Source organism: Phyllostomus discolor, chromosome X (genome assembly GCF_004126475.2).
Source record: "Phyllostomus discolor isolate MPI-MPIP mPhyDis1 chromosome X, mPhyDis1.pri.v3, whole genome shotgun sequence".
Taxonomy (NCBI): domain Eukaryota; kingdom Metazoa; phylum Chordata; class Mammalia; order Chiroptera; family Phyllostomidae; genus Phyllostomus; species Phyllostomus discolor.
This window is the reverse complement of record NC_050198.1, coordinates 6,419,536-6,491,624: the sequence shown is the minus strand read 5'-3', so window position 1 is coordinate 6,491,624 and position 72,089 is coordinate 6,419,536. Positions and strand designations below refer to the sequence as shown.

Sequence of the window (72,089 nt, the reverse complement as noted above, 5' to 3'; positions counted from 1 at the left end):
ACCCCTATGTTCATTGCAGTGTTATTTGCAATTGCCAAGATATGGAAGCAGCCCAAGTGTCCATCAGTAGGTGAGTGGATAAAACAACTATGGGACATTTACACAATGGAATACTACTTGGCTATAAAAAATAAGAAAATTTTGCTCTTTGTAACAGTATGGATGGACCTGGAGAGTATTATGTTAAGTAAAATAAGCCAGTCAGAGAAAGACAAATAACATATGATTTCCTCATATATGAAATCTATTGAACAAACCAAAGTAACAAGGAAAATGGGGACAGACTCATAGATGGAGAGCAGAATGACAGTTAAGGGTAGTGGGAAGGTGAGGGGGTAGAGGGATTAAACAAAAAGGGAAAAGGACTCATGGACATGGACAACAGTGTGGGGATTGCTGGAGGGAGGGAAGTATAAGGGGATTAAATGGTAATGGAAAAATACAATAAAGATTAAATTAAAAAAAATACAGGATAACTGCTATAAGGAACAGCTACTACCTCTAAGGCTGAGGTAGTGCACTGAAGAGGCACAACTATGACTCAGTGAATGAGACAAGTCCCTGTTGTGCTGTACTGGTGGAACTTGCTATAAATCAACCCTCTGGAACTTACTGGAAATTTGCCCTGTAGGGTGCGTGTGTGTGTATGCATGCTTGCTGCATTCTGCAGCAATCTGCCTAGGGAGCAAATGGGAGCAAGAAAACAAAACTCATTTCTTTTTCAGTCTCTCTCCAGCTGAAAAACACTTCCTACAGAAAAAAACTTTAACTGTGCTACTGGCAAAGTAAAAATTGTGCTACCAGCAAAGGGAAAAATATATCCATTTTCACAGAGCAGGCAAAGGGGTGAATTTGAAGTTGAGAAGCAAAACTTGGATCACCAGCACAGTGCATTGTTCTACCGCTCAGCTCCCCTGTGCATCCTCCTACACGCATTTGCGTTCCCACACAACAGCAAATCAGCTCTGCATTTCTACCTAACAAAAGATACTTTTACTTTCTACTAGTGAAGAAACTCTCATGCTTTCCCCCAAATGAGGAGACCCACAGTGCCAAGAGTGATTGTACAACTGAAACGATGAAAAGGAACTAAAATTCCAGGCACTGTGCCAGGTGCTTCATATTTTATAACATTTACTTCTTAGAACCTTGTGAGGGAAATGCTATTTTAAATATAAATAATGTAGTGCTGCTACCCAGGAACTTAGTAGGAGAGAAGCATACTAACAAAGATTACTAATATCAGGCAAAGTGATTTGAGTGCTAAAAGGGGATGATGGTAACCTGCCATGGAATCCTAGAGAAAAACCTACTTATTCCTGACCAGAGAGCTCTGGGAAAGATGGCCCACTGGAACAGGAAGGATATGAAACTTTCCAGAGGCAATTCAGTGGGAGATAAACTAGGATAGGGGAGATAGAATAATATAATAGATATGTGTGTTCAGATCATAACTCTGTCACTAGTTTTTGTGACTTTAAGCAAGTTAAACCCTCTAAACCTCAGTGTTCTCATCTTTAAAATGAGACAATATACCAACTTTTTACAGTGTTAAGGACCACATAAGTTTAGACATGTTAAGTGGCTGTCTTGTGGTAAGCAGTCGGTAAATTGTAGCTATTATTATTTTATGGGGGAATGAAACACATGGCTGTTGCAAAAATGACAAGTAGAGAGCATTTCAGCTGAAGGGCAGGGTGGCATGGGTTTAGTGGGCCTTAATAAGGGCACGTTTTAAAAGCTGAATTATTTTCAGATTTTTTCCCAAAGCTGGCATTGAACATGAATATACAGCCTGGAAAACATTAGAAAGTCTGAACTCAAGTCAATCACATTATACACTTTTTCTATAGGGTTGGCCAAAATGTTTGTTCGATCTTTTCCGTAAGATGGCTCCAACAGCTCTTAGTTGTCTTTACCTTCATTCAAAACAATTTTGTTAGATTGTATTGTGACAGCTGTCATATCAGTGTACATTTTAAAAAACATAAAAATAGGTGAATTTTTGTGTAGCCATTTTAATATTGAAGGTGGAAGAAAATAAGCAACACTTTTGGCATATTATGTTTTAGTATTTCAAGAAAGGTAAAAACGCAACTGAAATGCAAAGGACATTAGTGCAGTGTGTGGAGAAGGTGCTGTGACTGAGCTAACATGTTAAAAGTAGTTTGTGGAGTTTCCTGCTAGAGATTTCTTGCTGGACGATGTTCCATGGTTGGGTAGACAAGGTGAAGTTGATAGTGATCAAACTGAGACACTAACTGAGAACAATCAACAATACACCATGCAGGAATTAGCTGACATACTCAAAATATCCAAGTCAAGGGCTGAAAATCATTTGCACCAGCTTAGGTATGTTAATCACTTTGATGTTTGGGTTCTACATAAGTTAACTGAAAAAGGTCTTCTTGACTATATTTCTCCATGTGATTCTCTACTAAAATGTAATGAAAACGTTCTGTTTTTAAAACAAAATTGTGCCCTGGCTAGTGTGGCTCAGTGGATTGAGCACTGGACTGTGAACCAAAGGGTCACTGGATAGATTCCCAGTCAGGGCACATGCCTGATTTGTGGACCAGGTCCCCAGTGGGGGGGCGTGTGAGAGGCAACCACACACTGATGCTTTTCTCCCTCTCATTCTCCTTCTCTTTCCCTCTCTCTAAAAATAAATAAATAAAATCTTAAAAAATAAAACAAATTATGACGGACAATGAGAAGTGTATACTTTACAATAATGTGGAATGGAAGAGATGGTGGGGCAAGCGAAATGAACCACCAACAACCACACTAAAGGCTGGTCTTCATCCAAAGACCGGGATGTTGTGTGTATGGTGAAGGGAGTCTTCTATTATGAGTTCCTTCTGGAAAACTAAATGATTAATTCTAACAAGTACTGCTTCCAATCAGACCAACTGAAAGCACTGGATGGAAAGTGTCCAGAATTAGTCAACATAAAATGCATAATATTCCATCAGGATAACACAAAACTTTATGTTTTTTGACGACCAGGCAAAAACTGTTACAACTTGGCTGGAAGGTTCTGACTCATCCACCATATTCACCAGACATTGCACGTTTGGATTTCCATTTATTTCCACCTTTACAAAAATTTCTTAATGGAAAAAAAATTTCAACTCCCTGGAAGACTGCAAAAGGCACCTGGAATAGTTCTTTGCTCAAAAATATAAGTTTTGGGAAGATGGAATTATGAAGTTTACCTGAAAGATGGTAGAAGGTAGTGGGACAAAATGGTGAATATGCTGTTCTACAAAAGGTATTGGTGAAAGTGAAAAATGTGTCTTATTTTTGCTTAAAAACTGAACAAATGTTTTGGCTAAGCCAATATGATGTGTTATGTAGGAAGAACATTTGGGGAAGGGTGGAATTACACTGGCAGCTACCGGTTTACACTTTTTAAAAGCACATTTAAAAATATATGAATAGAGATATAAGGCAATGTACGCGAGGCGCCAGACTTGGGGTCGCCCCTGCCCGCTGTCTCCATCCGGGTATTTGCCGGCTGGGCGCTACTGCGCAGCTGTATAAACCGTCTCTTATGATACAAGTGTTGCGCTTTTACAGTTCGGCGCCCGAGCCTACCAGTCTCCTCCAGTTGCGCTCGCGCTGCACTTGCAGCGCAGAAGCCGAGCCGGAGACACTCGGAGTGGACTCCTGCCTCACAATGTCTGCCGGGCAGGGTAAGGTGACCTCTCCAAAGCTGCCCTACTGCGTTTTACCTCTTTCCTCGCGGGTCTGAGGGAAGGGTTCACACCTAGTCCACCGAGACGGCTGCGCAGGCCAGGGTGGCGTTGGCCGGTCGTCGGCAAAAGCCTGTGGCTGCTGTCTCTTAGCGGTTAGTGCGCATGTGGGAACTCAGGTGTGAGGGCCAGGGTCTGGCCTTGGGCTCAGGGCCTCCTGGGGAATCCATGTGTCCCGGGAACTCCTGGTGTCGTGGGTTCGTGGCGTCCCAGACGCCTGTGGCGTGTTTGTAGTTCATGGCGTCCGTGGGGCTAGAGACAGTCCTGGGGCTCACGGCGTCCCTCGTGTTGGGCTCGCCACATTTACAAGGTTCATGGTGTCCTAAAACCTTGAGGGAATCTGGCGCTTTTGGCATTTATGGGGTTCATGGTGTCCCGGGGGCTTGAGGGGATCCTGGGGCTAATGGCGTCCCGGGGGCTCGTGGCGTGTCTAGGGTTCGGGACACCCCCAGGGTTCATGGTGTGCCAAGGGCTGGAAGTGGTCTCGGCGTCGTGGCAATTTTGGAATTTATGGTGTTCTAGGAGCACAAGGTGACTCTGGGGCTCGTAGTATCTTAGGGATTTGAGCAGACCCAGGCTCCTAGAGCCAGCACACGGAAAGGCGGGACTTTTTTCACGGCTCGAGGGCCATGATTCTTCCCAGCACCCCTAGTGGCCATAAAGCGGTGGCGGCCATTTCCTCTCTCGAGACTGAGCCACTGGCTTCCGTTTCGCGTGCCATCCAGAGGGCCATGTGAGAACATGTGAGAACTGGATCATACCGCCGCATGTTTCCTTTGAACTTTTTCTAACGGTGCCATGCGCACAGGCCATGAGCTGCTGTTGAGCACAGCCTGTTGGGCAGTCCGCAGTTTGCAGCCTCAAATTTCAGCAGCACTGCAGTGGCATGGTTTGGGGTGGCTCCAACCGCCTCTCCTCTGAGGCCTGCACGAGTAAGATACTTTTTGCAGTTTATTGAATACTTCGTGCTGAGTTCCTTGGACTGAGTTGATCATTTATCTTTTCTCTTTCCCTGTTGGAGGAGGTGGGAATCCAGGAAGAACAGAGACTCTCAGGCTATATATATGAAATGTTGAGTTTAGAGACTTGATAAAGTAAGCCTGCCTGGCATGGTTTGGATTGTTGGAGCACAGCCCACAAAGCGAAAGGTCGCCAGTTCGATTCCCACTCAGAACACATGCCTGGGTTGCGAGTTTGGTCCCCTATGGGAGCGTGTACAAGTGTAAACCAATCCATGTCTCCCACATCGATTTTTCTCTCCCTCTCTTTCACCCTCCATTCCCCTCTCTGTAAAAGAATAATAAAATATTAAAAAAAAACAATTGATAAGCTCGTAAGTCGATTCATTATAAATTGCGATCAAGGCATTGATTTTGAGGCTCTTGAGGGTAACTGCGTTTGCTTAAAGATAGTGTACCCCCTGTTTTATTGTAAATACTTAAAAGAGGAAAAGGAAAATAAGGATATAGGTGTGAAATCCCCGTGTAAAGGGCCTCATGCAGGATTCAGAGAATACTGCAAAATATAGAAACCCCTGTAAAGCAAGGGAGGCCTTCCGGGAGTGCCGCGGGATCGATCCTGTCTGCTACGCAGTTGAGCATGGGTTGGTCATTTGATAGCAAAAGCTCTAACATCATCTGTTGGGGGTCTGTTCTGTACCTCCTCTATCCTGCTCTCCCTGAATTTGGACTGGTTTAGGGTTTTATAACGTGAAGTGGTAAACTGGTTTAAGGTTTACAAGTAGTGAATTTACATGCACCCTTTCTGCAGGCTGTTTGATAAAGCCCAGCATGGCATGGGCTCAAGTCAGTTTCGAGCCTGCCTACATCAAGTGCTGGGGAATGGGACAGTTTCGACGGCATTATTGACATTTTGGCTGACTTGTAGTCTATCTAAAGTTTGATATGGACAACCAAAGGGCTGCTTTGGAGAACCCTTACAGGAGATTTAGAAAGTGATTGTTCAGTGTATTGACACATGGTTTTGCTTAAAAAAAAAAAAAAGAGCTGTGTCACCCGTGTTAATCTGCCATTTTGCTGCTTATTCCCTCCCGTAGTACTTCTGTAAAATGCCAGTTTCAGTCCTTATCATTGTGAACTGTATCTTATCTGGTAAGTTCATGGCAGCTTAGTTCCTTGCACCTTGGGAGCACAATCTTCTAAAAAACTTATAAAAGTTATATCATCTTTTAAAAAAATTAATTGGAATTTTACAAATTTACTGAGAAACATTAGTGGAATTGTCCATAGCTTTACTAGCTCTAGTTTGAAAAATCTATTGATATTGATAAAAGCTCGTATTAAAAATAAAATTTCAGCCCTGGCTGGCGTAGCTCAGTGGATTGAATGTGGGCTGCGAACCAAAGTACTGCAGGTTCGATTCTCAGTCAGGGTACATGCCTGGGTTGCAGGCCACGACCCCAGCAACTGTATATTGATGTTTCTCTCTCTCTCTTTCTCCCTCCCTTCCCTCTCTAAAAATAAATAAATAAAATCTTAAAAAAATAGAAGTGTTTTAAAAAATAAAATTTCAATTACCTTTGTTAATTTGTCCTGATTATAAAGAGTAAAGTTCATTTTAGAGAATCTTAACAAATACAGAGTAGTCTAATGAAAATAATTTTGCACCCAGAGATAGTGGCATAGAGATAACCATTGTTATGTTTTCTCCTACTCTCAAAGTTAGGATTGTAGTATATTTTTCTACTTTGAATCTCTCTTCCCCCTTTAACATTTCATAAACATTTTTAACATTAATAAATGTTCTTTGAGAATGTGCTTCTCATTGGCTATTGGCCATATGATGGAATAGTACATATGGAAATACCATAATTTATTTAACCAATACTCTTTTGTTTGGCTAGTTTGGTAGTTTCTAATATTCTATTTTTTTTTGCCATGAAGATTATTAAGTAGAGTTCATAGCAACTTTCAAAAACTAGCTCCATGTTTTATGGATGTGAAAACAGAAGCAAAAGAGTAGATATATCTGGCCTGAGGGCCATATTTCTGGATGGCTCTAGAGCCTGAATTGGAACCTACATCATCTGATTTCCACTTTATTACCATTTTCACACCACTGCACTCCCTCACACTAGCTAATTAATTTATTCTAATGTTTTGGCCTGTTTCAAATAAATGTATTGAATCTAAGTTGTATGCAATGTAATACTCCAAGCTTAAATATGTTCTTTTCCAGGGCAACTTTAAAAAATAAAGGCCTTTTAAATTTCATGTATTTTGCATAATTGCTATTTTTCATATTTATTAAACTGGTTTACCCAGTTGATATTTCACATCTAGTTTATTTGTGCCCACTTCTTTAACATTTTGTGAGATTCAGTTTGAATTTAATTGGTTTCATAACAACATTTACTTTTGTACTTTATTTCTGCATTATTTATTATAAAGATTAATATTAATTTTTAGAGAACAATTTGGAAATTCATGGTCACTACAAAGTCTGGCTATGTAACATCAGCTATATCATTTCCAAGTTAAAATCATATCATTGCATATGTAATAGCATGGGCCTGGTGGTCATGTTTCTTAAATGAGAAGAAATCAATTGCTCTATAAAGCAATTTTCAACCAGTGGCCCCAAGAATTTTTAAAACTTGCAATACCTGACTGTTTAATCAGGGACACTGACCTCTTTTCCCTTAGACTGTCAAGTAAAAAAGTGACAACAGCCAGCACAACAATAGCTCTCTGGTATAAATGAATCAAAATTACACCTATTTTTTTTTGTCAGGCAAAAATATATATTTTTTGGTGTGCTGTAGAATTGTACTATAGTTAGTTTAGTGCCATGACATGAAAAAGGTTGAAATCACTGCTCTATAAAATTGGAAGTACTAGAAATAATACCATATGTGTCTATATACATACATATAAACATGCATATATATTTCAGTGCTTCATACAAAGCAATTAATTTTTTAGCTATCTTGCAATGATTGGAGATATGAAACTAATGTAATTTTTCAGCTAAAATATGTATTTTTAAATACTTCATAATTGTATAAGGTGTTCTCCTTTTATAAACTATTTAATGTGGTATCTAAACTTTCTCTTTGCTTATTCTTAGATTATATTATTAAAACTGTTGGTGGTAACAGTGGTGAGGACAATAAAGATCTTGTGACAGTAAAAAAGCCTGCAACAGAGCTTACTGAGAACACATCTTCCACCGGTGGCATGTTGACCATGCAGCCACATTTTTAAGGTGGCAGTGATAATCATCAGCCACCATCCCAAATGTCAAATGGTAATTTTGCAAAATTTTTTCCTGTGCAAAATTTGGCTTCTGGTCTCCTTTTCCAGTAAATTGCTTAAATATTCCTGTATCTTTTACATTAATTAGTTATTATGAGAGGGCCAAGCTCCAGTATGATACCACTATGTTTACTTGTGCTTACATTTCCCCTTCATTTAACCTTTGTCATATGTCTTTTTCCATTTTTGCTTGGAGAATATATTCTGTCTCTGAAAAGTTATTTATACCTGGCAACTGTAATTATAACTGTTGGGTGGCAAAACAAAAACTGTATTAATGGGAAAAAGAACTTGGGTCAAGAGTCCATGGAACAAGTGACATGATTGTCTCTGTGGAAGATCTTAAAGAATAAACAAACATACCCCCAGGACTATTAAATAATTATAGCAAGATTGTAGGATATAAGGTTAATATGCAAAAATCAAATTTTTAAACGGTGCCATCTACATTGGCACCCCCAAAAAAGTCCATGGAAAGTTTAGTCTTGCTTCTAGAACTGCCGTGGCTACTTGTCTTCCAATGGTTGCTTCTCAACCCATGTTGATAAAGGAAATTTGAGGCCAGCCATTCACCACCTCACTTATTTAGAGAGCCAAGGGACAATAACACTTTTGAACATTTTTTCAGTAGCTATATGAAATTTTTTCTTTGCCCTGTGCTTAGAGAATTGGGTTTTCATCCCCTTTAAAACATTGAAATGTTATTGCTTAAATTGGAGGTTGGCAAACTTTTTGTAAAGAGCCATACAGTCAATATTTTCAGCTTAACAGCCATAAGGGGTCTGTTATAACTACTCCAATCTGCTGTTGAAGCATACAAACAGCCAATATATAAATAGACAAATATGGCTATATTTCAGTAAAACTTCATGGATACTGAAACTTGAATTTCTTAGAATTTTTCCTTTTTGTGAAATATTTGTCTTTTATTTTTGTTTCTTTAATCATTTAAACATGTGAAAACATTTTTTAGTTTTTGGGCTATACAAAAACACGCAGCAGGATTTGGTCCTCAGGCTGTACTTTACCAACCCCTGATCTAAGTGAAGCTAAAAACTAATTCGAACTGTGGAGGGGAATAAAGGGGAGGAAAAAATGGGACAACTGTAATAGCATAATCAATAAAATATACTTAAAAACTCATTTGATACCACTTCTTATTTGTTCTGGTTTAAAAAATATATATGGGCACAGCAGATTACTTTCTTAGTGTGTTATAGAACATCTGGCTGATTCAACAGTCTTCCTTAGTGGGAATGAACTGGAGAAGAATTTTCAAATGTGGCTATCCTTTGATTTATCATTTCTAGGAATTTATACCACAGAACCACTTCCAGGAGTACAAGACTGTTCAGCAGTGTTTTGTGCAAGAGCGAAGCTTTAGAAGTAACTTGAATACCCTTAAATCAGGGACTAGTTATATAAATCATGGCCTGTCAGTATGATAGCAAATCAAGAAGCTGTTCAAGTGATTGCAGTGTATTTAAGATATTAGTTTGGAAAGTCCAAACTAATACATGCTTATTGAAAAAAGGAGGTTGCAGAGTAGTATTTATAGTCTGATCCCTTTTATTTATCTGACAGAAAAATTCAGAGTGGGAGATTTCAGTAAAGGTGTTCAGTTATACATTTATTGTGGTAAATATGCAGACATCATATTTTTATTTTAAGCATTTGTAAGTGTACAATTTAGTAGCATTAAACAGCCTGGTAGCTCTGGCTACAATTTTCAGTATAGTGTTGATAGCAGTGGTGAAAGCGGGCATCCTTGTCTAACTCCTAATCAATGGGGGAAATCTTTTAGTCATTCACCATTGAGTATGATGTTAGCTGTGGATTTTCATAAATACCTTTTGTCTGGGTGTGGAATTTTCCCTCTGTTCCTAGTTTCCTAAGAAATTTTTTAAGGAAATGGTGTTGGGTTTTGTCAGATACCCTTTCTACATCAGTTGAGATCTTCATGTAGTTTTTTCCTCTTTGTTCTATTAATGTGATGTGTTACATTGATGGGTTTTCTTATGTTCAGCCACCCTGGCATTCTTGAGATAAATCCCACTAGGTTGTGGTGAATAATCCTTTTCATATGCTTTTGCAGTGATTTTCAACTGGTGTGCCACAAGGATTTTTAAAACATGCAATGCCTGACTATTTAGTTAGGGGCACTGACCTTTTTCCCTGAGATTGTCAAATTTAAAAAAATGACAACAGCCAACACAATAATAGCTGTCTGGTTTGAAAGAATAAAAAATATACCTATTTTTTGTTAGATTGGCACAAAATATATTTTGGATGTGTAGAAGAATTTTAGTAATTAGTTTATGAAATGAAAAAGGTTGATAATCATTGTGCCAGTGGATTAGCTTGGCTAATATTTTGTTGAGGATTTTTTCATCTATATTTGTAAGGGCTATTGGTCTGTAATTTTCATGCAATGTCTTTTCCGGCTTTAGTATCAGGGTAATTCTGACCTCATAGAGTGAACTAAGAAATGTTTTCTCTTCTTCAGTTTTTTGGAAGAGTTGGAGAAGAGTTGTTAATTCTTCTCTAAGTGTTTGGTAGAATCTACCAATGAAGTCTTTTGGTATAGTTCTGGTCTAGGGTTTTAGTTGTTGTTTGTTTATTTGTTTGTTTGTTTTGGCTGGAGGTTTGTGATGACTGATTCAATCATTTGTTATAGGTCTGTTGAAATTTTCTATTTTCGCTTCATTTAGTTTAGATAATTAATTTTTAAAATTTTAAGAACAGAACACTTTCTCTAGAATTCAGCTAGGAATTCAACTCGAGTCAACATTGTGAAAACATATCCATATTAAATTTATTAAGGTACTAAGTATTTGAAGTAACTTTTTTATGTGTTGCTTTTCAGGAGTTGGAGGTTTACCAGGGCTAGGTGACCAACCAGTTCCACAAATGAATCATCCAGCAAATTTAAGAAGAAACAACCCCAACTCAGCGGGTGTGGAGTTTATCCCATTGAACAAAAGAGGACGATCATCTGTTTCAATGAAGAATAACATGGTTTGTATATTAGAGTAAAAAATCTTTGTTTTTTCATTCTGCTTTATTTCTTTTTTAAATTTTATTTGTATTTTTTTGTTGTTTAAGGACAGTTTTCTGCCTCCCTCCCACCACCCCACCTCTCCCCACCTCTCTCCCCTGTTTCTATCCCCCTTGTTATTGTCCATATGTCCTTTATAATTGTTCCTGAAAACCCTTCACCCTTTTTCCCATTATCCCCTCCTCTCTTCCTTCTTGCTTTATTTCTTTAAAAAAATAATTTTAATTTTATACAGTGAAATATATAGATCTTAAGTATACAGTTCAGTGAGTTTTGACAAATATGTTTACCCACCCCCATCTATATAAAGAACATTTTCATCATCCCAGAAAGTTCCTTATGCCTCTTCCCAGTAAGTACCTATTCTCCTGAACTTTGGAGAAATACCATTCTGATGTTTTTTTTAAATCATAGATTAGTTTTGCCTGTTCTAGAACTTTATATATAAATAGAATCATATAGTATGTACTGTTTTGTGTCACAGTCTCTTTTCTCTTTTCCTTAGAATAATGTTTTGGAGATTTATCTGGTTGTAGCAATATTTCATGTCCGTTTATTGCTGAGTAATACTCTGTTGTAGGTATAGCCATAATTTGTTTATCCATTCTCCTCTTGATGGAAATTTTGGATTGTTTCCAGTTTCTGGCTATTATGAGTAAAGTGGCTATGAAATTATTATGGAAGTCTCTTTGTGAACGTATGTTTACATTCAATTTGAGTGAATACTTAGTGGTGGGAATACTGGGTCACGGGGTAGATGAAAGTTTATCAGAAACTGCCAGTTTTCTGAAGTGGTTGTACCGTTTTACATTTCCATCATGTCTTTCTGTGCTTCTTCATATCTGAAGTTGAATAAAATAGATTTTTCAATTATATATAGTTTAGCTTAACAGAAAATGAATTTATTTCCTTATATAAGATTGATTGAGGAGGGAAAATGCAGACAACTGTAATTGAACGACAATAAATTAAAAAGAAAAGATTGAGGAAAGTAATACCACCTAAGTAGTATAGGCAATTCTCTTAACTTCAGTCAGCTCCAATATTTTTGTCTTTGGGAATCATGTTAATTGCCTACCAGGAGTCATGGTTTCTGACATAATTATGTGAAATCACTTTAAAAAGAATAAAGCAAAAAATAAAAATTAAAAATTAAAAAGAATAAAGCAGTATACAAGGGTAAGATAGCAATATTATTTTATTAATTACTAATCTATATTATAATTCCATATAATTTTGGTAATAATAAGTTTATAATACAGGGCTAATTCAGATAATGTTTAAACAAAGATATTGATAGCTACTTGATATATTTCTGTTAAAATTATTCACATAATTTGCAACTCATCCTTAGAACAAAGAGTTATTATGATTAAATGTAATGGCTATTGCTGTCTATTTACTTATTTATGCCTTGTTTTATTCCCAAAAAAGATTTGAGGTGTTTTACAGATTATTTTATTAAGAAAAATGGGTGCTTAAGTATTTCCTGTTTTGTCCACAAAGCGTCACTGTTGGATTATTTGAAAATCAAAGGCCATGTATTTGGTTCTTTGTTCCTAGTTAGAAATATTTGCTTTTAAAGCAGTTTTAGTGCCAGGTTACTGGAAGACTGTTCTGCCTACCCTGAAATACATAAGGGGTTAAGCTTGATGGAAAATGATGCTTTAAGTATAGTTGGGTTAATGAAGAAACAGTTTTGCAAGTATATCTTTTCTTGTAGTCATAAATATTTATTTACAATGAACAAAGGTCCTTTAGGCCTTTGGTGCTTCTTGAAAGTGAAATTCAAGCCCTGAAATTTTCTTTCATATTTCCTTTTGGTTTATTAATGAATCTTCTCTAGACAAGAATATGAATACTCGATTGTAAAGAAGGTGGAAGTGTCATTAGTGAATGTATATCAGACTGAGTATTTACTTAATATTAATTGCTAATTGCCAAATATATTCATACTTACTATCATAAACAAAATGATTTAAATTCCTTTTCAGCCTTTGTATACTATGGAGTTACTGTGAAGTCGTGAACTTGAGAAATATTTCTCTCTCATGAATTGTATACTTCCTTAACAATGAGCACCAAACAGAGACTATGAGCACTTAAGCATTTTATTTTCCTATTTTCCTCTTTTTTCTAGTCTAATAGGAAATTCAAAGCAGTTTTTCTATCATTTCAATATCTTTTCTAATTTTTGAAATAATTTTAGATTTATGGAAGAGTTGCAAAAATATTAGAGTTCTTGTGTATACACTTCACACAGTTTCCCTCAATGTTAACTTACCTTTATAATTTAAAATTATAGTGATTGTATAACCACAGTACAGTTTTCAAAAGCAGAGTATTAACAATGGCACAGTACTATTAGCTAAACTGCAATCCTGTGGCCTTTTGACATGCCCCTACTTTTTTTGAGCATTTCCTTATTTTCTGACATCACCAGATGGTGAGGCTCATTTTTACATTCCCTGTCCTAGCCCTGGAATTCACCTCCTTCCACAGAGCTCTGGTTCCTTTTATTCAAGAACAGTACTTAGAAATCAAGATCTAGACACTAGATGTCTTCATTGCTACTTGTGTCATTTATCTTAGGTCCTCTCAATGGACAGAGTTAAGAAATAAATGTATGTGTTCTAATCCATGCATACACACATCTATTTCTGTAGCACTCTTTATATGTGTTTATAAACCATATGTTCATACTGATATTCGGTAGCTTTTCTTAAACCCAGGTTCCTATATATAAGCTTCTTTCTTTACCTTCTTGTTAGTCAGCTCTTAATCTTTTTCATTCTCATATGAATTTGACTTTACTTTATCTCTGCTTTATAAGACTTCTGAAAATTTTTTATCTTTAATTTATTTAAATTGTTGTTCAAGTACAGTTTTCTGTCTTTTACTCTCATCCCAGCCCAACCCCCCAGCCTCCCCACCTCCCTCCCATTTCCACCCCCCCTGGTTTTTGTCCATGTGTCCTTTATACTTGTTCCTGTAAACCCTTCCCCTTTTCCCCTGAAATTCCCTCCCCTATCCCCTCTGGTCACTGCCCGCCTGTTCTCTATTTCAGAAGACTTCTGAAATTCTTTTGGAGCATAAGTGAAAAAGAAAAATAATTAAAATAGATAAATATATGAAGTGTTATTTTTTCTAGTGCTTAATTTGGCTCCTAGTGCTATTAAATATTGAATATTTATTTTTATCATTTTAATAGGGGAGAAACACATCTGGAATTTTTGATAAAGAAAAACATCGAAATCAACTTTTGAAACTGAAACACTATTGCGAGGTATCAAAGTTTTGTATCTTAAATGTAGTTTTTGAAGATATTGAGCTAAAATTTTCTTTACATCATTTAATGCCACTGTGCTGTTAATAGAAATTTTTCTATGTCAAGTACTATATGATTGTCACTCTGTTGTGATATATTAAAAACATTTCTAGTTAGAATAGTATCCCTAAGTCATAAAATAAAAATATGATATAAAAATACAGCTTTTTTAGGTAAAAAAATAAACCAATTCATAACTGGTAAAATGTTAAGTCTCTTTCATCTAGATTGTTCAATATTTAATTTCTCCAACATACTCTTTTTAAGGAAATTGGCTGATTTGGATGAAATTTAGTATGTGCCTAAATACATATCAAGATGTCTCAAGGAAACAAAATGGCAGCCAACCAGTTTTTAAAAGAGTATATCTTACATAGTTTCGAGGGGATTTTGTAAAAATTAGCATATCGGTTGAGGTAGATAGAAGTATGTAATTATCAAGGATTTTGTGGGCCACATACCCTAGAGGTAATGAACATTTATAAAAAGTCAATTTTCTTAAGGTATCAAGTGTCTTGAATAAAATGAGCTAGCATGCTTTGAAAAGTAAATAATGTGTATATGAGTCTTGATCAAGTGGAATGCTTAAAGGGGACACATCAAGTCTTCAGGGGAAAATGTGCAGAGGATGGGCCATAGGGGGAGGGGGAGGGTTCTCATTCTGAGCAGGGCTATCCCTGGCCTGCCTTGCCTAAGCATCCAAGACCACCTAGGTCCGCACTGCTCTGCCAGGGCCTTCTGAGCAATTGTGCAGGGTGTGGTGGGATGTAGCATCTCAGATAAGACATGCTCAGGCCCCATGAGGGATCCAGTCTATTTCTCCTAGTGTGTTAGCGCTCTCCTTTCTTCACCTTCTTCCCTTAGCAGCCTAGACTGCATGGCGCAGCACCTCCATCTTTTCTTTTTTATCCTTGCCCACATCCTCTTTAGTAAAACCCCAGCCCTGTCCATGCTGGGAAGCAGAGGGGAGGACTTCTGCTGGGACCTGTCCACTGTCTGGTCTGTAGTCAGCACCCTCTCCCCATGTGCTCCAGGCACGCCCACCCTTGCCTCTTGTTTAATGGAGAAAATGGGTGGGGGGCAGAAATCTTCTCCCCACAGCCCACAGACTTGCTTGGGATACATTGTTCTTCTGGTGTTTTTCTCTGTAAGACCAACATCTCTGCTGGCTTCTGCATCTGACCCTCTTTCCCTGTGCTCAGACTCCCCCTTTCATGGGTCATCCCTCTCTCTTCTGGATCTCCAGCCTCTGTGTCTATTACTCTCAGCATGTTCTCTCATGGTTTTAAAAAAATCACTTCTCCCCTGGCTGGTGTAGCTCAGTGGATTGGGCGCGGGTCACTGGTTCAATTCCCAGTCAGGGCACATGTCTGGGTTGCAGGCCAGGTCCCCAGTATGGGGCATGTGAGAGGCAGCCACATGTTGATGTTTCAGTCCTTCTTTCTCCTTCCCTTCCCTTCTATAAAAAAACAAACAAGCAAATAAGTAAATAAATAAAATCTTTTAAAAAATCACTTCTTATAGCATCCTAGCCCTCTTCCACTGTCATCTGTCCTCTCTCCTTCCCTTAATAACCCAGCTCTTTGAATGTCAGTTATGTTCACTATTGAAACACCTGACTTCCTGTTTTCTCTCTGAGTATTTCTGAATACACTGTTCTTTCTGCCCTGTGTGTCCTTCCATGCATCTTTACCTAGTGAACACCTTCTTGTCTTTTAATTCTCAGTGTAGACCTTTGCTTCTCTGAAAAGACCTGCCAACCTGCATTAGGTCTTTGCGTACACTTAGCCTCCTGTTCTTACCCGTGCCGTGATAGTCATAATAGTAATGTTCACATTAATAGATGATTGAGCATGATTGGACCAGTCATTGTGTAGTATTGCTAATATGTTAGTACGAACATAATACCATAGCACCTTGCTTTGTCCTCAAGAGAACTCAGAGGGATTTTCATCCTGATTCTATACATGAGGAAATTGAAGCACAGAGAAGTTAAGTAACTTGACCAAGGTCGCAGAGCTAATAAGTGGCAGAGCTCTAATACTGAAACCCAAGCTCGTTCCCCTAGAGTCCGCACTACTTACCTCAGTGCTGTAGGCCCATCACTGGGCCTCACACTTGATGTGACATCACAATTACCTGGAGGGCTTGTGAAAACACAGGTGCTGCCCCCACTCTGAGTTCCCAATTCATTAAGTCTGGAGTAGGAGATTGTTCATTTCTAGCAAACTAGTATTGATGCTACTGGTCCACAAGTCCATACTTTGAGAACCACTGCTCCAGGCTGCTAATTACTTTCTCTATTGAAACCATCTCTTCACTTGTCTCTGTCCAGCTAGAATAGGAGTTCCTTAGGACAGGAGCTGGTTGGTTTTTCTTCCCCTTACCATCCATGTTTCCAGCATCTAGCAAAGTAGTTCTGACAGGTGGTATGCCTTCAATAAATGTTTATTGGAATGAGAGACTGAGGAAATGGTTCCGCACTATTATTTAAGTATCTTTTTTTTGCCTGAATGAAATTTCTCTGCATTTCAAGAATTCAGTCACATACCTGATTGGCATAAAGGGGATGTGTACTCAAAGATTTTATGGCGTTAATTGTTGATTTTATGATTTTTAAATGCTTTGAAGCCAGAAGTTACACCTGATATATCTGGCTCACTGTTCTTCCCAGAGTGGAATGTTCACTGCCTATTAGTTCATGTTGTCATTATATGGAAAGAGGTTCTTCGGATTTTCAGCAGATTTGAATGTTTATTTCCAAAAGGTAGTACCTTCTTGATGTAAAATGACTCCATCAGGAATACGATAGGTTATAGGAATTGTGGCACATTTACTTTCCAGAATTAAAGCCTCTCAAAATGCCTGTATGACATGGAGTAGTTGCACTGGAGGTTGGGGATCCTTGTGGTCAGCCAGCTCTCTGTTACCGACAACCAGGCATCAAGTTGGCAAGCAAGACATTTCTGATGGCATGAGAACTTTCTTTGTTCCTAGCAGTCAAAATTGGCTTAATGGTATTTTCTTATATGTTACGTTTATTTTAAATAGGTACTACTAAAATATTTTTTATTATAATAGGGTTTGCAAGGCCTTATTCAAAACACGAATAAGCAGGTTGCTCAGCTTTGTCGAATCATTTCAAAAATGCAAAGTACTGAGGAGGAAGAATCCTTGCCAAACCAGGTGAGTATTACAAAAATATTTTTACTATTTTGATAAACCTCTACTTCCTGATGATCCCATCAGTTAGAAGTGAAAGAGAACTAATAACTGTGAGATTAGCAAGTCTGATCTATACTTACTTTAACAGTAGGTGGGAGACTAAACCTCTGTTGAAAGAATGGTGAAGTTTAGTTTTGAGAACTTATTATACTGAATATTTTTATGTTTGTAACCATAATGTATAAAACAGAAATAAAATGTAGGGTTAAATAAGAATAAAAGCCATATTATAAAAATTCAGCATTCAAAGAAAATAGGTATTAGTGCTTTTACCAAGTTTTTTATTCTCATTTTTATTCACATCTGGATTTACATAAAAAAAATTTGATTGTATACCTCATGGAGAAAGTAAAGTGCAGGAGCCAAAGAAAAGAGCTTAACCCATTCTGTTCTTACCCTGGACAAGGAGATTGTAGTCCATCTTTTAACAGTGGAAAGGCAGGAAAACAGTACCAGAGCTAAGCCCTGTAGGATCATCCCTTTAGTCAGCAGCACTCCCTGAACTGTAGCAGCTGGTCCTCAGGGAAAATCTACCATTTCTCCGAATTGTCTCCACACATTCATTGCAGCTGCATTGCAGCCTATTTCCTGGTCTTGCTATCTTAGCCTGGTTTTGTAGCAAAGGGGCTGAAAGTACCAACAGTGTTATCTTTGTTCCCAGGCAATACCTACAGCAGAAGAACAAAGTCTGGCCAACACCCCTGAGATGATGGGAAATCACAGCATGGACCCAGACACTGCCTCATCATCTGTCCAAATCCATCCCAATTTGGGTGAGTTTGAAATGGCACATATTATAAATAGCATCCTTCAGTCTAGATGACAAAGCACCCTGGATGTAGGCTAGCGATAGCTGTTTTTTTTTTTTCAATTATAAGCTTTATATTGAAATAATTGTAGATTCACAAATAGTTACAAGAAACAATGCAGAGTAATACTGTTTACCCAATTTCCTCCAATGGTAACATCTTGCAAAACTACACTAAAATATATCCTAGTCAGGATATTGATGTTGATATAATGCACACATCTTTTTCAGTTTGACTTGTATTCTTTTGTGTGTCTCTGCATTTAGTTCTATGCAGTTTTATCATGTAGGGAATTTTGTATGTCTACCACTATAGTGAAGGCACAGAACATTCCACCACCACAAGGATCATATGTGTTACCCTTTTATAACCATGCTCATTACCCTCTGGTGGCCCTGCCCTTCTCATTTTCCAGTCTTAGCTCTGGGCAACCACTGATGTATCCTCCATCTCTAGAACTTGGTCCCTTCAAAATTGTTATACAGGAGTGGGCAAAAGTAGGTTTACAGTTGTGAGTACACTAAACACACAGTTTATGATTGTATTATTATTTATTATTTTCCATATGAATAACTACAAACCTGCTTTTGTCCAGCCCTGTATAGTTGGATGCATACAGTATGTAACCATTTCATACTGGCATTTTTTTCACTAAACTTAAGTCCTTGGAGATTGAACCAAATTGTGTGTATTACTAGTTATTTCCTTTTTATCACTGAGTGGTATTCTGTGGTATATCTCTGCCATCGATTAACTGTTCATTCATTGAAGAAAATTTTGGTTAGTTTTTTTTTCTCAGTTTTTGACTATTAGGTGTAAAGCTGCTATAAATATTAACATACAGGTTTTTGTGTAAACAAAAGTTTTTGTTTCTCTGACACAAATATCCAAGAGTATAATATCTGGTTATATGTTAATCACATGTTTAGTTTTATGAGAAACTACCTCTTTTCCAGTGTGGTTTACCATTTTACTTTCCTGCCAGCTGTGTATGACCGGATCTCTGTACACCGGATACACCGGATCTCTGTATCCATATTTCTGCTCTTTCCATGGTTCTTTCTTCCTTCTGATGCTTCATGATTCCTTCTTTCATCATATTCTTACTGATAGAAGTTTTCCTTTAAACTTTCTTTAAGATTAAATCTTCTGGGAACAGAATCTTTCAGTTTTCCTTTGTGTGAGAGTGTCTTTATTTCTTCTTCTTTACTAAGTGATAGTTTCACCCAGTATAAAATTTATGGATGAGAAGTCTTGTACTATAGCCTACAAATCCTTTTTTATTTATATAAATGCCAGGAAAAGCAGAAACCAGCCTTGAAAGCAGGACTGAGTCCATGTGTTACACAACTTTATTGGGAAATGACAGTGGCCAACATACTACCTCTTCATCCTTCCCACTTTTGATAAGTGTGAAATGATATATATTATAAGTGGCACTGTTTAATCTAGATTTAGCAACATCCTTAATACAAGTCAGTGGTAGCTCTTTTTGATTTTTTTATTTTGAAATAATATTAAATTCATGTGTAGCTATAAGAAATTATACAGAGATCCCATTTATGCATTACCTATTTTCCCCAATGATAACATCTTGCAAAACTATAGTAAAATACCACAACCAGAATGCTGACATGGATTAAATATACATTTGTGTATGTATGTGTGTACTTAGTTCTATGCAGTTTTATTCCATGAGTCGGTGTATCTGTCCACCATCACAGTCGTGATACAGAACACTTCCATCATCACCCCAAGGACCCTTCATATTGTCTTTTTATAATCACAACCACCTGCCTCTGGTCACCCTCCCCTTCTACCCTGCCTCATCCAAACCCCTGGGAAGTGGTGAACTGAAGTTCCTTTCTATAATTTTGTCACTTGAATATTGTTATTTAAATGAAATAAAATGAAATACATAATCTTTTGGGCATGACATTTTTTTTTACTAAACATAATTTCTTGGAGAATCATACCAATTGTGGCATGTATCAATCAATAGTTTCTTCCTTTTTATTGTTGAGTACTATTCCATGGTATGGATGTACAACTGTTTGTTGTATCTGTTCGCCCATTGAAGGACATCTGAAATATTTCTAATTTTTTAGTTATTACAAGTTAAATTCTATGACCAGTCATGTACTGGCTTTTTGTATAAACATTAAGTTTATATTTCTTTGGGATGAATGCCTAAGAGGACAGTTCTGGGTCATATGGTAATTATGTTTAGTTTTATTAGAAACTGCTAAATATTTTTTCAGAGGTGCTATACCATTTTACTTTCAACTCATAATATATGTGATACAATTTCTCTGTGTACATATTTCTCCTCTTTCTAGTATTCTTTCTTTCTTCTTCATGCTCAAAGATCCATTCTTTCATCATAACCTTTCTATCTGAGCACTTTCCTTTAACCTTTCTTTAAAGGTGAGCCATCTGCAAGGGACAAGTTCTTTTAGTTTACCTTCCTGTGAAAATGTCTTTATTTTCCATATATTAATGAAGGATAGTTTCACTATGTATAGAATTAACAGCTAAGAGTTCTTTTCTTAAGCACTTGAAAAATGTTCTTCCTGTAGGTATGCAAGAAATAGCAGGAAACAGCCAGGAAAACAAACATGAGGCAATGAGTCGCCCAACTTCATTTATAAATGGCAGTGGCCAATGTTGTTCCTCTTTACCTGTCTGCCTCCCAGTTGGTGAGTTTCTAGTGATAAATATTACAAGTAGCACTATTTAATCTAGATGCATCCACATCCTTAGTGCAAGCTAGTGGTAGCTCATTTTTTAAATTAAACTTTTATTTTGAAAAATCACAGGCATAGCAGCATGGAACAGATTGACAGCTGTAAAATGGAAGGGGCTGCTGGGGTTGAAAGAAGGCGAAGGGATTAGTCAAAGAATATATATGCATGACCCATGGACATGGACTATGGTGTGGGTATTGCCTGAGGGAGGAGATACTGTGTGGAGGGGGTAGAGGGGGAAAAATTGGGCTGTGTGGAGGGCTGACAGGGGTAAAATTGGGACAACTGTAATAGGATAAATGATAAAATAGTTTTTTAAAATTAAACTTTTATTTTGAAATAAGTTTAAATCCATATATATTATAAGAAATAATATAAAGAGATCCTTTTATACTTTACCCTTTTCTCTGAATGATAACATTTTCCAAAACTATAGTAAAATATTACAACCAGGGTATTGACATTGATATTATACAATGCATAGATGTTCTTGAGATACCCCGTTTTACTTATAGTAACTGGCGTGCATTTATTTCTTTTTAATTTTACCAAATGAATAGGTTTGCTATCCACAACTACAGTCAAAATACAGAACATTTCCATCCCCATACAAATGTGTCACTTTGCCACATCCACCTCTTTCAGGTTACCCTTTCCTTCCCCACTGAACATTCCCTAAACCCTGGCAAACTGATTTCTTCAAGAATATTATATAAAAGGAGTCTTATGGTATGTAACCTTTGAGGATTTTTTTTTAACTCAGCACCATCCCATGAAGATCCATCCCGATTGTTGCTTGTATCAGTACTTCATTTTTATGCTGAATAGTTTTCCATGTCTTTGCTGCAAGAGTGTTTTTGATCATTCACCTATTGGAGGACATTTCTTTTTTTCCCCTCCACATTTTGGTGTTAGAAGTAAAGCTGCTGTGAACATTCATGTACTGTTTTTATAAATATAAGTTTTAAGTTCTCTGTCATGAGTGCCAAAACTGCAATTATTGAGTGTTATGGTTATAGCATGTTAATTTTATAAGAAACTGCTAAACAGTTTTCCAGGGAGGCTGTACTATTTTTCATTTTCACAGGCAATGTATGAATGATCCAGTGTCTCTTCATCCTTATTTCTGTTCTTCCCATTGTTCTTTCTTCCTTCCTGATGCTCTAGATTTTATTCTTTCATCAAATGCTTTCTGTTTGAAGGTTTTCCTTTAGGTTTTCTGTATGGGTAAGTCAGCTGAGGACAGTCTTTCAGTTTTGCTTTGTTTCAGATTGTCTTTATTTCACCCATTTCCTAGAAGACAGTTATGCCTCATATAGAATTCACAGTTGAGAGTTATTTTCTTTCAGAAGGTTAATGGTACATGCTTACTGAAGTTCCAAAAAGTGAAGAAACCAGATTGGAAATTTACCCACTTTCATTGGGAAATAACAGTGACCTAGGTACTCACTCTTCAACTCACACTCTCCAGCCTAACATTGGTGAGTTTGAAATGATACACATGTCAAGTAGCACTGTTTTATTTAGATGCATTGACATCCTTAATGTGAGTCAGTGGTAGCTGTTTTTAAATTCAACTTTCAATTTTTTTGTAATTTAAGACACATATACTATTGTAAGAAACAATACTGGGAGAACCCATTTATGATCTACGCATTCTTCCAAACAATAACATCTTACAGAACTATAATAGGATATCATAATCATGATATTGACATGGCTACAATCCACAGATTTTACTGAGATTTCTCCAGTTTAATTGTATTGATTAGTGTGTATGTGTTTAAGTCTATTTGATTTTGTCACATGAGTAAGTTTGATGTTCACCACCACAGTCAAGATACAAAACATTTCCATTCCTATACAGATGCCTCACTTTGCACTTTCATTACTACACCTACCTCAGCATAACTCCCTGGATATTTATCTGACTTGTTGTGTGCATCAGTAGTTCCTTCTTTTTTTTAATTGTTGAAGACTATTCTGTGGTTTGTGTTTTGGATCACTGTTGAAGAACATCTGGATTATTTCCAGCTTCCAGTTTTACAAGTAAAATTGCTATGACCATTCATGTACAGGTTTTTGTGTACACATAAGTTTTGATTTCTCTTAGATAAATGCCCAAGAGTGCAGATGCTTGGTTGTATGGTAATAGCATGTGTGGTGTTATGTACAACCACCCATGGTTTTCCAGAGAGGCTTACCCTTTTACTTTTTGCCAGTGATATGTGAGTTAGCCAGTTTCTCCATATGCATATCTCTGCTGCTGTCATCGTTCTTTCTGCTCTCGGATGCGCCAGCATTTGTTCTTTCACCATTCTTTTCTGATAGGAGATAGTCCTCTAGCCATTCTCAAGTGTAAACTGCCTAATGATGTATACTTTTAGCTTGCTTTCATGTGAGAATGTCTTTATTTCCCTTTTATTATTTTTAACAGTTTGAGTGCTCATTAATTTTCAGCTTTATTGAGGGATAATTGACAAAATTGTAATATATTTAAAGTGTACAATGTGATGATTTGATACATATGTACATTGTGAAAGGATTCTCAACATTGGGTTGATTAACACATCCATCACTTCACATATTCACCTTTTTATATTTTGTGCTGAGAATGCCTAAGTTCTAGTCTCTAAGCAAATTTCAATTATACAGTACAGCATTATCAACTATAGTCACCATGTTATACACCCTCAGACTTCACTTCATTTTATAACTGATAGTTTGCACCCTTTTATCAGCCTCCCTATTTTTCTGTCTTCCCAGCCCCTGGCAGCCACCACTCTACTCTTTGTTTCTATGAGTTCGACTTTCTTTTTAGATTCCACATATATGATACTATACAGTATTTGTCTTTGCCTGGCTTATTTAACTTGGCATTATGCCCCCCAGGTCCATCCATGTTGTCCCAGATTTGCTTTGTTCTTGAAGGATAGTTTCACCTGATATGGAATTCATCATTGAAATTTGTCTCTCTGATCGCTTCTCGGCCTTTCGGCTAAGATCAAGTGAAATTTGTCTCTCTGTATTTGAAAATATTTTATTTATAGAAATGTTGGTGAAACCAACTTGGTAAAGAGCCCTAAGACAACAAATTGTCCACTTTTATTGGAAAAAAAAACAGTAGCCAAAACTTTTCCTCACTATGTTGCTGCATTCATCCCAGTTTTGGTGGGTTAGAAATGAAATACCTATGGCAGGTAGCATATTTAATATAGATTTATCAACATCCTTAATGCCAAGATAGTGGTAGCTTTTTCTAACTAAAGTTTTTATTTTCAGAAAGATTTAGCAGCATATTCAGTTGTAATAAATGATACAGAGAAATTCTTTGTTCCCATTACTCAAATTTCCCCAATGGTAAGAATTTATAAAATGGTAGAAAATTATCACAACCAAAATAAATGACATACCATCTAGATATTATTGAGATGTCCCCAGTTACACTTGTGTTGATGTGTGTGTTCAGTTCTATACAATTTTCTCATATGTCCTCTACCACAGGCAAGCCCCCAAACAGTTTCATCACCACCATGACTCATATTGCTCTTTATAAGCACATCCACCTCCCTCTGGTTGGCATTCCCCCTCACTCCCATTCCCTGCCATGTCTCTAGCTGCTGGTAACAACAAAGCTGTTCTCCAGATCTATAATGTGACCCTTCAGCATTGTTATGTAGATGGATCCTGTGGCATTTGAGACTGGCTTCTTTCCCTCAGTGTAATTCCCTGGAGACCATTCGTGTTGTTGTGTATATCACTCATTCCTTGTTTTTTATTGCTTAGTAGTATTTCATGGTATGGAAGTTCCATGGTGTGTGTATTAATTCACCTGTTTAAAACCTCTGGGTTTCCTGTTTTGGGCTGTTAGGGGTAAAGATGCTACAAATATTCGTAATAGTTTTTAATCTTGCTTTATTTCATTCTTGCACACAATTTTCCTTTCTCTGTGATGAATGCCCAAGACTGCAATTTCTGGTCCTTTGGTAATTGTGTCCTTAGTTTTTGAGAAGAAACTGACAAATTGCTTTCCACTTTGGCTGTATCATTTTCCATTCCCACCAGCAATGTATGAGTGATCTAGTTTCTCTGCATCCATATTTCTGCTCTTTTCATTGTTCTTTGTCCTTCTTGATGCTCCATAATTTTTCTATTATATCCTTTCTGTTTGAAGATTTTCCTTTAGCCATTTTTAAGCTTGAATCAGTTAGTGAAAAATACTTTTGGTTTCCTTTTGTCTGTAATTATCTTTATTTTTGCTTCACCACTGAAGGACAGTTTCATTGGATATAGAATATGAGATTGAGAGTCTTTCCTTACAGCATTTGAAAAATGTTCTCCTTCTAGAAATGGTCAAAGCAGAAACCAACCAGAGAGAGAACATTCAGGTGATGAGTAATGCACCACTACTGGGAAATAACAATGGTCAAGATCATCCACATGTCGTCATGCATTGTAATGTTGGTGAGTTTGGAATGATACATATTACAAATAGCACTGTTTAATTTAGATTTATTAACATACTTAATGTGAAACTAGTGGTAGCTTTAACTAATAAAAACTAATTAAAATTAATTAATTTAAAATTAATAGTTTTATTTTGAGAAAAATTTAACTGCACATGTAGTTGTAATAAACAATACAGAACCCTGGCTGATGTGGCTCAGTGGGTTGAGTACCCTCCTGGGAACCAAAGGGTTGCCAGTTTGATTCCCAGTCAGGGCACATGCCTGGCTTGCAGGCCAAGTCCCCAGTAGGGGGTGCATGAGAGGCAACCACACATTGATGTTTCTCTCTCTCCCTTCCCCTCTCTCTAAAAATAAGTAAATAAAAAAAAAACAATACAGAGAGATCTTGTGTATACCTTACCCAGTTTCCCCTCTGAATAACATCTTGTAAAACTACAGTAAAATATCACAACCATGATAGAGACATTGATGGAGTTCACGGATTTTATTTAGATGTTCTTAGTTTTATTTGTATTTTTATGTGTGTTTATGTTTGTGCATGTACATATATTCAGTTTTATATAATTTTCATGACATGAGTAGCTTTCCATATCCTTCATTAGAGTCCCTATTCAGAATATTTCCATCACCACATGGATCTCACCTATTGCCCATTCACCTTTCACCCTTCCCCCTCCTACCTGTACCCTACCCTGCCCTTGCCCTTGGCAACCACTAATCTGCTTTCTTTCTTTGTAATTTTGTCATTTAAAAAGGTTTATATAAATAAACATACATAGTATGTAAGCCTTTGGGCTTGCCTTTTCTTCATTCAGCATAATTTCTTGGAGATTCATCTAAATTGCTGTGAATATCAGTAGTTCTTTTTTATTGCTGAATACTATTCCATGGTATGGCTGTATTATAGTTTGTTTATCTGTTCACTGGTTGAAGGACATCTGGGCTGTTTCCAGTTTGGCTATCAGGAGTAAAGCTTCTATGGATACTTGTGTACAGGTTTTTGTGTGAACATCAATTTTTCATTTCTCTGGGATAATGCCCAAGAGCACAGTGGCTGGGTCTTATGGTAATGGTAAGTAGAGTTTTGTAAAATATTGTCTGTCTTCCAGTGTAGCTGTACTGTTTTACATTCCCACCAGCCAGGTTTGAGTAATCAAGTTTCTCTGCCCTTTCTATTTTTTCTTTTTTTTTCTCATGCTCCAAGATTCCTTCCATCATTATATCTTTTTTATTTGAAGATTTTCCTTTAGCCATTTTTAAGGATACATCAGCCAGTGACATTTTTTAAGTTTTCCTTTGTCTGCAGATGTTTTTATTTCTCCTTCATTCCTGAAAGATAGTTTTTCCTTATATAAAAATTACTGTCGAGAATCTGTCTTTTAGCACTTTAAAATGTTTTACTTAGCAAAATGTTGTTCAAACAGACTCTAACACAGAAGTGAGGTCTGAGACAGTGATTTCTGCAACTTCAACAGTGGAAAATGGCAGTGCACAAGATACAAAATCTTTCGTCATCACTCCTAGTTATGGTAAGCTCAAAATAATACATATAAGTAGCACTCTTTAATCTAGTTTCATTGATATTCTTAATATTGTTAGTGATAGTTTTTTAAAAGTTAAAATTTTCACTTTGAGATATTTCGGAATCACATGTAAGTGCAAGAAATAATACAGACAGGTCTTGTGTAACCTTTACCTAATTTTTGCCAATAATAATATTTAGCAAAAATATACTAAAATATCACAACTAGGTTTTGACATTGATGTTGTATAATCCACAGAACATTATGCCTAAGTATTTCACTTTCTTTGGAGGTGTTATAAATGGTATTATATTTTAAATTTTTGTTTATACATGTTCATTGTTAGTATATAGAAATGAACTTGAATTTTGAATGTTGATCTTATATCCTATGACCTTGCTGAGCTCAGTTTTAGAAGTCATTTGTGGTAATTCTTTGGAATTTTCTTTTTTAAGTATATTTCATTGACTATGCTATTACAGTTGTCCCATTTTTTCTCCCCTTTATCCCCCTTCTGCCCTGCACCCTGCCACCTTCCAGCATTCCTCTCCCTTAGTTCATGCCCATGGGTTGTACATATAAGTTCTTTGGCTTCTCCATTTCCTATACTATTCTTAACCTTTCCCTTTCTATTTTTTGCCTACCACTTAGGCTTCTTATTCCCTGTACCTTTTTTCCCCATTCTTCCCCTGCCCTTCCCCACTGATAACCCTCCATGTGATCTCCATTTCTGTGATTCTGTTCCTGTTCCAGAAGTTTGCTTAGTTTTTTTTTGTTTGTTTGTTTGTTTTTTTAGGTTTGGTTGTTGATAGTTGTGAGTTTGTTGTCATTTTACTGTTCATAGTTTTGATTTTCTTCTTTTTCTTAGATAAGTCCCTTTAACATTTCATACAGTAAAGGCTTGATGATGATGAACTCCTTTAACTTGACCTTATCTGAGAAGCACTTTACCTGCCCTTTCATTCTAAATGAAAGCTTTGCTGTATAGAGCAATCTGGGATGGAGGTCCTTGCCTTTCATGACTTGGAATACTTCTTTCCAGCTCCTTCTTGCCTGTAAGGTTTCTTTTGAGAAATCAGCTGACAGTCTGATGGGAACTCCTTTGTAGGTAACTGTCTCCTTTTCTCTTGCTGCTTTTAAGAGTCTCTCCTTCTCTTTCATCTTGGGTAATGTAATTATGTGCCTTGGTGTGTGTTTCCTTGGGTCCAAGTTTTTGGGGACTCTTTGGGCTTCCTGGACTTCCTGGAAGTTTATTTCCTTTGCCAGATTGGGGAAGTTCTCCTTCATTATTTGTTCAAATAAGTTTTCCACTTGCTGCTCTTCCTCTTCTTCTTCTGGTATTCCTATAATTTGGATGTTGGAACGTTTAAAGATGTCCTGGAGGTTCCTAAGCCTCTCATTTTTTTGAATTCTTGTTTCTTCATTCTTTTCTGATTGGATGTTTCTTTCTTCCTTCTGATCCACTCCATTGATTTGAGCCCCAGTTTCCTTCCCATCACTATTGGTTCCCTGTACATTTTCCTTTATTTCACTTAGCATAGCCTTTATTTTTTCATCTAATTTGCTACCAAATTCAATCAATTCTGTGAGCATCCTGATTACCACTGTTTTGAACTGTGCATCTGATAGGTTGGCTATCTTTTCATTGCTTAGTTGTATTTTTTCTGGAGCTTTGATTTGTTCTTTCATTTGGGCCATTATTTTTTTTGTCTTGATGCTCCTGTTATGTAATGAGGGGTGGAGCCTTAGGTGTTTACCTGGGCGGGGCAACCCATGTTGCTGGGTTGTGACACTGTATGTGGGGCAGGGGTCTGAGAAGGAACAATGACGGTTGCTCCACTCTGCTGGATTTCAGTTACTTCCCCTGCTACTCACAAGCAAATTCGGCCCTTCTGGTGCTGATTCCCGGGTGGGTGGGTTTGTGTATGTTCTAGGACCCTGTGGGTCTCTCCAATGAACTCTCCTGTGAGGTTGGAGGTTGCTCCTGGCACCTCAACCCCCACAGGTGTTTTCAGTTGGTGTTTTGAGGCTTTATTTCCCCATGGTGGGGCCCTGGGTTGCATGATCTGTCCCGCTTCCCAGTTTCACCTGCTTTATCTGTGCAAATGTGGGTCTGCCTGGTCCACCAGCCACCTTGTGCACCGCACCCCTCCACAATCCGCTGCCTCACTGGGTCTGCCAGCTGCTACCTTGCGCTCCCAGGGTTGCCAGCCACTGCTTTGCCCCGACCCTTCTCCACCTGGCCTCAGGACTCTGCCTCTCCTACTGGTCTGGATGAATATATCTACTTTAATTCCTTGGTTGTTGGACTTCCATACAGTTCAATTTTCTGTTGGTACTGGTTGTTTTTTGTTTCTAAATTGTTGTTGTCCTTATTTTGGTTGTGCGAGGAGACACAATGTATCTACCTATGCCTCCGTCTTGGCTGGAAGTCCATTGGTTGAGTTTTGACAGTTGTAATTCTGGAGAAATTGTTAATTTTCCCAAGGTATTAAGTTTATGCATGTAAACTGGTTTGTAGTATTCTCTATTATCCTTTTAATGGCTGCCGAATCTTTAGTGATATCCTGTTATTAATCTTTTTTGAGACATCCCTTTTTGCTTCATTGATTTCCCATTGTTTTCATATTTTCTGTTTTATTGATTTCTGCTCTTTATTGTTTCATCCTTTTACTTATTTTGGGTTTATTTTACTCTTCTTAGTTTTTGGTTTAGGGACTTAGATTATAGATTTGGGATCTCTCTTTTCTAATGTAAGCATTTAGTGCTGTAAGTTTCACTTTCAGTATTGCTTTAGTTGCATATCGTGTATTTTGATGTGTTGTATTGTCATTAAGTATTTTTTTAGTTTAAAAAAATGCATTATATTTTTTCATTACCATTTAGTTCCCTTATACTCTGTCCCCCCCCCGCAATCACCACACTGTTGTCCATGTCCTTGAGTCCTTTTTCCTTTTTGCTTAGTGCCTCTATCCCCTTACCTTGCCACTGCCCTTAACTGTCATCCTGCTCTCCATCTATAAGTCTACCTCTGTTTTGCTTGTTAGATCAGTTTCTTCATTAGATTCCACATATAAGTGAGATTATATGGTATTTGTCTCTCTCTGACTGGATTATTTCACTTAGCATAATGTTCTCCAGGTCCATCCATCCTGTTGCAAAGGGTGAATTTTCTTTTTTATGGCCAAGTAGTATTCCATCATGTGACTGTCCCATAGTTGTTTTATCCACTCATCTACTGATGGACATTTGGGCTGCTTCCATATTTTGATGATTGTAAATAAGGCTGCAATGAACATAGGGGTGCTTATATTCTTTTGAATTAGCATTTTGGGTTCCTTGAGATACATTTCTAGAAGTGGGATCACTGGGTCAAAAGGCAGATCCATTTTTATTTTGCATTGTTGGTAGGAATACAGATTGGTGAAGTCATTAAGTCTTAATGGATTTTATTGCCTGGAAACTTTCTCTTTGACATATGTATTATTTAGAAATGTGTTGTTTAATTTTCAAGTGTTTGAAGATTTTCTCTTGTCTTTATATTATTGATTTGTAGTTTGATTCCATTATGGTCATAAAATATACTCTATATGATTTTCTTTCTTTCAAGTTTGTTGAGATTTTTTCTCTGGCACTAGGTGTAGTCCATTCTGGTGAATGATCCATGGACTTTCAAAAATATATATTTTGCTTTTATTAGGTGGGATGTTCTATGATGAGGATCTTGTTGGTTGATTGTGTTCTTCAGGTCTTCTATATCCTTACTGATTTTTTTATCTTGTTTTCCATTGGTTGCTGAGAGGGGGTTGTTAAGGTTCTCCACTGTAATTATGGATTTGATTATTTCTCTTTTCAGCTCTTTCTGTTTTTGCTTCATGTGTTTTGAGACTCTTTTGTTAGGTATGTTGAAGATTATTATGTCTTCCTGGGAGTTGATCCACTTATCCTTTTTTGCCTTTAGTAACTTCCTTTGCCCTGAAGTCTGCTTTATCTGCTATCAGTATAGCTACTCTGCTTTTTCTGATTAATATTTGCATAGTAAATATTTTTCTATCCTTTTACTTTCAATCTACCTATGTCACTGATTTTGTAGAGTTTCCTGTAAAGAGCATATTCTTGGGTCTTGTTTTTTATCTACTTTATCAATTGTCACCATTTAATTGATATAGTGAGTTGTTTACATTTAAGGTACATTACTGATATCCTGGGGCTTAAGTCTGTCATTTTATTATTTTTGAGTTTGTTTTCCATGTTTGTCATTCCTCTCTTTCTCTTTCTTGCCTTCCTGTGGGTTATCTGAACATTTTCTAGTATTCCATCTTGATTTATTTATGTTATTGATTGTATTGCTTTGTACAGTTTTCCTACTGGTCACTGTGGATGTTACTATATACCCCTACTGCTATTAAAATTTTACCACTTAGCATTAAATGATGAAACTTTAATCTACTCATGGTCCTTCTCCACCCTTACTTTTAATTATTATCGTTTAGGTGTCAGATGGTGTTTTTATTTTTGTTTTAGCTATCACGTATGATTTATAAAATTCATGATAGTATCATATTTACCCATATTTCTGCTCTTTCTGTTTTTTTATTCCTTTTCAGTGTTGAATAATATTCTATGGTATCATATTTATCACAGTTTATTTAACCATTCACCTGTTGAAGGACATCTGGGTTATTTATAGATTTTGACTCAAGAATAAAGGTGCTAAGAATACTCATGTATTAGCATGACACTCAGGTTTTTGTGTCACTGTGAGCTTTCATTTCTTTGAGATAAATGCCCAAGAGAGACTTGCTGTGCCATGTGGTAATTGCAGGTTTAGTTTTATAAGAAACTGCCAAACTGTTTTCTAGTGCGGCTGTTCTCACCTTCAGCGTATGAATGATTGAGTTTCTCTGCATGCATATTTCTCTTTATATTGTTCTGTTTCCCTTTCCAGTGCTCTAAGCTTCCTTCTGTCATCATAACCATTCTGTTTGAAGATCCTTCTTTACCCATTCTTTAAGAGTAGGTCTGCTAGGGACAAACACATTTTGTTTTCTTTTGTCTGAGAATGTGTTATTTCCCCTTCATACCTGAAGAATAGTTTGCTAGATATAACATTTACAGTTGAGAGTTCTTTTCTTTCAGCACTTTTGCCTTTTGGTGTAATTGTAAAAGCAAATGGCATGGGAAATAGCAATGGAACAATGATTTCCCCAACTGTATTGAAAAATGACAATAGCCACGGTTCTTCCTTATCACCTGACTCCATCTCTTTACATATTGGTGAGTGTGAAATGACGCATATTACAAATAGTAATATTTAACCGATATTCTTCAACATTCTTGATACAAGCTAATGGAAGCTTTTTTTCATTTTCTATTTTGACTGCTGTTTTTAGGTGATATAATGATGACTAACTTTTATTGAGTGTACATTATGTGCAAGGCACTGTGCTAATCAACTGATATGCCTTTTCTTTATTAATAGTCCCCATGATGTTGGTGCTTTTATTACCCTCATTTCCAAAGTCACAGAGCTGGTGAGTGGTAGTTCTGGAACTCCAAACCAGTTTTCTCTGACTTTAAAATTTGTGTTCCTTAGTAGTCTTCTGTATTGCCTGCCAAGCCACAGTGGCAGAGATGAAGAGACACCATGTTTTCTGGCCTCCAAAGGCAAGCCTCCTTAATATTTTATAGTTTGTGTATCTATTTCTAAATAGCTGATCTCTTATTAATATCTTAGCACAGGGCTCAGAAAACTTTTTCTGTAAAGGGCTAGATAGTAACTATTTTAGGCTTTATGGGTCATCTGGTGTCTGTTTAATAAGTGCTCAACTCTGTGGCTGTAGCATAAAAACAGCCACAGATATAGGTAAATGAATGGGCATGGCTGTGTGCTAATATGACTTTTATAAAAACTGGTGGTGGGATTGGCCTGTGGATTGCAGTTTGGTGATTCTTACCCTAGAGACCCTTTTCTTTTAAATTACTTTTTTATCCATACTAGGAGAAACTTTAAAAATTGTGCTTTAAATTATTTATGCCAGTTGACTCAGTAATCCCACTTCTGTCCAAATATATAACTTTAAAAAATATTTGTATTAAAATTTTGATATGAGTGTGCTTTATAGAATAATGAAAAATTAGAAACAGACAAATAAGCACCCATAAAGAATTAGTTAAGTAACTGCTGGTATATTCATGGTATGTGAAGCAGTAAAACATGGACTTCTGAGTCAGACTGCCTAGGTTCAAATCCCAACCCATGTCACCTTCAGCCACTTCTATGACCTAAATATTAGTTTCTTTATCTGTGAAGTGACAGAAACTGTAGTACCTACTTCACAGAATTGGGAGGATCATATAGGATAATTCATTTAAAGCTCCTGACACAATTCCCAGAGTGTAAGTGCAACATAAATGTCACCTAGCAGGAAAATCATGATGACAGGGATGCAGAGTTGGAAATATAAAACAAAAGAAAATGGAAGAATGCTCAAAATATAGTATTAACAGAAAAATCAGGATTCAAACTATATATAAAGTATGATTTCAATTTTGTGTTTAAAAAAGGAGTAGAAAATAATAGAAGGCATTAGCAGAAGATTAATGGTTCAGAGTACCTGTCTTATAGACAGACAGAGTTAGCTATTAAAACTGGCTCTATAGCCCTGGCTGGTATGGCTCAGTTGGTTAGAGCATTGACCCATAAACCAAAAACTCATAGGTTCAATTCCCAGTCAGGGCACATGCCTAGGTTGTGGGTTCAGTGCCTGGTCTGGGCATGTAGAGAGGCAACCAATTGATGTTTCTCTCTCACATTGATGTTTTTCTCTCTCTTTCTTTCCCTTCCTTTCCTTCTCTGTAGAGTCAATAATCATGTCCTTGGCTGAGGATAAAAAAAAAAAACTGGCTCTATACCCAGCAGTGTGATCTTGTTCAAATAACTTAAGTTCTCTAGGCCTTAATTTCCTCACATAACTAAGTGGCATTAAGTTGTTAGGATGATGAAACTGAGCTTATAGATGAAAAATATCCAGCATAAGTGCCTTTTATATAGTAGATATGCTAGCTAGTTTTAAGTTTTCTTAATTGTACTCACCCATACTTTCCAAATCATCTTCAGGAAACATATACTTACTCGGTAATATAGCTCTGAGTCTACTTTAAGAGTATCAAAGGGAGCGATGAAATCTCAGAACAACATGTTTACATGTGTATCTGTGGCCTAAGAATTGAATTTATTGAAGACAACAGATTAGTTAAAGTATAATAAACTCAAGACTTTATTATAAAAGATGAAAAATGCTAACAATTATACAGATAGAATTGAATAACTCATTTAAGGAAAAGGACAGATAATTATAGGGAAAAAATTCACCCAAGTAGAAACTTGTGAATTAGAAATTAGTTAGGTTAAATTTCTTGGGCACTTTTCATGGTAGCCTTGCCTGAAAAAAAAACAAGGATTTTATTATTCCTATATTTTTCCCTATATTTATTGTTCCCTATATTTTTAAAGGATATCTTGGCAATCCAGAAAGAAATGTCATAATTCTTAAGATGCATTTGATGAATGCACAAAGAAAGCCTGAACCTAAGCATGCAGCCCGCTACTTGGCTCGTGTTTTGTTCTCCAAGGAAGTCCTGGTTTGCAGCTCAGTAGGTACCAATCCATACCAACCACATCTTAGAAACCGCCAACCCCTAGATCCAAACAAGTTGGCTGCGATAAGAGGTATGTAAAGGTGTTATGGAATCTTGTTTTATCACCATTTGGTCATTTGATAGATGTTATTAGTAGTTGAAGAAATAATGATGAAGTGTTGGTAAATCTTAGAACTGTTCATTTTTTCACCTGTCTGAGCCAGATTATACAATTTAATAGTATGTAATGGGTATCAACTTCTAAAGAATAAAACTTGTCAATAGACTGGTGGGATAAAATAGGCTTTATTAATTATAGTTTCTATGTTTAGCACTGAGTCAGTTCTTCAGCTGAAACTTGGTACTAAAAAACAAAGAAAAGGCCAAAAAAATGAGTAGGGGAAAATAAAACACATTTCAGTGCTAGAAACTGGCAACACAGAGGTAGAATCTCATGATTAATCCACTGTAGTCTCCTGCCTTCCAGAAATGTGTATTAGGGTCCTAGAACTCATAGGCACTGAGGATATAAGGATAAGTATTTCTGCTTGCAAGGAGTTCACAGTTTGGAAAGGGGTAAGGTGAGGGAAACAATCAATTCCAATCCAACATGGTAATGCTGTGGAAGCTCTGAGAGCAGAGCAACTACTTTGAGGGCATCAGGGAAGGCTTACTAAGGGCAAGGCATTTGAGCTGGCTTTGGAAGGATTCCTTACCTAGGTAAAGAAAATAGGAAGGGTATTCTAGGCAGAGAGAATAGCTTATGGGGAAAATAGACACGTAATGTGCACAAATAAACCATGGTATAATAATATTTGCAATAATATTACTTTCTCTTTACAGGTTTCCTTTTATTTTTAGTTTGAACTTAAGCATACGGTCATTAAATGTCATTAGCACCCTGAAATAGTTGACTTTTTTACATACTTGTTTTAAGTACCAAAACCTCATTACTGGCTCCCATGGTCAGTGTTTTAGAAATCTCACATTAGAAGAAATAAGATATTCAGGAAAGCATCTTCTTTGGGTAGAATTTCAAACCAGTCAGAAAGAGTTAGAAAAAAGAATGACAATTAAAATAGAAAATTTCAGTATTTTAAATAAAAATTTTCTTGTCAGTTTCTTTGTTAACTTTTTTTTCTAATTTTCATGAATGTTTTCTGTTACTTGCAGAGTTTCTGGCAACAGTTTTTCCCAACCGTGATTTGCGTGAAAATGGAAAAGAGTGGAGAACCTGTCTTAGCTATATCAATGCTCTGATCCGCTATTTAGGATCTACAATCAGAGGGACACCAGTAAGTTATTTTTCATCTAAATATGGTCACTGCTGTACAAATGCATACTGTATACAACTCCAGAACCGAAAGCACAACACACAGGATTTCAGGCATGTGGTCAAAATCTTATTTATTTAATTTAGGGGCAGGGTATGTTCTCTGAAAAGCATACTGCCTATTTTTTTCACTCTTTGCTATTTATGCTCCATAAAATATCCCAAATATAAAAATATATCAAATATAAGGTTATAGTTAGTATATTTGAACCCAAAGGCTATACTATAAAAATTTCAGCTTCAAAGATATTTGACAAATATTTTTCAGTATCCCACTGAGCAGTAAGCGGTACCTGCTTAGCTGTGCTAGTGATAGTTAAGGACGGCACAGGAGAAAAGGAAAGTGCTATTACTTCTTCACCTTCAGTAATGGCAGAACTTAGTGAGAATAGTGCATGCCATGAGGTTAAACTATCACAGATATTTTATATTCTGTATGGTTACATGGTAAACAGGAATCTGGCTTCCCTCTCATCCATTCTATATTCAAAATCTATTAGAGATTTTTTAACATGAATGGGCCATTAGGGAAACATATCATATCTATTGCCTTCTCCTGATGAACTTAACAACAATTCCTAATTTCCACCCACCTCTCTAAAAACCCCATTTTATTCTTACCATATCTAGTCACTCCTGTGTCTCTAGAGTAACTTTATGGAAACTATTTGCCATGAATATTTGTAGCTGAGCTTATGTTTTTGTGGTGAATGACTTGAATTCAGTGATAGCTCAAGCACCATCTGTAACCAAATTTGCTTATTTTTCACATTCCCTTTTATAGCCTACAAAAATTACACCCTAAACATTTGAATGTAAAATGAAGATACTGCCTGGAAAGTGGTAATTTTCACATTTGCTTAGATATCAGAAGAGAAGCAGCATCTGCCAACTGCCTGCTGTGTACTTGGCTAGGAGTAAGATAGGTCCTTGCCACTCAAAGTGGGTCCACAGACCAACAGGAGCAATACCAGAAAGCTTGTGAGAAATTCAGTCTTGAGTTCTACACCAGACTCACTGATACAGAATTTGCCTTTTAGCAATACCCCCAGCTGATTTGTGTGCACATTGGAGTTTGAAAAGCCTTGACCTATGGTAGTTGTGGTCAACCCTGGGTACATACTAGAATCACATGAGACACTTTTTAAAAGATATTAACTCCTGAGTTCCCTCACTCCCTGCACCAGAAGTTCTGATTGAATTTGCTGAGAGTGAAACTAAGGAGAGCTTTCTTTTATTTTTTAAAGATCCCTAGGGTAATTCAACTATTCGTTTGTGTAGCCAAAGTTGAAAGCCATTGGGGAAAGAGAAAACAAACAAGAAACATTTAAAAACAAACAGAAGTTGTGATCTTCAAGAAACTCATTTATTCATTTATTCATGAAATGTTTATTTTTCTGCCAGCAATTATCATTCAGTTCATTAGCTACAGCTACCAAGTCCCCAAGAGGCAACAGTCATGGCAGCTTGAGGAGTAATCTACACCCATAGTTTTTGGTCATAGCACACAATATCTTTGGGTTTTAGCTTGTCTTATTAGAGACAGTTACTTCCCTACCAGCCTGGGGGACCTGGGTAGATGATGAAGCATGTCCATACTTTCTCACTATAGGACTTTGTTTATAGATGCAATTTTGTGTTTCACCAGGAAATTGTTGTCACCACCAACCCCAATATACCAGCATCTGCAAATTTGAACAATAATAGGTATGGTGATGGTGGTGAAGGTAGTTCCCAGTTATCGCAGCAAGCAGCTGTCTCAGAAGCAAGAGCAAGGGTGAATTATCAGCCAAACAGCAGCGCTGTCCCTGAAGGAGCTGAAAAACCTTCCACTAGTGATTTACCCATACCTTGCGGAGCGCTGGGTGAGTTTTAAAATATGTTTTCTGGATATAGAATCTGGCTCATCCTTTCATGGGGCTTATTTTACTGTCTTTCTACTTTTATATATGTTTGAAATTTTTCATAATAAGAAATCTAAACAACTTAATCTCTTATATTAATGAGTTATTGAAATATAAATAACTAGTTCTGAGACTGATAGTTTTTAAAAAGAATTTATTTATTTATTTATTCATTTATTTATTTATTTTTAGAGAGATGGAAAGGGAGGGAGAAAGAAAGGGAGAGAAACATCAATGTGTAGTTGCCTCTCACACACCCTCCACTGGGGACCTGGCCCACAACCCAGGCATGTGCTCTGACTGGGAATTGAACCAGCAACCCTTTGCTTTGCAGTCTGGTGCTCAATCCACTGAGCCACACCAGCCAGGGTAGTTTTAATAGTAAGTGAAATCTTATTTTTCTTTTGGAAAGCAGTTCTCAGCCAACTCCTTTGACTCATGTGAACTCTCAGGTTAGACACCCTGCTCTGCAAGTAAAGATGAAGGATGTACAGCTGGCTGAGACAGAGGCAATTCAGGGGTCTTGCTCTCTTTGTTGAGCACATTGTTCTATAAAAAGGTTTTACATGAACTAATGAATCCCATTCCTCAGAACATTGTACTCTCATGCCAGCTGTATGCTGGAGATGCACCCTGCTTCATTAGTGTCGAGTGGCAGTGAGTTTTCTAGGTGACTCATGCTTCCCAATGACCCCTCCCTAGAACTCTGGGACTTAGGAACACCTGATGTAGCAAAACTATCTTCTGTCTTTCCTCTGTCCCCTATGTTAACACTAAGTAGAACATTACCTGTGAAACTATTCATATAAAATTATTTTTCTCCAACTTCATTTCTTTTTTCGCTATATTCACTAATAAAATATTTACTAATTCACTAATAAAATTATATAAATTTCAGGTGTACAATTATATAATACATCATCTGTATATTGTATTGTGTTTATCTTCCCAACTCAAATCTCCTTCCATCACCATTTATCCATCCTGTACCCTCTTCTACCTCTCCCATCCCCCTTCCCTATAGTAGCCAGTATACTGTTGTCTGTGTCTATGAGTTTGTTTTTTCTTAATCCCTTCACCTTTTTCACCCAGCCCAGCAACCCCCTCCCCTGTGACAACTGTCAGTCTGTTCTCTATGAGTTTGTTTTGTTTATTTTGTTCATTAGATTCCACATATGAGTGAAATCATATAGTATTTGTCTTTCTCTGACTGGCTTATTTCATTTAGCATAATGCTCTCCAGGTCCATCTATGCTGTTGCAAAAGGCAGATTTCCTTCTTTTTTTAAGGGCGGGTAGTATTCCATTGTGTAAATGTACCATAGCTTTTTTATCCACTCATCCATTGAGGGCACCTGGGCTGCTTCCAAATCTTGGTTATTGTAAATAATGTTGCAATGAACATAGGGGTGCATATATTCTTTCAAATCAGTATTTTGGGTTTCTTTGGGTATATTGCCAAAAGTGGGCTTACTGGTTCATAAGGCAGTTCCATTTTCAATTTTTTGAGATAACTCCAAACTGCATTCTACAGTGGCTGCACTAGCGTGCATTCCCACCCACAGTGCATGAGGATTCCCTTTTCTCCACATCCTCACCAACACTTGTTGTTTAAATGATACATCTTTATAGTATGTTTTTCCACTTTAAAAATAATATAACTACTATATTTGTTGAGATTGTGCATGACAGAAACAGACTTCAGCCAAATTAAACCACCACAACAAAAATCACTGGATGAATAGCTCCTAGATTTAAAGAAGCAAAGAACAAACTGAGCCACAGGCAGGAGCCAGAATGGGGGGCTCTCTGTCTGTAGCTTCCATGATATCTAGGTTCTAGGTTTCTCTTGTTTCACTGTTCAGCCTCCCAGGAAAAATAATCTGATTTGGGGAGGTTGGGTCATAGGTCTCTGACCCTGACTTAGCTAGAACCAGAGGATGGGGCAACTAAGTGCATTGTGAGCCAGGTAGCTGCCCCAGTTTCTGTGTAGTCAATTATACCATTTTATGTTAAAAGAAAGGAAGATATTTAGGAGGGAAGACCAAGATACTTTAAAAAACTATTGTGGATATGTTAATTTTATTCCATTTTTTTCTTATGAGTCTTTTAAAATATTATGGTGTCCATATAATAACTCTTCTTTTAAAACATGACATGTGTGTTTCCTTAAGAATCACCAATCTTTTAACAGATATATAACATTCCACAGGTATACAATATTAGAGTAAGTGTACCATAATTTATTTAACTACTTTCCTCTTTTTGTTGTTGCATTTTTTTGGATGGGATTATCAGTCATGCAAATCATGCTGCCATAAGCCCTCAACTTCATTTGTGTAAGTTTTTACACATTTTGGATTCTTTTCTTTTTTAAAAAAAGATTTTATTGCCCTGGCTGGTGTAGCTCAGTGGATTGGGCTCAGGCTGTGAACCAAAGGGTCACTGGTTCGATTCCCAGTCAGGGCACATGCCTGGGTTGCAGGCTGGGTCCCCAGTGCGGGCCACGTGAGAGGCAGCCAGACATTGATGTTTCTCTCCCTCTCTTTCTCCCTCCCTTCCCCTCTCTGAAAATAAATAGAACCTTAAAAAAAGATTTTATTTATTTATTTTTAGACAGAGGGGAAGAGAGAGGGGGGAGGGAAACATCACGGTGTGGTTTCCTCTTGTATGTCCCCTACTGGGGACCTGGTCCACAACCTAGGCATGTGCCCTGACTGGGAATTGAACCAGGGATCCTTTGGTTCTCAGGCTGGAGCTCAATCCACTGAGCAACAGTACCAGGGTGGATTCTTTTTTTAAGTGAGGTTCTCAGAGTTTGAATTACCAAGTTAAAGAACATTAACTCTTTTCTGTCCCCTCATTAATATTGCCAAGTTAATTTTCCAGAGTTACATCTTTAGATGCACTGAGTAAATTTTTAAGTAATTTCATCTCTTTTGGTAAATATTGGGTCTGGGGGATTCGACAATTTATACTGCCATCCATTAAATGATGGATGTTACAAGATGGATGTTCTTGACTTATATGAATTGGATTATATTTCTCTAATATATTTTTAATAAATAATTTTTTTATTATATGTAACATACAATATGTTTCAAGTATAGTTCATTTGAATCACTGTGGATTGAAGAGAGTTGGTAATGATTAGGTTATAAAATTGAGAAATGAAAACAGTCTTAAAATTTAATTTTCAGTTCAAATAAGTTATCTAAAATATGATATCTAAGGTGAGTTTGTTGATTTTTAAAGGAGTTTAATACTGAACAGAAAACCTGCATTTTAAAATTTGTAAACGTTTCAGTAAGAATCATGGTACTTATTTTTGAAAAGGCTTTTTTTTTGTAAGAAGGAAAACAAGGCATTAAAATGACTTAGAATTTGTTATTTAATATAATGTAAAACTGACCTAAACGGTAGTAGACCACTGACTTGTCCTCTTAAGCCAACAGAGAACGTGTAATCACACCAGCAGTGATTCCTATCTCATTTCTCGCACTGTCTCATGATACACTAAAAACTTAAAAGCTTTCATTTTTTAGCCTATCAAATTCTTGAACCTGAAAATTCAGAAGAATACGCCTTTCTGTTATAGCCTGTTTAAAAACATGAGCCTAACATCTGCCACAAAAATTGACATCTTTCTCTTTTGTTTCTAGATTATATAGGAAATCCAAGTAGAAATATAAAGTTATCACATTCAGTATTGATGGTGGCAAAAAGGAAGGCTTCCCCAGAGATGTCAGCCACATACCTTATGAGCCACCTGTTTCCAGAGGAAGTCCTACTAAAAAGTGATGTCTGTGGCAATCTGTGGCATGGCATATGTGCTGTTAACTTCAATAAGATCAATGCTCTCCGAGGTTTGTACCTACTGAGTATGTGAGAATAAGTGCCAATTGCGGTAGAGAAGGGCAAAAAGAAAAATCCATTCGGTCTGTGTGTGTTCTGAGGAGAGGGAACTCTTATATATGGCTCATTAGCACATAACAGGGAGCAGGTTTATGAATTGTGTTTCTTTTTTGCATTTGGGTGCTCAGGGCTAATTGCTCTGTTTTGAATGGCATTATTAGAACAGGAAGGCATTATTGACTGTGGCTCCCTGGTATGGACTGCCAGGAGTTTGGAAATTCGAACACCTTCATTTACTGAGGATCAAGGTCGAAGCTGCTGGGTATTGTCAATTTGTAGAAGTGTCAACAATAGCACAGCAGGCTAATTTGCCAGTTTTTTTCTTATGCGCATGAACATGGTATAATCTTGATTTGCAACATATATAGATGAAGAAATAAAGCTACCAAAAGCAGTTGTTTGAAATCTTACATTTGGATGAAGCAGGAAACAAAATAGTTCTTATTTGTGTTGCGGGTACCCAGCATACATAGTTCTGAGCCCCAGCCTGATCTCAATTGGTTCCTACCTTCATTATCACACATTTCACATCCAACAGATTTGAACAAAACTCGTGTTTCAGTCTAAGCTAAAGAAACCTGGCTTATAGCACCTTTCTTAAGCATTTGCTAAGCATCTAATCCAATTGTTTTCAAACTTTATTTTTACTGTAACCCATAGTAAGAAATACATGTTACATTGTAACTCAGTACATGTATGTGATTTTTTAAAAACTGAAGTAAAATTTTCACAAAAAATAATCACTTTCTATAAGAGTTACATTCTATTCTATTTTTTCTATTGCATTTTTTAAGATTTTATTTTAATCATTGTTCAAGTACAGTTTCCTCCCTTCTATTGCATTTTTGAAAGTGCTGCTATCACTGATGTCATGACCTAGTAATTGGTCACAGTTTGCAATTTGAATATCACTGAATTAACACTCAGGGCAAAAAAACAAAACCCAGTTCCTCTTACCTTAAGTAAAAAAAGAACACAGAGTTTGTAACCAATTTGGAAAGAAAGTGTTTATAGAATAAATAGTCTTTGTAATGAAAAAAATTTAAGTGAGGAGTAAACAATAACTTTTATAGTTAAATATCTAGACTAGATTAATTCCTTAAAGTGGACTAAAAGTATTATTTCACTTTATCTCTTAATTGAATTATATTACAAATCAAGATGTCTTTTGCAGTAAGAAATATTTAGCATGACTTTGTCAAAATACTATCCACATAGGGCATATTTTAACAAATTTCCCATGAGACTTAAAAGAGTAGTCCTTTGAAGAAAGGCAGCCATGTGAGTTATTTCAGCAGAGAGAATACAGTAGAATCATTGTTATCCTGGGGGCAGAGCCAGGTTCAAGGAGGAGAAGGTGACAAGAAAGCATATTTTACTTTAATGTAAGGAGAAAATGAACTTGGAGAATGACAGGGCTTAAAGCAAATGCTGACTGATCAGATATGAGAGATTTCTTGACTCGTAGAAGGACTGGGCTTTATGACTTCCAACATTTCTTTAGAAGTGTTAGTCCAGTATAATCTCTCAGAAACATATAGAATGGGAAGGGACTAGTCAAGGAACAGGTCTGAATGACCCATGGACAGGGACAACAGTGTGGGGATTGACTGTGGGAGTGGGGAGTGGGTTGGGTAGAGGAGGGCAAAGGGGGAAAAGTGGGGACAACTGTAACAGAATGACAATAAAATATTTTTTAAAGAAATTACAGAAACTAATGTAGTAAAATAATAAACATCTGTTTAACGAGTACAGATATAAACATTTTGCTTTTTGTGCTCCAAGTATTTTTTAAGATTGTTTTTCCTAGTAAATCACATTTCTTTTATCATGACTTAACAAAAGTTCTTCTTTTTTGTAGCTTTCACTTCTTTTTTTATTGTTGTTCAGTTAGTTGTCCCCATTTTCCTCCCAGTTGCTCTCCCCTGCCCTATCTAACCCCTGTTCCCAAAACAATTCCCACCCCATTTTCCTTGTCCATAGGTCCCTTGCACATGTTGCTTGACTTCATCCTTTCCCCTCTTTATTTTTCAGAGAGAGGGGAAGGGAGGGAGATAAACATTGATGTGCAAGAGAAACATTCATAGGTTGCCTCCCACATGTTCCCTACTGGGGACTTGGCCTACAACCCAGGCATGAGCCCTGACTGGGAATTGAACTGGTGGCCTTTTGGTTTGCACCCCGATGCTTAATCTACTGAGCCATACCAGCCAGGGCTGGTCCAAGTTTTTTTTTTTAATAATAAATCATTATTGATATCATTAAAACTCCATCCCATCATTTCTTTGTCCTCTCTTTCTCCCTAGAAGTAATCACAATCTTGGAGTTGGACCTATCGTCCCCATGCATATTTTATATTTTTTCTACCTGTGTTAATAGACCCATAACTAATACGTGATATCGTTCTTTAGTTGTTTTAATGTACATAAATGGGATGTACAGTATATATCCTTCAGTGAATTTTTTCACTTGACATTATGTTTTAGATATCTACTTCATGCATTTTAACTGCTGATTGGTGTCCCATTGAATAAATAGTTTATTTTTCTATTAATATAATTCCTTATCTTAAGATTTTATTACTTGGGGGGACCACTTCTGGAAATTAGTAGTCAAAGGTTAGAATGTAAATAGCCAAAGGTATTGATTTCTTATTAGAAACTATTATTTGATGCTTTTTGGCGAGAGTTCACTATCATTTAAGAGCTCTTTAGAGAATACTTTATATGGAGAAAGTTAGTAGGCTGCAGATTTGCAATCAGTGAACAACCCTTATGCCCTCCCATCCATTTTTATGTATTGCAGAACTGTAAAATATTAGCAATAGGAGGTGTATATTACAGGTACTCTAAAACAACTTCTTACCCAGAGCATGGTAAGCTTACCTATCTCAGCTTTGACATGTAGTCACCTCCCCTTGGCTTGAACACTTCCACTGATGGCAGTACACTAAATTTTGTTTGTTTGTTTGTTTGTTTGTTTATATTTTTAGAGTGTTTTTTAAAAATCCTTGCCTGAGGATATGTTTATTGATTTTAGAAACAGGAAAAGTGGGGGGGGCAGAGAGAGGGGGGGAAGACTGATTGATTTCCCATACACCCCCCAACTGGGGATCAAACCCACAACCTAGGTATATACCCTGACTGGGGATTGAACCTGCAACCTTTGATGTACAACACACTCCAAGCCATTTAGCAACCCAGCCAGGGCTAGCTCTCTGCATGTTAAATGGTCTCTAAGTGATGAGAAAGATCTTCCTCCAAGTGGCTCACAATTTATCTGCCTTCAAGTGAGACATATTTGTTCTACTTCCAGAGCTACTTAGGGTAGATCCAATTACTTTTCACATGATAGGCCTTCAAGTATTTAAAGATAGCTATTACTTCCTGCTGGATCATCAGAAAGTAATAAATATAGCCTCTACCCCTACTTTCAATTCAGAACCAAGAGTGAGATCCTGTGGGATCTGGAGGTGGAGATAAAAATATCAGCTTTATTTTTGATTATACATGCTTAGTTCTTCCAAACGTTCTAATGTAGAGATCCCTCTGTGTGGAAGCATGAAAATTGGAGAATGAGTGTTATTCCCAACTTTTCCCCACTAAATCTTACACTTTAATAGTTAAATATTTCCATTTCCTTTGGTGATTCCTCATATAAATAAATTCCTAATCTTTCACCATCTGATTTGGTGACTAACTTCAGATAAACTCAAGTTAACCCAGACTTGAGTTTAGTGGGGACTAACTCTGAAGTGTAGCTTTTATCATTTGCACAATCGAACTGAACCCCAAGAAATTGTTTTTGTATCTAGTGTTTCAGTGGACAGTTTGGGAAACACCAACCAATTCAGCCTCCTCATTGAAGCCTGTTGAAAGCTTCACAGTTGCTCTATTTGTCTTCCAGTCTATTATCTGTCATTGCTTTGCTATTATGGATGATGGGACAAACCTGCTTTCTGTAACTTGTTTTTTGTTGGTAAAAATGTTCAACGAGATAAAGCCTGATACTTAGTCCAGTGACATATCACTATAAGCCTCCTTCCAGGCTACCACTTACCTTTGGATATGAAAGCTTTTTAACTTTGTTAATTTCCCAGCCTATTAATCCTGTAGAAAAAGCAAATGAAGTTAATAAGCAAATCCTATTAAAAAGCAACTAATGCTGGCCTGTAATTATCACCACATCCTTTCCTATGGGATCAAAGGTGTTTAGAAAGTGATCCAAAAATGTAAATGAGGCAGCTTTGCTTTTGAAGTTAACACCTCTCTTCCCTACCTTGCCCTTTGCCTGTCCTTCCACTTTCTCTAAGAGTGCTCCTTGAGCTGTGTTGCTCCGTCACCTTCCCTTATGGAAGTTTTCCTCTAACTCACAGGTGGCAAACACAAGATCCACAGGCTGAATCTGGCCTTCCACCTTGTTTTATCTGGCCCAGCACCTTGTTTCTGCCTGGCCGCAGTGCCTACCTCTCACTTAACTGCTAAGGAGTAGTTATATTTATACAGTCCTAAAATTACATTCGGCCCGTTGAAGGCAATCACAAGGCTGTTGTGGCCCCTGGTGAAAATGAGTTTGACACCCCTGCCCTAACTGCAAGATCTAAACACTCTCATTCCTTTTGTCTGTGATAAACCAAGCAGCAGTACCAAATTTAACAGTTATAGCTTCTTGCCTCTAAAATATGAAACACACTGCAGCCTCTTGTGTGTTGCAAAGCCTTGGCATGTCTCCATTTGATATAACGAATAGCATAGCATATTTGATAAATTGAAGAATAAGAAAAGTTTACATTGGATACTGAAGGCAGCAGAGGATTTCCATGCTGGTTATGTAGCAAGATCATGGGATGTTGTTGTTCTATCATGATGTAAGAATGGTGCTATTTCACATTATTATCCTCTTAGATGAAAAGATTTGTTAAGCTAATTTAATAATAGTTATAGTGCATGTGTTTTAATTAATTAAAGTCCTAATGACCCTTTGACAGATATAGCAATAGAACTAAGGTTGAATAAATTAATTTCTCTAAGTGATTACTTAGTAATTTATGTTTTGGGACTTTACCACCAGAATTTCTCCAAGACGTCTTCCCGAAATGTGATCTGTCAGAAAATGGACGTGACTGGAAGTTGTGTATGCAGTCTATCAATTGCCACAACGGTAGTTGTAGAGGTGGGCACGGGGATTTGACATGTGAGTCGCTGGCATCCGAAGTGATAACTACTACAATAAAGTCGGAGTCAAGTGATACCGACTATAGTGATTAAAGTGTTTGAATGTCAGCTGTTCTACATTTGTTCACTGTTACACTATCCTGTAAGTTTTTCAAGTTATAATTCCAAAATTAACCTGTTATAGTAGCAGTGTAGTTCTACATTCATACCTGAAGAAAAATCCAATGTTCTTTTTCTGCCCACATACAAAGGGGAATTGCATGAGGAAGATGTGTAGTTTTTCATCTCATGAGCAAAGTGATGAGCAGGATTGTCATAGGAAACTCTGATGAGGGACATGTTGGTAAACTCCTACATTGCTGTTGTAATGTAGAATACAAATAGTGCAGATACAGGTAATGAGATAGAGAGCCATAACTGGATAGGCAAACCATAATGTTGACTTTAGGAACTTGTAGGTAGTAGACGTAATATTTGTTAAGTGATCCCAGCTTAGATGTAAGGTCCACTGATTCAGAAGGGGGGTATGGTTCACATATAACCCAAACACCCATGCTGGTTTTCTTCTACATCCTTAGTAGGGGATTTGTAGAATTGACATCATATTGTTTGACTTAACCTTTCTGGAGATGGGACCTGTGTTCTTTAGATTGATTCCAGATAAGAACAGTATTCTTTTAATTACCTCCTGATAATATTTTATCACAAAAGTTTGCTAAGAGTTAACTTAGAAAAGTATATCAGGGACTTTTGGATTCCATCAAAGAAAATTGCATTTAAGAATACATCGCTATGAATAAAAAGAATCTGACAAGATTTAGGCAGATTAAAGTTATTCAGATTATTTCTTTGAGGGTAGTCTTTGGCTTCACCATCCAGTTCCACAAATAACTTTACAAACTTCTGGTAATACAGCTAATGTGGAAAAATAAAATTATATCCTAGGCAAGATTAAATTTCAAATTGTATTTGCAGATTTCAAATTTGACTTGTATTTTATGGTATCTGAATTATTCCCTGGATTAAAAGCAAAATTATACAAACAAAAAGTTCATATTTACAAAAAATTTTCAAGATTTATATGGTTAACTTTATTATGATGGTTGCTTATATAACTTGTGAGACAAGACCTGTTCAACTGAACTTTTCATTATGTTCTGTGATTTTAGGTTGTTCAATAGTCACTAGCCACATGTGGCTCTGGAGCACTTGAGATGTGGCTAATTAAACAGAGGAACTAAATTTTAAGTTTTATCTTAGTTTAGCTAATGAAAATTGAAATAGCCACATGTTGATAGTAACTACTGTATTGGATAGCACAGGTTAGAATGCGCTTTATTATTTTTAAAGTGTTTAAAGTGGTCCCCATAGGTTGAATCCCTAGAAAACACATAACTTCTCTAAAATCACACTGATTGAGCAAAATAAATTTCATAAAGGTGCTTAAAATTTTATTTTATAGTATTTTTATTTTTATTAAAATTATTGGGGTGACATTCTTAATAAAGTTATATAGGTATCAAGTGTATAATTCTTTCATACACCATCTGTATATTGCATTTGACCACCCAAAGTCAAATCTTCCACTAGTATAGTATTTTCTTTTTGTATTTTATTTTATAATAAATTAGACCTTTTATGTTACCAAAATGTCACAGGTTTACTCTTTCATTGTATTAGTCCAATGTTAAATACTTTAAGTGTCTGTTTGTAAGACTTGTTTTTGAGAGCTATATTTAATATATTTTGTTTTTCAAATAAATCAATTAAAATTTAGAATGTTCTTAATATAGATGCTTGGGATTTTTTATTGCATAATTTTATAGAACTTTTACTAATGTTGTCTATAGTATTTTTTTAATTAATGATGACATATTTTTCAGCCATATCCATCAGTGTGGCACAGTTAGAATGTTTGCTTTCTTGCTTGATAAGCAAAACAGTAGTTGACTGTTACTGTAACCCAGTAATAACAATTTACCATTGTGGATGTAATTGTCAGTTATTGACAACTTTGGAAGTGTTTTGTCCTTCCTGGGTAAAATATATGTTACTAAAATGTAATATTTTATACTTCAATATTTATTTAAGTATATGCTAATAGTTTCATTTTGGCCATCAAGGCTTAGATTCTCAGCCCTGTTTCACTTTCTCTATAACCCATATCCACATCTAATATAGTGCTGCAGTCCCTTCTTATCTGCAGGGGTATGTTCCAAGACCCCCAATGGTTGCCTGAAACTGCAGATAGTACCCACTGAACCATATATAAGAGGTCTGTCCAGAAGGTATCCACCTATGTACGTGAAAAATAGAGACATTTATTGAAGAAGATAGAAGAAATATGTGCATAGGACAATGACACCTCAGTTTCCTTCAAAGAAGGCACCTTGGGACTTCTCACAGTTCTCCCAATCACCATCAGTTGCCCTGTCGTATTTTCCTGAATCTCGTCAATGGTCTGAACTCTCTTCCCTTTCAAAGGTTATTTTAGTTTTGGGAAAACCCAGAAGTCTCAGGGTGCCAAATCTGGGCTCTAGAGGGGCTGAGTGACCTGGGTGATTTGATTCCCCCCCCCAAAACTCTTCATGAGACATGATGCATGAGCAGGCACGTTGTCATGGTGAAGCTGCCAATCACCAGTTGCCCATAACTTTGGCCTTCTGAATCATCCAAACAGTTTTCATTGAAGAATGTTCAAGTTTAACACAAAATTTGATGCATATTCATTGCTCTACTTGCTTAGTCATTTTGAATGTGATGGCCACACAGTATACACGCTCATTCTATGGCATCTACCCCCCCTACTGACTAGTACAGTGAAGTCGTCATTGTTCACACATGTACATTCCAGTCCCCTCTGCTTGGCTGCCAGGTTACATCTATGTTGTGCCAACTGTTCTCATTATATTAACTATGGCTGGATTTTTTCTGGACAGACTTTATATTTCTTTTTTCCTCTATACATGCATACCAATGATAAAGTTTAAACTACTCTTGTACTTTGAAGCCATTATTAAGTAATATAAGGATTACTTGAATATAAGCACTGGGATAGTGCAGCAGTAGATGTAATAACTGATACCCAATAGCTAAGTGACTAACTGGAGGGTTGGATTCAGCATGAAGATGCTGGACAAAGGGATGATTCATGTCCTGGAAGGAACTGAGCAGGACAGTGTGAGATTTCACCAAGCTACTCAGAATGGCACACAATTTAGAATTTATAAAGTGTTTATTTCCAGAATTTTCCATTTAATATTTTTGGACTTTGGTTGACCATGGGTAACTGAAGCTATGGAAATCGAAACCCCAGACAAGGGGGGTGGGGGACTACTGTACTATTTCTGCAGTATTCTGTAAGTGGCAATCTGTGATTACATTCACTCTTGTGTAGGAGTGAAGCACTTGTCACCTCTTCACCCAAGTTTATTTTAACTCATAATACATTAAATTTGAGATGACTGTTTTCGCCATGATAAAAAAAGAATCTGCTCATTCACTTTGAGATGGAATAATTGTAATCTCAAATCATTAGTAAAATTTGAAAGGTTGATGATAGGTATAAATTTTGTTACACCAACACAGGTGAGCAAGAAATACTACTTTATTTTTCTGTAACAACATAATTTCTATGTTGATTACACAACTTCAAGGTGTTCTTGCAGACCTTCTGGTCAGATGGGGCAGGGAGTCCCAGTATGGGGAGCTGTGTTTCAGCCCACTTGCCTCTGTGGAACAGGGTGAGGTACTCTGGGCAACTCCCAATTTTTTCAGGCCTGCTGTCTGGCCTGGAGGGGTGAAAATCTATGCTCAGCCTTTCCTGTGAGTTCATCCCTGTGCCTGGATGGAGCAAGAGAACCTTCCAAGCCCAAGCACTGGGTTTGCCTTGGGGAAGCAGCTCCACCCACTCAGCTCCAGCAGGCTACTAAGTGTTCCCAGCAGCCCCTGCTGCAGTGGACCTGGGAGCCATCCTCCTCAGCGTGGGGCTGTGATTCAGCTCCTTTCTTGTGTATGGGCAAACCAGGCGCTAAGACCAGTAAATCTCTACGTTTGTGGACGCAAATCATACAGACCTGCACACCCCAATGAGTTCCCTGGTCAAAGTGCAGCCTGACGTGGTTCTGCAGGTGAGCAAAGTGGGATTATTACTTGGGTGCTGCAGGTAGGGACTCATGTGCTCAAGATCGAGTGCTGGCTGTTGTGAGCCCCTCTGTTTCTTGGTCTTAATCAGATTCCCAGTGATTGACCCCTGCAGGTTTCCCTGTCGTCCCTCTGAGGTGAGATCAGAGTAGGGGGTCCCACAAAGCATCCACAATGCTTGGGCTCTGGTTGTCTCCCAGGCTGTCTTCCCACTGGAGGAACCGGAGTCTTGGGGAAGCCTCTCCACATGATGTTGCAGTGGTCTGGAGTCAGGCAAGGCAGTAAGCCTATAGTTGCATCTCCTACCTGAAGCAGTCTGTCTTGGTGTCTGTGTGCAGGGTGCTTCAGCCTCACTCTATGGTTTAGCATTTTCTCAGTGGTGTCTACTTCATGAGTTGTTTGTTGTTCTTGTGGTGGTGGGTGGTGGGGTGGGGCAAGTCTGGAAGGACCCATGTCACCATTTTGTGACTCACTCTTAATTTCTATTTTGAGTCTCCATGCACTGTGAGTATAATCTTTGCCTTAGTCATTCACAGCTTTAGGGTTTCCCAGGCATGCAAGTAAAATACCCAAGACATAAATGGACATAGGTTTGGGAGAATACCAATGGGTGGGATTTTCATTCTTTTTTCAATTGCTTCTAAGTTTTGGAGCTGGGGAGAGGACTTCAGAATAAGGTTCTTGTAAATTATTTTTTAGCCATAAACAGCTAAGATGTCTGTTTGTCCTACCAGGTCTTTAGTCATTGGCCCAGAACTATCCTTATTCCTGTCCACAGCACCTGCTCACATGGAACAGTTTCTTTCTCTGCCCCTTCCAGGTCCCCCTCAAGCTCATAGGAATCAGTTTGTTGTGGCTTCATTATTTTGCATCACACAAAACCAGTTTTATCCAGTTCTCCACATACTTCCATGCAGGGCTGGCTACATAATTTGCAGGGCCCAGTACAAAATGATGAATTCAGTTTTAAATAGCAGTTTTATTTTTTTAACATTTTATTTTGGGATAATTTTGGACTCAGAGAGTGATTGCAAAAATAGTACAGAGAATTCCCATATGCCCTTCACCCAGCTTCCCCTAAATGTAACAGTTTTCATAACTGTGGTACAATGATCAAAACTCAGAAGTTAACATTGGTGCAATACTATTAACTCCAGACTTTGTGTTTCACCAGGTTTTCCACTGAAGTTCTTTTTTTTTTTTTTTTTGCTTCTGGGATTCAATTCAAAATCCCATGTTGCATTTAATTCTCATGTTTCCTTAGTCTCCTCCAATCTGTGGAAGTTCTCAGTCTTTCCTTGTTTTTCATAACCTTGACACTTTTGAAGAGTACTGGTCAGTCATTTTGTAGAATGTCCCTCAATTTGAGTTTATCTGATGTGTTCTTACGATTGCACTGAGGTTATATATTCTAGGGAAGAACATCCCAGAGATGGTGTATTCTATTCAGTATCCTAGCCTTTTGAATTTTTCAGTAAAACAGTTTCAAGAAAGTTCAGCAGTTTGCCCCAAACCATAGAGCTAGCTGCTAGCAGCAAAGTCAGGACTAGACCTCAAGTCTCAGTTTTATTCTAGGTTTGTTAAGACAAACCTATAAATCCTTTAATATATTTTTCAATACTACTGAAATGTTCAGCAGTTGTCTTCAAACATAGTGCCTGTAGGCTGGGTGATGGACAGAAATCCTAGGAGCAAAATAGTACCTTCAAATGCCATGAAGTTGAGCTCTTGCTTAGTGTGCCTGCTGCTTCATGGATAGCAGTGATGATGATCACCACTTAGTGAGCTCCAGCTGTGTGCCAGGTCTCAATTCAGCATCAGCACCTCCCCCTTCTAGAATCTCTGCAGAAGAGAAGCTGAGAACCACATTTCCTAGAAACCCCTGTCTCAGTCTGGTTCTGGTTTAGAGATTGTTGATGAAAGGAACTTGAATAAAATTTGAAGGCAGGAGAAAAGGAGAAGGCATTTTACCCTACAACCAGGACACATGGACAGACATAAGATTTACTGAAGCTTCTTAAAGGACTCATTAGAATCACATACTTCACTGCTGCAGATGGGTGGGGGTAGCATGAGGGGATTTCAGAGATTCTTCAGCAGCTTTTCAGTAATGTTTCAAAAATTTTCCATCTTGTTGCTTCAAGTTGAGGTCTCCAGCGTCTGCTTCCTTGATCTTTGGTGGCACCTTCTTTGACCTTGTCTTTTCTACCTCTTTTAATAGTCCTGTAAACTACTAATTCGTATCTTAAACCCCTTTATACCTGATATACATAGCATGGTTCTGCTTTCCTAGCCAACCCCTAAGCAGTACAATAGATATTAATGCATTTAATCCTGTCAACACCCTAGGAGTTTGGTGTCATTAGAAATCAGGGACCTCACAAGTAGATTGTGCCACTTCCACATCTAGCCAGGAGCAGTTTAATAAATATTTCAGATATTTCTTTGCAATAAAGCTGAACATCTTTATTATTGAATGGGTGTTTTTATGTGAAAAGAATGAAGATCAAGACTTTGTCTTTTATCTTTCAAATATAAAAAGGCTATTTCCATGTGAAATCATTTCCAGGCACTCTGAAAGCTTTCAGAGACCATAACCTGAGGGCCAGCGATGGATAAACTCCCTTTCTTCCAATCATGCGTTAGAGCACTCACAGCTTGCCTTCATTTCACTTAATTGCTTAAGTATTCATCTCCCCCTCTAGCTTGAGCTTCCTTAGGGCTGAGATTGTGTCTTCCTTCAGTGCCTAATACAGTGGTCTGGGGGTGGTAGGTGCCCAGTAAACAAAGTCATCTCTCATTCACCCTGCTTTACCATGCCTGAAATTCTATCATTAGTCTGATTTTTTTTCGTTGGAACCTAATTTGATCTTTCCCCCTGTTTAACTCTTAAATTCTATCTGTATTCATCCTCTGTGCCTTCATGTAGTTGAACTTGTTAAATCCATTCTTCAAAGTAGGTTTGATTGGAGTGTGAGAGAGCATGAGGACTTCTTAGTCTTCAGAGAGACGTATACACAAAGATAAATGTGCTATATGGGTTACAGCATCCTCTGTAATAGGATAAAAATGGGAAACGTGTTAAAGAATAATTTTTTAAAGAAAAAAGTGTGACTTTCTTACATGCATAAAGTAAACATATGTTAGAGATTTTATTGAATGTATTACTAATGAGGGAATGAGTAAGATGCCACAACCATTTCAAAGGACAATCCAAAGAACAGATACATTTATAGATTAGGAATATTAAAATGAAAGTTCAAGTGAAGGCAGAATTGGCTTACTCCACAGTTGGGGCATACAGTCAGTAGAATTGCTACCAGACAATTTATTTGTATGTCTATAGGTAAGAATTATTTTGCAGTGCTATCAGTTATATATAATTTACAGAGTGCAAAATCAGAATCAGTTAAGCAAGAACAGCGTGCTCTAAACAATGTACGGTTTTCCACTGAAGTACAAATTTTTCCCTATGAGTGTAAATATCCATTAATAGAGAACTGGTAACATAAATTAAACTGCTACAACAATGGGAAAACGTGCAGCCATTAAAAAGAATATGGCAGATATTATCTGCCAGAATGGCTAACATTTTAAAGACTGACAATACAAAGTGCTTATAGAAATTGGAACAACTGGAACACCGTACACAGCTGATAGGAATGTAAAATGGCATGGTCACTGTGGGAAAATGTTTGGTAGTCTCTTATAAAACTAAACATACACCACCTATGACCCAACAATTATAAGCATATTCTCAAGAGAAATGAGTGCATACGTCCACAGAAAGATTTCTAAAAGAATATTCACAGTAGCTTTCTATGCAAGAGCCCCAAACTGGAAACAACCCAAATTGTGGTGGAAATAACACTCAGCAACAAAAATAAAAAGCCACAAAACTACCAATACATGTAAAAAATGAATGAATCTCAGAAATATTATGTTGCATGAAAGAATCCAGACACAGAAGAATAGCTACTATGTGAGTCCAGGAATGTGAAGTTTAACAGACAAAACGAATGCATGGTATCAGAAGTCAAAGCAGTGGTTACCTCCTTGGGGATGATATTTACTGGAAGGGGTGGAAGGGAGTCTTTCTGGAATGTTGGAAATGTTCTACATATTGATTGGATGGAGGTCACACAAGGGTGCACATATGTAAAAGGGCTTCAAGCTGTATACTGTATATAAATTATACCTCAACAAAGTATTATTTTTTAAATGTAGTCAAACTGAATAAACTGATTTTAAAATTGTGTCCTGATTCACAAAGGCATATCTCTTAAGTTCAAACAGCAAATCACAAAACAGTAAAATGAAACATAATTTCATTTATATTATTAAAAGCCATGTGTGTGGTTGTATGTAATATGTGTATTCATCATGAAAGATGGAAGATAGTTATCTGGATTTACATTGGCTATTCTGGGCAATAGATAGGAGTAAGTGTGGAGAAGTATTGTTGTTTGAATCACTTAGAATGAAAATGTAATTTTAAAGCCTGACAGCTCTGGGTGGAGGGGATTAGAGGGTGGAGGGATTGAGAAAAAAAGAAAAAAGACTCATGGACACTGACAAGTGTGTGGTGATTGCAGGGGGAGGGGACTATAAGGAGGAGGATTAATGGTAATGAAAAAATACAATAAAAAGCAAAAAATAAAAGGCCAATTAAAAATATTGTTCTTTAATTTACTTTTTGAGAGAAGGAAAAGGAAGGAGAAAGAGAGGGAGAGAAACATCAATGTGTGAGAGAAACATCAATCAGCTGCCTCTCTCACATCCTCAACTGGGGACCTGGCTGGCAACCCAGGCATGTACCCCGACCGAGAATCAAACAGGCGACAATAAAAAGCCAATTTTAATTCAAGTAATATTAAACAGAAAATGCAATAACTGATCTTGAAGAAGAGTGGTGAAAAGGATATTACACAGTTGGACCAGGCTAGCCCTGAGATCTCAACTGGACGTCTTACAACAAAAGGTTCCTTTGGTTAAAAAACAGTGGGATTTTATTTATTTAAAATTTTTTTTTTACTTTTATTTTTTCATTGCTTGGTCAAATACAGTTGTCTCCACTTTCCTACCACCGCTTCCCCCCACCCCACCCACCCCCAGCTCTTACCCTCAATCCTACGCTCCTTTGGCTTTGTCCATGAGTCCTTTATACATGTTCCTTGAGGACCCTTCCCCCTCTTTCCCCTGTTATCCCCCTTACCCCTCCCTTCTGGTTACTGGCAGTTTGTTCTTTATTTCAGTGGGATTTTATTCAGCTCTAAATAAAGCCATAGCCAGAGATCTTCTGTGACTACAGTCTAACACAAAAATCTTGTTTTGTTCTTGGCCGCCTAGCACTGTCTTTCACACTGCAGGTCATTTCCCATCAGTGGGTAGTGAAATTAGTTTCATGAGTTGGCACCGACATTTAAAAAAATTAAAGAGATTAGAATGCAAACATCAGAGGACAATATTATTTTGGAAAACGTTTGTCTCAGATTTGTATTCATGCTGTATGTAAGAACTGAGTTGCCATGTAAAACAAATTTCTTATTTGTCACAAATCAGAAATATTTGAAAGCCGCTGGCTCTAGTAAGTCTCTAAGCTCTGTTTATAAGTGCAGGGTGACTGGCTTTCACTTGCCCTGTAAGTTAGAACGATTTGGGAGACAGTCCATGGGAATGGGAAGGACTTCCCCTTTGGCTACGGAGAAAGCACTCGCCTTCCTGCAGTCAGAGGCACAAATGAGCCCTTTAGGGATAACTTTGGCATCCAGATCGGGCTTGAGAAGCAGGAGCTGGACCTCAGTGGGTTGTGATTAGTGTGTTGAACTTCCCTGTCCTTATATTCTGCCTGTCACCTGATCCTTGAAATACTTGCTTTTTATTCCTTGAATTCCGTGTGTGCGTGTGTTCATTTTTTTAAACAAAAGACATTTCAGGTGTCTGTTCTCAGGAAAAACCAGTCACCAGCCTTCAGGATGAAGGCAATGGTAGGTTTCTTTTCCCATCTTAAATACAGGAAGAGTGGTGTGTGTGTGTGTGTGTGTGTGTGTGTGTGTGTGTGTGTAGAGGACAGGACACACATGCATATTCATTGTCCAGTATATAATTGTTATTCCTAAATTGCCAAATAATGACCTTCTGAACTAAGACATCTGACTTAAACAGGACCATTCAAGGCCAACTGGAGCAGATGCTTGTACTTTTGTATCACTAATATACATTTCCCGAGAATGTTGACTTCAAGTTTTTAAGGAACCATTTAAGTGAGTTTCCAAGCAAGTCACTTTCTGAAAAGTGATGTTCCTGTATATTTTAGTGGTTATCACTTTCTCTATCAGTACCTGTGTTTTCATTCTAATTGTTGGTTTACTTAAGTGATGAATGATGTCTGCTTAAAGAAGATAGAACACTTTTATATGTTTTTTAAACATATAATCTTTATTATATCTTCCATTACCATTTAGTCCCCTTATACCCCCTCCTCCCAGCAATCACCACCCTGTTGTCCATGTCCATGAGTCCTTTTTCTTTTTGCTCAATCCCTTCACCCTCCACCCCCCCCCAAGTAGCTGTCATCTGTTCTCCATCTATGAGTCTGTGTCTGTTTTGCTTGTCAGTTCAGTTTGTTCCTTAGATTCCACATATGAGTGACATCATATGGCATTTGTCTTTCTCCAACTGGCTTATTTCCCTTAGCATAATGCTCTCCAGGTCCATCCATACTGTCACAAAGGGTAAAATTTTCTTCTTTTTTACGGTCTAGTAGTATTCCATTGTGCAAATGTCCCATAGTTGTTTTATGCACCATATAATGATGAACACTTGGGCTGCTTCCATCTCTTAGCAATTGCAAATACTGCTGAAATGAACATAGGGGTGCTTATGCTCTTTTGGAATTAGTGTTTTTGGTTCCTGATATGTTTTTGAGGTGCCTGGTAATGCAGTATCTTGGCGTGACTTATTTGGTCCCAAGTATAATTATTGTTTAAAAACACTCTTTTATTTGCCTAAGAATAGTAGGTAAAAACAGAGCTGTTATAAAATTTATAACCTGTGGCCTTGAGAATAGACGTGTTCACATAGGCACATTTACCAGCTTGTCAATTATTAAAGGATATTAACCAATTCATATACTTTACTGTGTATCTGTATATACGTAGGCAGGTATTCTAATGGGTGGTGGGTCTGATACTCGAGGCTATAGAACACTGTTTGGGTCTGTGACGGATAGAGAGAGTCAAGCTTTGTTACTCACTCTTTCTATATTAAACATGTCATGGATGAAATTAAAGACTGATTTTTTTTCTCAGATGGACCTGTGCTCTTTTGGTATTACTCTAGAAAAGTGGTTTTCAAACTGCATTCTAATAGACCCCCAGGGTTTCACAAATTTTTTTATTAGAGTATCATTGAAAAAAACATAGAAAACTCAAAACCTATAATCAATGGAATTACTGTTAATTTTCATAGGTGTGATGGTAGTATTGGTATGATGTAGATTGCATTTATTCTTGGCTGATGCATACAGAAGCATTTAGGAGATGAATGATATGATTTCTTCAATCCTTTCAAATGGTATAGCAAAAAAAAGATAGAGCATGCTAAATTGCTAAGAATGATTAAATCTCATTGGGAGTATATGAGTATAGGTGGTATTCTTCTGTTGGTTTGACAATTTTCAAAATAGAAACTTGGAGAAATATGTGTATATATGTTATAAATATGTACAGGGTGGGGCAAAAGTGGTCTTACACTTTTTCAACTGGAAAATAATACAATAATTAATAATACAAGAATAAACTGTGTTTTGCATACTCACAACTGTAAACCTACTTTTGCCCCACCCTGTATATATGGAGAGAAGGACTTAAATATAGCAAATGAGAGTACTTATTGGATTCATATGTAGGCTATATAGGTATTCATTATACTGTCAACTGTCTTAGACACTGAGACAAATGTTTACATGCAGAAGTTAACGGTGGAGTGCTCTTGTAGGGAAGTGAAGGCAGCAGGATTCAGAAGCAGGAGGAGTTGAGCTGTGATGCTGTCCTAACAAAGGCCTCAGCCAAAATCACAGGAGCTCTGAAGCTGGATGGGCCTGTCCCAGTTGTCCTCCTTGATTCAAGGGGGCTAGGGCTTTATCCCTCCTCACTCGCCAGTCATTTGATGTGAGCTGCTACCAGACAGGGATGTGACCTTGTGTGAGTCTCTTTGGCCCATGGGGAATTCCCAGCTGGGGCCTCAGCTGGTAACACTCACAGCTCTTGGGGAATGGGTGTATTGGTGCTGGAGGGGTGGGGGTGGCTCACCATAGCACCCACTACACAGCTTTTCTTTATGGTATGTTTATTTGTTTATTGGAGTCACATTCTTATAAATGAGTCATTATTTTGGAAGGTTACAGTTTGTCATGTATTTTTTGTTTGTTTAGTTTTGGGGGGCTTTTTGGGGGGTGGTAATTCAAGCCTATGGATTGTTGTGCATGTAAAACACCATCCCAGTTCATGTGTACTGCATTCAATTAAATGTAATCATCCCCAAATAAGGGAACTTACAATAGCTCTCATTGTGTTAATATCTTATCACATATAGTTGTAGGTTTTAGGGGTTTTTTCCCATTCTCCCCTCTTTTTCTTTTCCTTGTCTTTTCTCTTTCTTTCTTTTGGTAAGGCTTAGGTACTTCTTATGTTACTTATAACTTATAAAATAAATTTAGACAAATAATATACTAGTTTTAAATCTGATTTTTATGTTGAAAATTCAAATGAGATTTATTTTGCATCAAAAGGAATTTGCCCCTTGAAAACCAATGCTCTACAATCACTCTCTTGTCTAGCCAAGGCAAGACAGTGCTGTTTCCAAATATGGAAGGTGAAGGGTGAAAACAATCAAACATAAAAACAAAAGGTTTGTGATGCTAAGCATAATAGGAATCTGACCTCTGAGTCTCCATCCTGATCATAAATGAGCAAGAACACTGCCCTTTCTGCTTGTTCTAACCACTTTTGGGAACAAGGACAAGACAGAACAAGAGAAGTTCTCTTCTGGTTGTTATTTTAAGCACTTGTTTCCTTCTGATTTTCTTGTTTCTCTCCTTTCTGTAAGTTTTTATAAGTGCCTCACTTATTTGGACAAGGGGACAATATTATCCCACTGGAGAAGAAAGACAATAGTCCAAGGAGGAGAACCCATACATTGCAAAGAACTCAGAACTGCTTTTCCTGGTGATAAAACCTTATCTTAGAATGGATTTGGCTTTTTAAAAACATAGATGCAAAGAAGGGGGGGAACTTAAATATAACCCCCAAATCTCTATAAAGCTATTTAAAGTACAGAGTGGTGAATCAAGATCTTAAATTCTTTCTGAAAAGAAAATACCTTTTTGAATTATTTTCCATTGTCCTACCTATTACTTCAAAAAAAGATTTGGCATGACCTTTAGAGACTTTCTTCTGTCAGAGGAAGGCTGTGAGGATACTGGGGTAATTTGAACTGAGTAACCCACCCACAAATTTCCCAGCTTTCTCCTGCATTTCTTCATTGTCCATCATATGGAATGAGCGATGATTACTTGCAAATCATCTTGAAAAGAATAAAGGGCAGAAGAAATGTTCCTGAATCATTTCTCCCATAAGTGGTCTGAACTATAGAGTTGGGAAGTCTGGAGCCAGGCAGATCTCTGATCTTACAGAGTGTGGGCAGGTTTGCTGAGACAAGGTTGCTGATTTCATGGAAGTTCTGCAGGGAAAGACCAGTCCCTCAGATGGCAACAGCGATGCTGGGTGTTGCTCTTCCCACCTGCAATCAGGGCCATGCAAACCCCTACTGCAGTCTCAAGGAGCCTTTGGGGAGTTGATCTGTGCAACTTAGAGCATACACCAACAGATCACTTGTGACACCCATAATGTGAGGAACTGTGAACCCTTCCCTGGCCTCACATCCTTACTAAATTTCAGCCTTAACTAGTCTACTCTTCTTTCTCCCTCTCCAGCAAACCCAGTACAACATTTATTCTGTAGTGTTCTGTTGTAAATAAGGCTGTTGGTATCCAGCTATGCACACTAAGTACCATATTCTTTGGTTACATTCTGCCATAAATTGTCTACATTTCAGGAGATTAAAAGCAAATGTTAATGACTCAATTATCTCTGATGTCAAGCAATGAGTAAAAATTGTGCAGGATGCGTTGCATTTTTTTTTTCTGAATGAAAGATTGTTTAGTTTGGGTTCCTGCAGAAGTAGAGCCTGAGACAAGGATTCCAGTGCAAATCACTTAATTGGAAGGTGAAGGAAACATTGGAGGGGGCAGAGAAATGAGACAGACGAGGGGCAAATATAGGGTGCTACTAGAGCTTTAGTCTGCTGGTGATCTCTGGGAGGTGGTATAGAAAACATGCCTGAGGGCAAAAAAGCTAAACTGGGTATATATACCAAATCCTATTAGTTCTGGGGTGAGAATTGTAGGGGGAAGCCTTAATTTTTCAGCACTTTTAGCCTGCTGCCCTGGTGACAAAATGGGCTTTATGTTGGTGGGTTAAGGATATGAGTTGGGGGCTACAAAGATGCTATTAGGTATCCAGAATAACATTCTAATACTTTTCAACATGATCTGGAACTTCTATCAGCAAGGAATTTTTTTTTCTGGTGATGGGCAAGAGGCATGTTTCATTTACTTGAAGCTTAGTAAATAAGAATGCTAATGCCTTTTCAACTTCACAGGCTTATGTGGGAATCAAGTGAATTAATAATACTTGTGAAAATACAACAGAAATGAAAGCTGGCAGTTGAAATGATTTGACAGTTTGCAACCAGATAGAAAAATGAACCAAACCAGTAAACTAGAAAATAAAACTATCACATTGGTTTCACATTTTATTGCCTTTTAAGTAGTTTTGTTTCTGAACCCCAACATGTGGCATTTGCAGTGATTTAGTTTAGCTCATGTCTTTTGATTCACCAGAAAGCCTTCTTAGAATGTGGACATGATCATAGTTTGGGCCAGTTGGCCAGCTACTCCTGACTTAGCCACATGGAGGCTTAGACTCTCAGTCTCTGGACTAAACAGAACCAATAGTATTAGCAGATCTCTCTCCAAGAATGCAAGGTTGGTGTTCTCTAAAAGCCTATATAGTATGTAGTCAATTTTTGTAAATGTTCCATATGATCTCAAAATGAATGTCTGTTCTCTATTTGTTGAGTGCAATATTCTGTGTATAAACGTAAGTCAAGCTGTGTCTTTAGTGTAGATGAAATCTTTGCTATTCTAAAGATATATATTTTGTCCACATTATTAATAACTTTTTGACAGAAATTAAGTAAAATCTCCTTCTACAATGGTGGATCTTTTATAAATATGTTGCTTTATATATTTTAATATTAAATATTTTAATTATTATTTTATTACAGTTGTCCCATTTTTTACCCCTTTGCCCTACTGCACCCAGCCCACCACCTGCCCCCACAGTCATTTCCCATGCTGTTGTTCAAAATTGTCACAGCTTCTTGGTGGTGTAGGTGGAAAATAATTTTCCTGTCACCTTTCTCAGTTCTGGCTAGACTAATAATCAAATTAACATGTTGCTGATTAATGGGAGAAAATGACCAAATTTATTACACATAGGGGCAACATAAAGATATGAACTTGAGGAGGTATTGTGCAGTTGAGGCTTATATGCCATTCTAGAGGGTGGCAGGAGTCTGGGACTTCAAAGGGAAAGTAGACAATTCTAGAAAGAGCGAACATTTGGTACACAAATTCTTGCCAGGCGGCCCAGAAACAATGGTGCACAGGGGACTCTAACAAATAGATTTGCTTGGGCCCTCCCTGTCTGCCACACTTAGTTCCTATGTGCTGAGGTGAGTATGCTGAGGTTCCCTCCTGAAACAGGCTCTCCTGTCTGAATTCCTTAGGTAAGTAAAGGGGGAGGGGGAAAAGGTCTTCTTGAGCTTGTTGGGCAATAATGTTTTCAGTTGGAAATAGTCTGCATGCCAGAGTAGCTGGCACATTCTGGGGAGACTCTTTTTGAACCCTTACAGTTGATTTTTTTTTTTATCAAGTGAGGTACTTCTTTATTTCTGCCATCTTTCTTCTTCAAATTCTATTTAGCCTGATATTAATTTTGCTAGATAGATTTTTATTGTTATTTGTCTAATATTTTATCATTAAAAAAATTTTAGCTTATGTGTGTCATGTTTTAGGTGTGACTTTTGTAAATAATTGATGTCTACCTTTTGTTTTTCACCCACCCAATATAAACAGATTGCTTATCTATTAAATCTAGTGATTAAAAACATAGATTACTGTTATATTTGGATTTAATTTTGGTTTTCTTATTGTTCCTGTTAATTTATCTCATTTTCTGACTTCTTCTGGTTTGGAACTTACCCACTCTTTTTTTTTTGTCATACCATTTCATGCTCTCATTTCCATTGCTTATAGACCTTTAATGTTGCCAATGTTTTCTGCAAGGTTAACTGCCTTTCTTTAGTTTGCTTGGACTAGAATAAAAAACATGATAAATGTTTATCTGGTGGAAGAACATTCACTACATATTTGAGGGTTGTTGCTGTGTACCTAATGACATATAGTGCATATGTTGCTTTACTCCCTGCTCACAGAGTGTGGGGCAAGCTAGTGAAACCTTCCCAGACTTTCTTTAGCATTTCTATCCACAGAACTCACTGACTCTCCCTCTTCTTCCTTTTTCTCTTTCCTCGTGATTTTTCCTCAGTATCCTTTAAATAGAGCCTTAGTGCTGACAGCAGTTGCAAGAGGTAGCCTGAAAGAAAGTTCAATACATCAAGTCATGATACCTCAGCCCCCTAATTCTATGAAGTAACTGCTTTTAAAGTGAACCACTTTTTTTGTCTCTGTCCATTTGTGTGATTGCTTTGTACTGTGACACATGCATCTTCACCTGACTTTTGAAAGCCTGCTATTTTGGTCATAATTTTGACTGATGCGCCTATAATTAGTAAGTGCTCATTAAGTACTCTGTCCTGACTATTTCTGTGAGGTGGAAGAGAATGTTAGCAGTTGCCAGGGTGATGACAGTCTTGCAAACTGGCAAGATTCCAAAAGTAACCAAAGGGTTACTTTTTAATAAAGATTAAAAGCAAACAAACAAAAGAACATAGAAGCAGCTGTAGCAGTAGCCACAACAAGGGAAAAAAATAGTATAAAGACTTCCTGGTCACCGGATCTAAGGACCTCTTTACTCTTGTTTTCTCCATAGTGTTCAAAGCTTGATACGTTCTCAGTTTCCCTCCCACCCATGTGAGGCCATGCCTATCTCTACTGGCTCTTTGGCCTCCTGCCTCCTAGCTGCAGGTGTTTTTCATGTGTTAATATGAAGTCTTCTCTCTTCTGTGATCCCCCACCACACAAAGCATTCCATTCCAATGGTTTTAAATATAAGCTTTGTTTTGATGAGTTCCAAATTCATCTCTGGCTTCTACTCAAACTCCAGTCCCACAGTTTTAATTGCCTCTTTCACATATCTCCCTAGAGGTCTTCCTGAAGCCTTGACTCAATGTACCTAAAGCCATATTCTCTCCTTAAAACCAACTTCCATACTCTATGACCCACTAATTCCACTCATATATATATATATATATATATATATATCCAAAAGAAATGTGTGCACAGTACACCTAAAGCCATATATATAAGAATATTCAGGACTGGCTGGTGTAGCTCAGTGGATTGAGCGTGGGCTGCAAAACCAAAGGGTCGCCGGTTTGATTCCCAGTCAGGGCACATGCCTGCTTTGCAGGCCAGGTCCTCCTGGGGGCCACGTGAGAAGCAACAACACATTGATGTTTCTCTCCTTCTCTTTCTCCCTCCCTTACCCTCTCTCTAAAGATAAATAAATAAAATCTTAAAAAAAGGAATGTTCATAGAACATGATACAATATGACCAAATGGGGTTTGACCCAGGAATGCAGTGTTTGATTAAAATTAAAAAATAGAACACCATAATTCATCAGATTAACAAAGAGAAAAATCACATGATCATTTTGATAGATGTAGAAAATTCACTTGATAATATTAAATGTCCTTTCATTATAAACACACTCTTAACAAAGTAGGAGTAGAAGAGAATATCCATAATCTCCAAAACACCTGCTGCACATGTAGTAAATGATAAACTGTTGAAAACTTTCCCTTGGAGACCAGCAACAAGACAAAGATGCCCCTTATAATCACTGCTATTTAAAATTGTACAAAGCCAAAGGGAAGGAGGATTGAGGGTGGGAGGGGGGGTGGTGGTGGGGAAAGTGGTGGTGAGAAAATGGAAACAACTGTACATGAACAACAAAAAAATATATAAAATAAAATGGTTCACAATGTTTTGCCCAGTGCACACAACAAGAAAAGGGAATAAGAATTGTAAAAAAACCAGAAAACTCATGATATGATTATATTCATAGAAAAATCCAAATAATTTGACAGATATACTATTGGAATTAATAATAGAATTTGGCACAATCTCTGGATATACAAGCTCAGTATCCAAAATCTAATATATTTCTCTATACCAGCACCAAACAGAAAATTAAATTAATAGAAAATACTGAGAAATAAATCTAATAATAGATGTGCAACACCTCTACAGAAAAAAATTATAAAACCTTATTTTGAGACATTACAGAAATGTAAAAAAGGGGAGATATACTATAGTACATATGAACAAAAAGTACCAGTTCTCTCCACATTTATTTCTAAATTCAATTCAATTCCAGTACATATTTTTTGATAGAACCTGACAAACTGATTTTAAGTTCATATGGAAATGCAAAATGGCAAGGATAGCCATTACCCTTTTGAGGCAGAAGAATAAGGAGCAACACTTGATAAAGTGGATAAGAAGACTGTTATAAAGCTATAGTCATCAAGACAGTGTATTATTTCTTCAGGGCTAGAAAAATAGACCAGTGGAATAGAATGAGGACACCAGAAACATTTCCACACATAAAGTCAACACTTGACATATGAGGATTGTTTAGAAAGAGTCTGGCCATTGTTAATATAACAAGACCAGTTTGTGCCAACATTCATGTCACCTGGCAGCCAAGGAGAGTAGACTGGAATGTGCATGTCTGAACAATGATGACTTCACTGTACCACTCAGTGGTGGTGATAGATGCCACTGAGTGGACATGTGTACTGTGTGGCCATAGCATTGAAGATGAACAAGTTAGTAGAGCAATGAATCTATATCACATTTTGCATTATGCTTGAACATTCCTCCATGGAAACAATTTGGATGATTCAGAAAGCTGCAGCTATGGGCAACTGGTGATTGGCAGCTTCACCATGATAATGCACCAGCTCACGAATCATATCTTGTGCAGAGGTTTTTGGCAAAACAGCATATCACCCAGGTGACTCAGCCCCCCTACAGCCCAGATTTGGTGCCCTGAAACTTATGGCTTTTCCCCAAACTAAAATCACCTTTGAAAGGGAAGAGATGTCAGGCCACTGATGAGATTCAGGAAAATACAACGGGGCAGCCGATGGTGATTAGGAGAACTGTGTGAGGTCCCAAGGTGACTACTTTGAAGGAGACTGAAGCATCATTGTCCTATGTACAATGTTTCTTGTATTTTTTATCTTCTTTAATAAATGCCTGTATTTTTCATATTACATGGCTGGATAATTTATGGACAGACCTCATACATTGCACTGTAGAACAGAGGAGAAATGTCAGTCCTTAGAATAAGTAGTGCTGAGACAATGGGGAAAATTAAATTAAATTAAATCTGTGTCTCACAGTGCCCCCAAAGCAATTCCAGATGTATTAAAAACCTAAACATGAAAGGAAAAATTAAAAAATTGAATATAATGTAGGAAAATATATTCATGATCTTGGGGGTAGGGAAGAGTTGCATAAGCAAGATTTTTCAAAAACCCTTGTACTAAGTGAAATAAGGCAATTGGTGAAAGACAAATACCACATGATCTCACCTATAAGAGGAATCTAATGAAAAAAATAAACTAATGACCAAAATAGAACCACAGTCATGGAAACATGGAACAGACTGACAGTGACCAGAGAGGAAGGGGGATGAGAATAATGGTGGAAAGAAGAGGAAGGAACTAGACAAAGAACATGTATGAGTGACCCATGGATATGGACAACAGGGTGGGAACTGACTGGGGGAGTGGTTGGTGAGATGAGTGGAGGAGGGCAAAGGGGGAAAAACTTGAACAGCTGGAATAGGATAACAACAAAACAATGATGCACTTTAAAAATTAATTAATTAATTTAAAAATTCCTAGCATTAGGAAAGAGGAAATGTTGATAAATCTGATGCTCAACCAACTGAGCCACTACTGGGCAAAGCCACAGTAAAAATCTTTTTAACAAATATGGAAAACAGAGGCTAAATATCTTAGGCAAATTAAAAAGAAAACTTTAAAGTCTCAGTAATCAAGAAAAAAAGACATAAGCAATTCCAAGTGGGGAAATATTTTAAGTAAACAGATATAGGGGAAAGTGTCAAGCCTTTCCTTTCAACCTTAAACAAATACCTAACGAACATATAATATGGGCCAGATAGAGTTTTAGGTATTTTAGTCATCAAAGAATAGAAATAAAGTACTAGTGAAACTGATACTCTCATATACTGCTAATGGAAGTAAAATACACAATATCAGTTGGATTTGGTCTTACCTGTCAAGTGATAGCCTTGTTCAAGTCCTTTAACTCAGGAATTGTATTTTGGAAAAGATATCTCCAAAGGGGAAAAGCATCCAAAGAAGGTTAAAAAAACATATGTCTTAAGACGTTAATCACATTGAATTATATATACAAATAGAGAGAAATATATATAGGCATCTTAAGAGTTTAGCACTTTTTGTACTTGTTCAATATCTGGTCTTTTAAAATGTATTTAACATTTTTATTCAAGTTTTGCCAAGCTTACTTTTCTGTAGAATTCTTTTTCATAGAATATCTATTAACTTGCTTGAGAATATATGTTTAGGAAGAAAGAGGTCTATAATTTTGGTGATCCTCCTGTTAGGGTTATAGGACTAATGATGTGGTTCAGGTAGTGATAAGGTTTCACTTGGATAAGGTGTTTAGAGTCCAGGCCCATGAAGGCATCAGCCTCTAACATAGAAGAAAGAGAGCTTTTGGAACATAAACAATTAAATGGAATGAGGTCCCTCGACTATTTACCTTTCTAGATTTTCATGAGGTGTGAGCATCTCATGATTTCTTAGTAAGGCTAGATGAAACAGCTCCAATCTACCTACTGGACACAGTCCCTGAACTTCTCAGAAAGAATGAAAATTTCTTACTCTATAAAGACTAAGACATTCATAGGAAGGGCAAGTCTCCATCAACTAGAGAGTTCAGGTGAAAGGGCAAACTACCTGATTAGGTCTCAGAATAAACATTCTTAGAGCAATGGTGCTCACTGGGAGCTCTCCGAGGTTCTGAAAACTGCCTGCATCTATTTCCAGCTGATGGAACCTTCCTCTCAATAGTGTCTCTCACCTAAAGGATTCACTATCTCTGCCTGCCTTGGCACTTGCCCTCTGGCCTCTGGACTCCTTGACACAATTTTTCTGTGACCCATACCTAATGGGACTGAAGTCAGTGCCTGTTCTCCACATGTACTGGCAGCTTCATTTACCAGGTTCCTTCTAGAGGAAGTCTATTTGAGGTTACCTTAGTGGGAGAGAATATATGTATATTTTATTACCTTTTAGATATATCACCAGGAAGGAAGGAAACTCAGGAGGGATAATTTTCAGATATGTTTTTTTTTACATCAGTAAAAACTTGTATCTCTCACTCTATTTGGTTGTTGCTGGGATACTTGAGAAAGCAACTACTAGAAGAACACGTGTAGGAAACAGAAAAAGGAAACTATATGAGAGTTGAGAGATATAAACAGCCTACACATGACTTATCTGTCATAATTTTCAATTCTTCAACTATTGGATTAGCAACACTGTATGGGAGGGTGCCTTATGTATGGTTGGTGCTGGTAAACAAATATTAAACTAAGTACTAGAAATAGTTCTCATCCTTGCTCTTTAAAAAAAACTAACTAGTTGTATAGCATTCAGTAAATCATTTAACTTATCCTTTCTAATATAAAGTAACTGTTGTAACAACAACAACAACAACAACAAAACCCCTAATTCCAATCACTTAAAATGATCTAAGCTTATTTCTCACTCAGTAATCCAATACATATTCTTTCTTGAGTGGTTTTCCTGGAAAATCTCCTCCAAGTGGTGACTTGGACTTCTTCCATATTGTAGCTTTGCTGTGTTCTAAGTTCTTGGAATAATCTCCATTCAGCTAGTCAATGAGAAAAGGGAATGAGGGGCTTAAGTATTGGAGCATTTTCTGGGTCAGATCACTTGGTGGTACACGTTACTTCTAACCACATTCTATTGGATGGGCCCCATCACATGTTCACACCTAACTTCAAAGGATCATGGGAAATGTAGTCTTGCTGTATGCCAAAGAGGAAAAGTGACAGTTTGGTAAATGATTGGCCAGTCTCTGCCACACTGTCTGGGTTCTGGGTCTCTTCAACTGTAAATTGATGCAAATAATACCCACCCTTCTTTCTTCATAGAGTTATTGTGAGGGTCAAAGGAGATTATCTGTGTTAAAATGCCTTGAAAACTGTAAATCAGCATATATAGAAAGGGAATCATTATTGCTTGGCTTATGTATCTTTGAATGTTTATTTAATACTGAAAAAAGGTATTCTTTCTTTGGTAGGACTCTTTGTAGCTGGTCCTAGTATATACCAAGTATAAATATATTTATTTTATAAAAGATTTTATTTATTTATTTATTTTAGTTTTAGAGAGGGGAAGGGAGGGAGAAAGAGAGAGAGAAACATCAATGTGTGGTTGCTTCTAACATGGCCCCCACTGGGGACCTGGCCCACAACTCAGGCATGTGCCCTGACTGGGAATCAAACCGGTGACCCTTTGGTTCACAGCCTGGGCTCAATCCACTGAGCTACACCAGCCAGGGTCCAAGTATAAATATATTTAATAGGATGATATAAGATTTTTTCATATGGGATGAAAATAGATTATAAATGAACCTTTGACATTTTTTATTTTTTCATTTTTAATTTTTTATTGTTGTTGAAGTACAGTTGTCTGCATTTTCCCCCCACCACTCCCTCCAACTCCAGTCATCCCTACTTCCCTCCCCTGATCCCACCCCCTTTGGTTTTGTCCATGTGTCTGTATATTAGGATGAAGTTAAGAGAAAGTACCATTTTGCATTCAAACCTAATTCCTTGCCAGGTTCATTAATATGCTTATAACCTCCCATAAAACTTACCTTAGGTTTGATAATAGGTGGCAGGTTCTATTGTCTTTGGAATTTCTCTCTGAACTGGCTATGGGAAATGGGATACCTATTATGATTGTTGTGTGTGACATCTAATTATTCACATGCAAACATACTCATACACACACAGCTCCTTTTTCATTTTTATGATGCCCTTCATCCTCAGCATCCAGACACTCCTATTCCCTCTAACTCCCAAAGCAAAAAAAAAATTGCTTCTTCCAACTTCTTCTGCTCAGGTTTACCATGAACCAGAGGATCTGAGAGAGTTGCTTTATGCTTACACATCCAGCAACATGACAATGATTTCTGAACACTGATCACTCTTTAGATTGATATTGTTTTGACCTGAAGCTTGTTTCAGCCACATGGAAAGGGCTGTTATTTAAGCAAACATTACTCAGCCAGTTGGGACTGAGGCAATGGATTTTGCTGAACTGTGAAGTTTCTTTAAGGGATGAAAAGAAATAAGAAATCATACTATCAAGGCACATACTTTGAGACTCGGGTTGGTTTTCTGAAAGGATAAAAAAGAAAGACATTTGTTTGAAACTCTGGGGCCTTAGTGAAGGTAGTTCACCAGAGCACAGTAAGCCTTAGGAATAATGTGTAATTCATTTCAGAGCAGACCACATTCACAGCTTAAAAATTCAAAGCAAAGATAGCTCTATTCTCAATATCTGTAAAATAACTGCATGGGAAAATGACCTAAAGGAAATTAGACTGCACAGAATCATATACTCTGGTGCACTGTGGTATTAACTAGAAAATATAGGGCCTTGGGTTTTGTAGAAGTAAATAAGTGTTGGGATGTAAAATGAAGCAAAGAAAGAGATGCCCTTGGAAATAGGAACTGCTATAAAATGAAAGCAGTGTCTAATTAAGTTAGAGCCTTCTACTGATAGACTATCCCTCATATTTGCATATCTTGTCTGTCTTCTCTTATCAGGAAAAAATGTGGGCCATGGAATTATACCAAAGTAGAATCTTCTCAGATGGATTAGCTTTGAGAGAATTAAAAATAGTTTTCCCCTTTTTCTAGTGGATCTCAGCAGGTATCTCTTTTTGTTAATTTCCATCTACCAGCCATTTCCAAGCTATATATATCTACTTGGATTTCATTCTGGTCTGTGTTCTACTCATCCTATGTGTGTCATGAATCCATACCCAAATTGATGCACAAACCAAGCATGCTAAAACTTCTGGGGTCTTGAAGCAGATGGGACCCATCATTAATTCTGACTGCTGGCATTAGTGAGTATTTTCCCAGTTTGATGATAAAGCCAGATTGAAAATGAAGAGCAGACAGCTTTGCTTCCAAAAGGATTTGAGTATTGAAATGTTATACAGGAACAAAAGTTTCCCCCTTTTCAGGATAATACACATGGGTCATACCAGATATTGTAAGGAGGGAGACAGGAGAATGTAGAGGCAATA

The 72,089-nt window shown here is 37.3% G+C and overlaps 1 protein-coding gene across 1 annotated transcript; it reads left to right on the top strand.

Annotated features, from left to right (window-relative positions):
- The first annotated feature begins 26,706 nt into the window (after nucleotides 1-26,706).
- On the top strand, nucleotides 26,707-47,253 carry BEND2 (BEN domain containing 2). Its single transcript, XM_036016844.1, has 7 exons — nucleotides 26,707-26,743; nucleotides 27,096-27,200; nucleotides 34,711-34,926; nucleotides 36,009-36,130; nucleotides 37,817-38,033; nucleotides 41,734-41,937; nucleotides 47,057-47,253. Exons 1-7 carry the CDS (start codon nucleotides 26,707-26,709, stop codon nucleotides 47,251-47,253), a joined length of 1,098 nt encoding a protein of 365 aa, XP_035872737.1.
- Nucleotides 47,254-72,089: the final 24,836 nt, after the last annotated feature.

Excerpts from the sequence above, each read along its gene's own strand:
- BEND2 (XM_036016844.1), top strand. The coding sequence starts at position 26,707 with ATGCCCAAGAGCACAGTGGCTGGGTCTTATGGTAATG. Across the intron at positions 34,927-36,008 it reads CAAGTTGGCTGCGATAAGAG|AGTTTCTGGCAACAGTTTTT; the intron begins GTATGTAAAGGT and ends TGTTACTTGCAG. Across the intron at positions 38,034-41,733 it reads CATACCTTGCGGAGCGCTGG|ATTATATAGGAAATCCAAGT; the intron begins GTGAGTTTTAAA and ends TTTTGTTTCTAG.